This window comes from Engystomops pustulosus, chromosome 3 (genome assembly GCF_040894005.1).
Source record: "Engystomops pustulosus chromosome 3, aEngPut4.maternal, whole genome shotgun sequence".
Lineage (NCBI taxonomy): Eukaryota > Metazoa > Chordata > Amphibia > Anura > Leptodactylidae > Engystomops > Engystomops pustulosus.
In genome coordinates this window covers 188,002,025-188,072,282 of record NC_092413.1, presented here as the reverse complement: position 1 = coordinate 188,072,282, position 70,258 = coordinate 188,002,025, and the positions used below count along the sequence as shown (strand labels likewise).

The 70,258-nt window shown below is 41.2% G+C and overlaps 1 protein-coding gene across 7 annotated transcripts; it reads right to left on the bottom strand.

Annotated features, from left to right (window-relative positions):
• Positions 1 to 23,505: 23,505 nt before the first annotated feature.
• ZBTB38 (zinc finger and BTB domain containing 38) lies at positions 23,506 to 48,179 on the bottom strand. Of its 7 annotated transcripts, XM_072143378.1 has the most exons (3): positions 47,965 to 48,178; positions 47,587 to 47,731; positions 23,506 to 28,295 (listed from the first exon to the last, which is right to left on the bottom strand). In XM_072143378.1, exon 3 carries the CDS (start codon positions 28,273 to 28,275, stop codon positions 24,505 to 24,507), a length of 3,771 nt encoding a protein of 1,256 aa, XP_071999479.1. In that variant the 5' UTR covers positions 28,276 to 28,295; positions 47,587 to 47,731; positions 47,965 to 48,178; the 3' UTR covers positions 23,506 to 24,504. The 7 variants fall into 7 exon arrangements, with proteins under 7 accessions (XP_071999479.1, XP_071999486.1, XP_071999482.1 ...); XM_072143385.1 differs by lacking the exon at positions 47,587 to 47,731 and having other exon boundaries at positions 47,965 to 48,179; XM_072143381.1 differs by lacking the exon at positions 47,965 to 48,178 and having other exon boundaries at positions 47,471 to 47,952.
• Between the last annotated feature and the right edge of the window lie 22,079 nt (positions 48,180 to 70,258).

Below are 70,258 nucleotides of genomic sequence, written 5' to 3'. Positions count from 1 at the left end.
CATGCCGCTGCTGCTCTCTTCTACCTGCTCTACCACCTGATCACAGAGTTACATTTTAAAACAATTCAAATGTAGTGTGTGAACGCGGCTCTAGGCTGCCTCTCCTCAGCCTGAAATGGCTTCTCCCAGGCACCAATAGTTAAAAGAGATAAGGTTGTCCACACTGTTAATGTGTAAGTGTCTATATGTTTTGTAACTAGAACAGAATTACAGGTCATTTACAGTAATGCAAGATCTAGATAATGCACTGCCTGAAAGTCATCTTGTGGCAGTATACATTGTGGCAGGAGCCTAATGGAATAATCATATAAAAAGACATAAGTGACCAAAACATTACATTTCTAAATGACAAAAACTATTGAATTTCCCTTCAATGCCCATGTGATGTTCTGGAATTGTTGTCATAAGTGAAGGGGATTTCTTTAAATGTGGGTTCAGTTCAGTTATGTTTTGATGTGCATGGCTATTGTTTTTAGGCTCAGATAGTTCCTTTTATTTCTGATGACTGAATCCCTTTGATTTAACCACAGAACTTCTCATGTGCAGGGTCACTCCAGCTTTGTAGCACGATGGCTATTAGATTACAGATCAAAATTACATGTGATTGAGGGGGGTGTGGCCAAGAGCTGACATGGCTGCACCCACTTAACGGAGTTCAGTGCAGACCTGTCACACACAGGGGTGTGGGAGAGTCTCTTGGGGCTTAATTCTGTGGACTCCCTGGACCACCGTGGGGGACGGTGGCTTCCTGGTCTTCGCCAGAGCCCGCCGCAAAGTGGGATGGTCTTGCTGCAGGAAGCCACCAGGTCGTTCCACAGGTGCGACTAGGCCCGCGGTGGCAACCAAGGTAGGAAAGCAGGGTAGGCAGGACCTCGGGAAGGCAGGACCTCTGGAAGGCAGGACCACGGGAAGGCAGGACCTCGAGATGGCAGGACCTTGGGATGGCAAGACCTCGGGATGGCAGGACCTCGGGAAGGCAGGACCTCTTGAAGGCAGGACCTCAGGATGGCAGGACCTCAGGGTGGCCACCGGGATACAGGACCGCCACAGGAGTACACGACCACCAGAGGAACAGAGGACCGCCACAGGAACACGGGACCCATACAGGAACGTCACAGGAAAGCCACAGGAACACAGGACCGCCACAGGAACATGGGAAACAGCCTGGCCGAAGACCACGCCTGGAACCCCGGAGAAGCAAGTACAGGCTTGGGGCAGCGGGGGCACAGATGAGGGCACGAGTGCACCCGCGATCCGTACCAAGCATTGCGGATGTAACCGTGACAAGACCCGACAGAATACTATGGATAATCCTCCATTTGAGCAACACCAGCCGACCCAGACCCTGCTGTGGAAGTCCCCATCCTGGTGACTGGTTTTATCAAAAAATTTTACCTGGAAGCAGACGGTGCCGGCATACAAGACAGAGACTCGGGCGCGGCAGTTTGCTTCTGGCACAGAGCTCCGCATCTGGAGCATGCGCGTCTGAGGCGAGAAGGCCGTGGCACCTATGTCTCTCTCACAACCTGATTCCCCAGCAATCCGGACCCTGAAAAAGCATTCCCGGCCTTGCTTCAGAGCAGGAAGCGGAGACAGAATAGGGGTGACTCTCTACTCAATTAGAGGCACATTCCTTATCAAATCCGGCAAAGCAAGCTGAACGATTATTACTGCAGACGCCTATATATTGCTGAGGTTTATTATACAATATGAGCCCGCAGAGTGCGACAGCGAACTCTGTGAGTTTGCCTGTACAGGCCAATGAGCATGCACACCACAACCGTAGTGCACAGTGCAGTGCACACCGCACTAGATGCAAGCAAGGTACAAACAACTCAGCTGACATGGAGGGGGAGATGGAATAGCTTACATTGAAACAAGTGACGGCACAAGTATTGGTAGCCATCGATGTATGCAAAAATTCCCTTACAGGAAATCTTGATGAAGTGAGAGTGGACGTCAGCCTACTTAGACATGACCTACAGAATGTCAGAGAAAGAGTGGAGGCAGCTGAAAAGAGAATCTCGCAAGTGGAAGACCGCACTGCTCATGTTCCAAGAACTCTCTACCCTTAAGTCAGAGACTGAGTCACTTAAACAAAAAGCCGATGACTTGAGGCTGAGGCTGAATAACATCAGAGTTGTGGGACTGCCTGAGAGGGTGGAGAGCCGCTCGCCTGAGGAATTTGTGGAAAGGTGGATCAGAAAACTGTTACCTAATGCCCCATTTTTGGCAGCGTTTGCAGTGCAAAGAGCCCACAGAGTGCTGGTGAGGGCTCCCCGCTGGGGTCCAAAGATCGTGGCCTCATACTACAGCAAGCCAGAAAACACCCGGACATGCAAGTCGAAATATCCATATTTCCGGATTTCTTGCTCGAGAAGAAGAAGAGAGCGACAGAGTCCTGTTTTTTACTTCACCGGCAGAAGCAAATGAATGGCTGGAGCTGCATAGAAGATTACCTCCACGCTGACCCAGGGACAGTACTTCTACAGGCCATATACACTCACCGGCCACTTTATTAGGTACACCATGCTAGTAACGGGTTGGACCCCTTTTGCCTTCAGAACTGCCTCAATTCTTCGTGGCATAGATTTAACAAGGTGCTGGAAGCATTTCTCAGAGATTTTGGTCCATATTGACATGATGGCATCACACAGTTGCCGCAGATTTGTCGGCTACACATCCATGATGTGAATCTCCCGTTCCACCACATCCCAAAGATGCTCTATTGGATTGAGATCTGGTGACTGTGGAGGCCATTTGAGTACTGTGAACTCATTGTCATGTTCAAGAAACCAGTCTGAGATGATTCCAGCTTTATGACATGGCGCATTATCCTGCTGAAAGTAGTCATCAGATGTTGGGTACATTGTGGTCATAAAGGGATGGACATGGTCAGCAACAATACTCAGGTAGGCTGTGGTGTTGCAACGATGCTCAATTGGTACCAAGGGGCCCAAAGAGTGCCAAGAAAATATTCCCCACACCATGACACCACCACCACCAGCCTGAACCGTTGATACAAGGCAGGATGGATCCATGCTTTCATGTTGTTGACGGGTGGCGATTTGAGTCACGGTTGCCTTTCTATCAGCTCGAACCAGTCTGCCCATTCTCCTCTGACCTCTGGCATCAACAAGGCATTTTCGCCCACAGAACTGCCGCTCACTGGATGTTTTTTCTTTTTCGGACCATTCTCTGTAAACCCTAGAGATGGTTGTGCGTGAAAATCCCAGTAGATCAGCAGTTTCTGAAATACTCAGACCAGCCCTTCTGGCACCAACAACCATGCCACGTTCAAAGGCACTCAAATCACCTTTCTTCCCCATACTGATGCTCGGTTTGCTGCAGGAGATTGTCTTGACCATGTCTACATGCCTAAATGCACTGAGTTGCATGTGATTGGCTGATTAGAAATTAAGTGTTAACGAGCAGTTGGACAGGTGTACCTAATAAAGTGGCCGGTGAGTGTATCTCTGGCAGGACTCGTAAGATTAAGATACTTTAAATCCGACTTGTTGGTCAAGTCACACAACAGGGAGAGTCCAACGCAGTTGACACACTTTACAAAAAGGTCAATTAACCAATACGTGAGGCCATACTGAAAACATCTTAAATCTTTACTATATCCAGTAAACAGTTCAATGGATAAAAAATCAGTTATCAAATAGAGGAAGCAACAAACAGACAAAGCACTTATTGCACATACCCGGGTGTAACCAGCATATTGCTGTCAAATATCCCCATCAAAAATAGTACATATCAATTGTTTATAAAACAAGAGCATAAGCCCCAAAGATGGAAAACAATAATCAATCAAAGTGTAAAGTGCATGGTATACAGGGAAATACTCAAGCAGGGAAATCACCAGATAAAATATATTATATACCGACCACGGGTAGAGATGCAAAGACCAGACCCCGACACGTGTTTCGCCACAAACAGTGGCTTCTTCTGGGGGTACCTGCCCTTATTCTTTCCCCTGCTATATCCTCTCTTTTTTGTGTAACACATTACTTAGAGTCAATTGTTTGATTAGAAGTCATAATTACAGGATGCATAAGTATTGTTTCTTTATCTTTACTTTTTGTGTTTATTGTTAGGTGGTCTTGCAGCGAGAGCTAATACTACATGCTGATGTTCCATCTAACAGAGCACGAATATTCCATTTTACTAGCCCAACTTTTTTGGGTCTGTCTTCTACAGATCTGGTGGCAAGTTTTTAGGCCACCAAGGGTTGGAGAAGCTAGCTCAACATACAACTTCGAATTTTAGTTTATGTTCTTATGTATTCTTGTTAAACGCATCTCAACACCGTTTATTACTTAACGGCTGGGGGAGGGCAGGGGGACAACCCAGGACAATAAGGGTAAGACTAACTGTCCTATGGTTGTTAGCCTGCCAGCAAGAACTTATGCCCACACTATACAATGTCAGAAGTTAAAGTCCTTACCTGGAATGCCATATGTCTGCAGGAAACTCATTTAGACACCACTAAGACCCACTTACTCCAGAAATTGTGGGTTCAATGGAGCCTTCACTCATGTTTCAATTCAGCCCCAAGGGGGGTTTCCAGGAGGGGAGGTACAGATTTGTAAATGCCCTCATAGATGGAGTCCTATATAACATTTTAGGAATGTACATACCTCTGCCAGCGACAATGAGTATATTAAGACAAGCGGTTTTGTTTGCAACCTCCTACCCGCACCCAAGGAATATTTGATTAACCCCTTAAGGACGCAGGATTTTTCGGCTCATTTCTCGCTCTCCAACTTCAAAAATCCATAACTTTTTCATTTTTACGTGTACAGACCTGTGTGAGGGTTTATTTTGTGCGTAACAAATTTTACTTTCCCGTAATGTTATTTATTTTGCCATGCCATCTACTGCGAAGCTGAAAAAAAATTCCAAATGTGGAAAAATTGTGGGCTCAGTTTTTACGACTTTCACTCTTCGCTCCAAATAACACACCTACTTTATTCTATCAATCTTTATATATTCGAACAATCTTAAAACCCGCATTCGTCGACATCTCTCTGATGTCAGTTCAGACAGTGCGGTTAACATTTCCGCAGTATCTAGACATGTTAGGGAACATCATGCCGGAGACTGCAGTGTCCTCAGATGCAGGGGTATTGAAAAAGTAATGAAACCTAAGCGAGGGGGAGATCTTAGGAGGATCCTTTTAAATCGAGAAACGTACTGGATTTTCTCTCTAAAAACTAGGGTCCCTTTTGGATTAAATAAGAAACAAGATTTGATTCATTTTTGCTAAAAATTGCTAACTTATAAAATATATAATAAATATAAAATATTGTTTCTAATATCCTATAATGCTCCCCACGTAATACAACCTCTCTTTTTTGCTTTTTTGCTTCTTTGATAGAAAAACAATGAAAAGTTACACTTTTTCTTGCAGGTACTAAGGTGATAATTACCACCTGTTTTTCCTTGTTTTTAAACATGTAAAGTTTCTTCTATGTATGTTTACACTTTATGTTTACATTTTATGTTTACACTTTACGCTTTACGCTTTATACAAAAAATCATGGAAAGGGTTAAAAAAACCTTACCCAGAGATCCATGGGATTGAAAGGGCAGGGTTAAATAGCCAGACTGCAGAAAGTTGTGCAGAAGCTATGAATAAGGTTTAATCACCGAAACGCGTAAGCTTTGATGCTATTTTTTATTCCTTATGCTGTGTCATGTATCATTGTACCCTTTTTAATGGATTTCAAATAAAATTTTGCTACTTTTTATCCTAAAACTGACGTCTGATGTCCAGCTGGAAATAGTTCTTTTTCCTGTCTAATGCTGCCCGCACCTGTGACCGAGGTTTGTCCGTGCTGGAGTGTCCAGAGTCAAGACTAAGAGGATTGTTCGAACGGAGAGGGTGAGCTGATTTCACAAAAGTATCTTTGTGATAGTTTTTTCTGTGTGTACTTTATTCTTTGGTTCGGTGCGATCGCGGTGATAACAAATTTATACAGGTTTTATCGTGTTTTAATACATTTTCAAAAATTAAACGAATGTGTACAAAAAAGAAAAAAAATGTTTTGCCATCTTCTGACGCTAATAACTTTTTCATACTTTGGCGCACGGAGATGTGTGAGGGGTCATTTTTTGCGAAATGAGGCGACATTTTCATTGTTACCATTTTGAGGTCTGCGACATTTTAATCATTTTTTTATTTCATTTTTTATGTGATGTAAAAAGTGTAAAAGTCGCATTTCGGACATTTGGGCGCCATTTCCCGTCTCGGAGGTCACCGCCGCCCGTAACCGTTTTTATATTTTGATAGATCGGGCATTTTGGGACGCGGCGATACCTAATATGTTTGTGATTTTTACTGTTTATTATGTTTTATATCCGTTCTAGGGAAAGGGGGGTGATTTGAACTTTTAATATTTTATTAATTTTTTTTATTTTTTAAACTTTTTTTTTTTTCACTATTTCTTAGACCATCTAGGGTACATTAACCCTAGATAGTCAGATCGCTCCTACCATATACTGCAATACTTCTGCATTGCAATATATGGCATTTTTGCAGCACATTCATTACAATGAGCCACTGGCTCATTGTAACGAATCTGCAGATGCCAGATAGTCTCGGGTCAAACGAAGACCCGAGGCTACCATGGCAACCGATCGCCGACCCCCCCCCCCCCGATGACGTTCGGGGGCACGGCGATCGTATAAAAGATGGCGGCGACCGCGCGCCGCCGTCTTTTGAACGCCGCCAGCGACTTTGCCGGCAGCATTGAAAGGGTTAATAGCCGCGATCGGTGCTAGCACCGACCGCGGTTATTAGCGGTGGGGGTTTTATGCAAAATGCAAAAACCCCCACCTTTGTATGAAGAGGGCCCGTGAGCCCTCTTCATACATCCCTTATACCTCTGCGCCGTAGAGCTACGGCGCAGAGCGTTAAGGGGTTAAGGGACCTCAACATGATGTTGGACCCGACTTTGGATAAATTTTATGGTACTAATATCCCCCCACCCAAAATACATGTCACAGGGGTAGTGACATTATGGAATTGGGATGAATAGACTTGTGGAGACAAAGTCACCCCACAGACCGTGTAAACTCATGTTACAGCTCCTCTCACAGGTCAAGTTGACTACATAATAGGATCTTCCAACATAGCATCACATGTACAAGACATACAATACTTGCCCAGAGGCATCTCTGAACATTCCCCGGTAATGTGCACAATAGGGAATCATACTAACTCATGCACAAAATGTTGATTCACTCCTTCTGGTCTGGACAGATTGGCTCCAATGATCGAATGCCAGACCAGTTAAGTACGTTTTTTCAGGCACACCACCCAGACACTTACCGCAGATTGTTATAGACTCAATATAAGCTTACTTGCGGACCTGTTTGCAATCCACAATGTCCTTTATTAACCTCTAGTGCTCTGCGTCCGATATATCAGACTCTGAGCGCAGTGACTTGACGCTCAGTTTTTGATATATCTGATGCCGGTTCAGGATATACGGGGTGCCGGCTGTATGTAACACCCGTGGATCAGATGATTGCTTGTTCATGTCCCATGGTGGAAATAGAAAAAAAGTTTTAAAAAAATTTTATTCAATAAAAAATAAAGTAATAAATCAATCAAAATGCCCATAATCCCCATAACATATAAAGAGACAAAAAAAAGGTCAAAATCATAAAGTAAATAATTATTGAACCCGCACGATGAATACTGTTAAAAAAAAATGTTAAAAACCTGCCAAAAATTATGATTTTTACCAATGGAATCCCACAAAAAATGCAATAAAAAGTGATCAAAAAAACATATGTACTTCAGAATGATACTGTTGCAAAGTACATGTTATGTTATGCCACTTGGAAGACGCCGATGCAAAAATGATAGATTTAAGAAAAAATATTCATGTCTGCTATCCCCATAATCGTATTCACCCATAGAATAAAGATAACAGGATTATTAGTCTATACGGTGAACACCAAAAAAAAAAAAAATAGTAAAAAATCCAGTACAAAATTAATGCTTTTCTACTCCTGTCCTCAAAAAGAAGTTCCTAAATTTTCAACATTAGGGGATACCAACCCCAAAATGGTAACACTGGAAAAATAAATGCCATCACATGGCCCCAATAACAGAACAACTAACATTTTATAGACTACAAAAGGGGCCAATGAGGAAACTAAAATCCTGGTAGCTGCAGGTCCCTCCTTCCCTTCTGCGCCTCACTGTGCACCCATAAAAAAGTAACAGCCACATGTGGGGGGGGGGGGGGGGGTCTCTGTACTTGGGAGAAATTACATAACAAATTTTAAGGTGGGCTTTCTCTTTTTATGTTTTGGAAATGTGTAAATTTTAGGGCTAAATGAACGTATAACTGCCACAATTTGACCATTCTAAATTTAACCTCCATTTTGATTCAATTACTATGAAGATCTCAAGGGTTTAACAATCTCTCTAAAAGCTGTTTCTGATAGTTTGAGCGGTGCAGATTTGAAAATGGGTTGATTATATAAGGGGTTGATTATAAATGGGGCTGAGCCTTAAGCTATAAACTGGTTGCGTCCAGTTGCGTGAAGAAAGAATCTCTGCGGCAGCAGTCAGAGTTAGCCCAGAATTGTCAGTCCCTAGAAAAGACACATATAGAAAACCCCACCGACGCAAACAGATCAAATTGGTTGCATATGGGGCGACTGTACTTGAACACCCTAAGAGAAAAGGTGGATAATAAAATGTTCTTCTACAGACAGACAGCCTTTGAGTTGGGAAATCAATCAGCCAAGCTACTTGTGCATATAGCCCTACAGTATTCCATGTTTCCATCCTGGCACTGCGTTCTGCACAAAATACCCACCTAGAAATGTTCTCTAGACTTACTGGGGCTCATTTACTAAGGGTCTGAAATATTTCCACTTTGCGCCAAATTGCCCTGGGATTTTGGCACACGCGATCGGATTGTTGCGCATCAGCGCCAGCTTGCATCAGCGCCGGATTCGGAAAAACGAAAAGTGTTGCAAGATCACGCACTTACATGCACCAGGAAGAAGAAGGTGAACTACAGCGGACCTCAGCGCAGCAGCAACACCTGCAGGAAATTGTTCGCACGACCTTAGTGAATCGTGCCGGACCAGAATCCTCATCGGACAACGCACCGCGGGATCGCAACAGGACCGGGTAAGTAAATGTGCCCCACTGACTTCTACACAGAGCTGGACAAACACGACTGGACAAATCAGATGAGGACATAGATAAATACCTAGAACAAATATCCTTCCCAAGCCTGACCCCATCGCAAGCATCACTACTTTAGAAACCTCTGACACTGGAGGAGATAGAGGAGACAATAGAACAATTAAACAATAACAAATCCCCTGGCCCAGACGGGCTGCCACAAGAAATCTACTCTAAATACAAGGAAATGCCACTCCCCCTCTACTTAAGATGTACTCCACCTCATTCAGAGCCCAAAAACTCCCACTATCACTATATGAAGCCACACTTTACAGCACCCAAAAGACGAGGCAGGCATGGCCCTTCCTGATTTTTACTGCTGCTACATAGCTGGACAACTTAAATATATAAGTAGCTGGGTATCGGGACAGAGTCTCCCTAACATGGAACATTACCTTGGAGTGAACACTCTGTGGCCGATCTTAGAATCCCCGCCAGACCTTGCCCCATCCCTATTACCGTTACAGAAACTAGCGAGACAAGTATGGCAGGCTGCCCAAGCCACTACTAACTATATGGACATTATTGCAGAGACCCCCATATGGAACAACCTGATTCTACCACATCTACAGTCGTTAGAGGGCTGGGATATATAGCTGAGATATATAGCACAGACTTCCTCTACTCCTTTACTTACTTGCAGCAGAAATATGACCTGGGTAGGTCTTTCTTCTAAAGGTACCTACAACTAAGGCATGCCTGTGAGGCCCAACCACTCCCCCCCCCCCCCATCACATCAATCACCGATCTCCTCATACATGCTAATTGGCATCTGCAGAACACAAGGCCCTAGAGGCCTAATCTCAGTACTATACACCCATCTCACCCTGGGGAGGCTACTGAAAGCACCATTACCAGCGAATGACAAGTGGAGTAGAGGAAGTCTGTGCTATATATATCAGCTTGTGTGCGCACCCGTTTCCCCCCCCCCCCATAAATTCAAGCCCTCTAACGACTGTAGATGTGGTAGAATCGGGTTGTTCCATATGGGGGTACCACTTAGACTCTGGTCCCAGGTGTCGGCTTACGTCATCGTCCGCTGCGGTCCAGTAGGTCCACTACCCCTGGTTCCTGACAACAATTTAAGTTGGTTATAGATATGTTATGTTTTTTATGTGTTTCCTTTTTGAGATCTACGTAATACGAATCTAATGGTAGCAGTGCCATGCTTGTCGGTCATTTACCAATTAGATATATAAGATGCGGTCACGCAACTAATGCAAGAGACAATGTACTATGCAAGCATGATAAACCAGGTACCATTACTGTGGGAGTCTTCTTAGATTTGTTATGCATGGCTTCCTTTCTTCTAAAATCAACTTTTATAATTATGCTAATGAGTTTTAAAGACTACTCAGGTGGTTCCTACAGGCACTCCTTGTTGCAGCTTTACAGTCTGTTACACTGTGTAAGAGCACTTCCTTTTCCCACCGTGTGCTGAAACTTTTTCAGTGAATTTACATTAGGCAATTGGAGGGGGGAAGTGGTGAGGGAGCATCGGGGGAGGCAGTTTAGCAGCTTGTGAATTTGCAGCATGGAGGGGCTCTGGCTTGGGCTCATTAGCATAATTGTAACGGTTGATTTTAGAAGGAAGGAGGGCATGGATAACAAATACAGGCAGTCCCCGGGTTACGTACAAGATAGGTTCTGTAGGTTTGTTCTTAAGTTGAATTTGTATGTAAGTCGGAATTGTATATTTTATCATTGTAGTTCCAGACAAATTTTTTTTTTTGCCCAAGTGACAATTGGAGTTAAAATTTTTTTGATGTAATTGGACCAAGGATTATCAATAAAACTTCATTACAGACACCTTACAGCTGGACATTGCAGTCTGGGACTATAGTAAAGCCTCCAGAGAGCTTCACCAGAGGTCACAGAGGGCAGAGGGGTCCGTCTGTAACTTTGAGTCGTCTGTAAGTCGGGTGTCCTTAAGTAGGGGACCGCCTGTATAAGAAGATTACCACAGTTACGGTACCTGGATCTATGAGTAAGTGTCCCTGGTTTATCATGATGGACTTTGATGGTAGATTTCCTTTAAGTTGAGTGCTGGATTCAGAAGTAATTCTTAAAAAAAAGTTTTACTTTTTTTTTGTTTACTTTTATTAACAATTGTCCACTCTCAAATAGATTTGTATTGCATGGATCTCAAATAGGTGTCATGTTTGGTTTGGGAATGGAGTGGTCCATACGGGAGGATGTGACTTAAATAATTAAGCAACAAGTTAGAAAGTATAGTAAATGATCTGTTTCATGACAAGCCAAGCATTCTTATCACATGTTACAGGAAGATATTTATCCTCTTGGACTAAACAATGTGACTTCCTAATGAATAGCTGCAAGCATAAGGAATTTATACAGAACAGATCTATATTTTGAAAAACATGTGGGGGTCTTCATAAAGGATTTGTGTAAAAATTCAGATTTGAACTTTTTTATGGTTTTGTTGTGTATGCACCCAATTTGGGACTTAGTTCTGTCTTGTAGTGTAATAGGCCTCAGGAGATTGCAGGTTTGATCCAATAGTTTTATTGAAATGTGAACACTTTTCGGGCAGGGAGGCCTTAATTAAGTACTGGTAGATCATGTTATACCATCATGATCAACCCATGCAGAGAGACGATACAAACGTGAAAGTCAAAAGTTGCAACTGTTAAATATAATTTATTGTTGTTATGTTCTTTTGGAATAGACCGCTGAAAGTTGAAAGCTTCGAGTATAGCATCATTGCTATAGAATAGCATCATTGTTATTCATAGTATTATTGGGTATGAGCTACAATTCCAGACGCTCCATTTAAAAAAGACTTATTTTGTCTTAGAGGGGGGTTTTTTTTGCATCATATTTTTAGATTGTATAAAGACACACAAGTCGATCAAGTCCAACCCATCATCCTCCAGTGTTGATCCAGTCTAAGGGAATCAAAAACCTGATAAGACTGATGCTAATTGGCCAATAAAAAAAATTCCTTCTTGACACTAAGTATGGCAAAATCACTGGATCATGACTCAGTACTCACAATGTTAGAAAATATCTCCGAAAATGTCTTTGTGCGGTCCGTCCCCTAAGCACATGCTCTTGTATCCACTATACATTTTTAGAATGGGCTTCAAAGTGAATATCATGGCAGTGGTCTTTTCAGCCTACCACATGATTACCCTTAGGCAATGGATGTATGGATTCTTTCTTTTAATGGCATGTTATGTTTAGAGTTATTTTGTTTCTGTTGCCTGAGAACCTCTTTAAAAAGAAAGTCCACCTTTGTGATGGGTGTTGGTCCCATTAAGAGTTTAGTTATTAGAGTTTACTGTGTTTTTACCAGACTTCTACACAGGCTTCAGAGTGTATACACCAGACTTCTACAGAAGCTTTAGGAGAGATAGAATCAGAAAGTGGAGGGGCTGGAACATCTGAATGTGTATTCACTAGTTCCTGTAAACCACAGGTTCATGAACGTTAAGTAGTGTCTGAACTGGTAGTACGAAATTCTCTCTACCCAATAAACAAAATATGTGCCTATAGTGTCCCCTGGTGGATAGCATCAAATGAAGTAACCGTCTGACCCCAACTTTTTGTCCACATAAGTAATCACCCAAAATAAATATAAGTATAAACAAAATAAGTAATATTAACCCCTTATCACTGACACTAGTTTTCAGCTTAATGACCAGAATCGATTTTTCAAATCTGCCCTGTGTCACGATAATTGGTTATAACTTCGGAACACTTTAACATATCCAGGTGATTTAGAGAATATTTTCTCGTGACACATTGTACTTCATGATAGTGGTAAAATTTAAATGATAAGTTTTGCATTTTGGTCTGAAAAAAAGTGAAAATTTGGCAAAAGTTCGTAAAAATTCTTCATTTTCCAAGTTTGAAATGTTCTGCTTTCCAGACAGGAAGTAAAACTACCCAAAAAGCTTGATAATTAACATTTATGGAATGTCAGCTTTATGTTGAGATGATATTTTATGCATCCTGTCAATTTTTTTTGATCACTTTTTAGAACATTTTTTGTGATGGTGTTTGATTAAATATTGTATATTACGGGAAGTTTTTCGTGTTTTTTTTTTTGCTGTTCACCGAGCGGGTTCAATATTGATTTTTTTCATTTGCCACCTTTTTGCTTGAACAAGCGTTCATCCATTTTACACTGCAATATACTTGTATTGCGCATGCTCAGTTAGATACAGCTGGGTCCTGCCAGGAGGCGGAAACCGGTGGGTAGAGAAGTCGGCAGCCTTGGGGCACTTGCTGGACCCCAGGGCTGTGCCAGGAGGGATCGGTAAGCACATCGGGGGAGGGGGTTTGTGTGCAATCCACGGTGGGGACACTTACATGCTGCGGTCATGCTTGACCGCGGCGTGTAAGGGGTTTAACACCCAGGATTAGAGTTTTTCCGATCCCATGTTAGTGCCGGGTCTGGGCTGTGATATCACAGCCCGACACTGGCACCAGACTGACCTGATGTCCCTAAATTTTCTTCTGACACGCCGCTGAAGAAAGGCATTGAGTCAGAAGAATTACCTTTAATGACCGCTGTAAAAAGCAGATAGGGCGGTCATTAAGGGGTTAAATGACCCCCAAGACTGCATTGATACACTGTGGCAAATTCACTTACCCGGTCAACAAAGTTCACTGTCTGACAGTAATGCACTGTGCCGCGATTTACTAACAATGGGGGTCATTTACTAAGGGCCCGATTCGCGTTTTCCCAACTTGTTACCCGAATATTTCCGATTTGCGCCGATTGTACCTGAATTGCCCCGGGATTTTGGCGCACGCGATCGGATTGGCATGCATCGGCGCTGGCATGCACGCGACGGAAATCGGGGGGCGTGGCCGAACGAAAACCCGACGGATTCGGAAAAACCGCCGCATTTAAGACAAAAAATGTGTCGCGAAAATTACACTTACCTTCACCAGGTATAGGCCGGTGAATTTCAGGGCATTCCAGCGCGCCTCCGGGGAACTTCAGCGCAGCGGAGGAACTGCCTTAGTAAATCCCGGCCGGACCCGAATCCACCGCAGAGAACGCGCCGCTGGATCGCGAACGGACCGGGTAAGTAAATCTCCCCCATTGTGCGCCCGATATCCTGCATGTGTCGCTTCCCCGCTCAGGTCCGACTGAGTTCACCTTCTTCTTCCTGGTGCTTGTAAGTGCATTGTCTTGCTACACAATTTGCAAGTTGAATGATGGCACGCCCAACAATTTGCATTGCATGGAAGCCAGCGCAAGCCGCACCAAAAAAACTATTGTGTGCGACACAATCCCAGCTCAGATTTCTGTTAAATATCTGTCAAAACCGTGCAATCCCTGAAACAGGTGCAAAGTCCTATGAAATTGCGATCCGTAGTAAATAAGCCGTAGTGTTTATGAACAAGGCCTGACAGGGTGTTTTTTACAAAAATTTGAGAACAACGCACAATTTCCTAAATGTCAAGGTCATTGTGTAGTCCTATGTGATTATATACTAACATGAATACAATATCAGTATTTTAAGCTTATTTCATAAATTGTATGTATTTTAAAACACAGAATAAAAATGTAAAAGATAGAGATTAGAGAACTCTTCCAGATACCTGCAATTGGTGATACCTTATTTGTGTTAGGCCTCCCTTTCACGGCCCACATCGGTCTCCATTGACACCTTTGATGCTCAGCATACCTTATCTCACCGCACCGTGACTGTGCACAAAAAAATATAGGACATGTCACAGCGCCGACCACTCGCTTCTCTATAGAGTGGGGAGGGGTGAGCAGCGAACATACGCTCGTCTGCATGAGGCCTTTATCTGGTACCTGGTGACAAACCCTATTTAAATGGCATCCTAACTTTCCAGTTTGCACTGACTTTGTAAAAATGGTGTGCTATTCCAAAGTAACTGAAACCCCTCCGGCAGCAGGTTGTCCAGATGAAGGCCAAAGGAGTGACCCACTCAGCCATAGCAACAGAAGTTGTTTGTTCAAAGTCTGTGGTTTCTAGAATATTGCATCTTTACAACATCACAAACTCATTCAAGTCCACCAAGAGGGCTGATGGCCCCCAAAAGACAAATGCAAAAGAGGACAGGATAATGCAGAGAATCTCCATGGGTAATCGCTTCAAAACTGCAGTTGGAATAGCGCACCAGTTCAGCAGTAAACAAGGAACTGTCTCGTCATACAGTGTACGGTGTCTTCATCTTTAAGAGCATTTCGACTGAAAGCCCTGCCTGCAGTGACCCAACCTCTGATTAGCAAAAAGATTCAAAAGCCTAGACTCACCTTTGCTGAAGAGAATGTTGTGTGGTCCACAGGTGTACCCGTGCCCTAGTGTCCCCCCAGGCTGTCTTACCTGTCCATGCGTGCACCAGCTCTGAGATTTAAAGGGCCAGCGCACAGCTATTTGGTGCTGGCCACCTGGTACTTGATAAATAGCGAGCCTCTTCCCTTATGCCCCGCCAGATCTGTGTGCTTCTGTGCCATTGAGAAAGCTTTGTTCGTTGCCTTGTGTGTTTAGACTGATTTCCCGTTGTGACCCCGGTTCTGTTCCTGACGCTTCTCTGCTGCCAGCCCTGACCTTCTGCTCCACTACTGACTACCATCCCATGCTGCCTGTCCTGACCTCCTGCTTGTCCTCGACTACGGTTCTGCTCTATGACTCTGTACTTCGCCTTGGCCGCCACCACAGACAAAGTCGCACCTGTGGAGCGATTATTTTATTAAAATCCCAGCACAGCATGTGAGAGACTAGTGATGATCTGTGGATATACTGGAGGCTGGAGCTATAAGGGGGGCCTGGAGCTTTATACTGGTGGCTGGAGCTATACGGGAGGCTTGGAGCTATATACTGGGGCCATGATGTCATCGGGGAGTGAAGATCTGTCTCCATGACAACCTTGGGTCTTTGTAAGACCTGAGGCTATGTGATTTATGGGCATTTGTTACAATGTGCCAGTGGTACAATGTAATAAATGAGTAGTGCAATCCCCATATGCTGCCATATTGTAGTATGACAGTATATGGTAGGATCAATCAGACAACCTTGGGTTAAAGTACCCTAGGGGGTCTGAAAAACAGTAAGAAAAAAATTTAATAATAAATTAAAAACCCCTAAAATGCAAACCAACCCCCATTTCTGTAGAACTAATATAAATATAAATAAACAGTAAAAATCATAAAGATGTTAGGCATTACCAAAATGTCCGATCTATCAATATATAATAACGGTTATTCCTGACATTTAACCCCTGTAAGTCGAAAATTTCACTTTTTTCCATTTTGCAATGTAATAAATATTTACCAAAAGGCCGTGCAGTCCTCAAAATGGTAGCATTGAAATGTCATCTCAATTAAAAAAAAGAGACACCACTCACATTTTCGTACACTGACATATGAAAAAAGTTATTAGCGGCAGAGGATGGTGAAATGAAGACTATTTTTGTGCACAAGGTTTTAATTTTTGTAAATGTATGACAACATTATAAAACCTATATCAATTTGGTATCCCCGTGATAGCACTGACCCAAATAATAAAGTAGACATGTCATTTGGGGCGCACAGTATTTTTTGCTAAAATCGCTGCATTTGGAATTTTTTTCCTGCTTCCCAGTACATGACATGGAATATTAAATACTGTCACTATGAAGTGCAATTTGTTACCCAGAAAACAAGCCCTCATAAAGCTCTGTACATGGAAAAATCAAAACTCAAAAACAAAAAAGGACCTGTTTGTAAAGGGGTTAATAATATGGTAGTAATATGGTCACAGTGTAATCAGTTCGCCATAACTGACTGAGGATCACTGTAATCCGGATATTATTGTAAGTGACTGGTATTTTTAGTTTTGCCGTTAACTCAGTACTCTAGTCACTGACTGACATTTTAGTATAACCCTCATCATGTGCTGTATCAGTGAAAGTCTTTCTTTAAAATACGACTTGTGGGCAATGTGTGAGGGTGTTGTTAGTTGACAGTGTTTTTTGGTTAGGAGTTGTAGGTCCTTTTTAGGGTTTGCCAGATAAAATTGGTGGACATAATGTAGGGTTAGAGGTAGCAGGCTGCATCTGTGTATTTAAAATATGAGACAGGTAGGGGCCCACAATCTCTCTACAGCCTGGGGCTCATGGTAGTCTTAATCCCCAACTGCTGTGAGCAAGGCATAAGAGGGAGGAGCTGTTACTGAAAACTGAAGAATTATGGGACTTGTAGTTTCCAGTGGGGAACATCTTGGTGATAGCTCCACCTACTTTAGAGAGACCATAAAATTTTGTGAATCATACAAGCAAACTATTTAAGCTCCATCTTGTGATCAATGATATTGAGTTTTTTTGTATTAATTTATCATGGCATTATAAATTTTTGCATAAGAAGTTCATATTCCCGGAATACCCCTTTAATAAATTAGAATTAGAAATATCTACATTTCTGTTTTTTTCTGTCAAGATGGAGTGGAGAGTGTACATTATTGAGCAAAAAAAACCTTTTTTGATCTTACCAATTGGAAACAATGAAAAAAAGAGTGAAAATTTTATATGGGTCTGAATACTTCCCGTACCCACTGTAGTGATCACACGACCATGGGTCTATAGAGGCAGCGTCATGGCCTCTATACAGAACATAATGTTCCTTCATTGTAAGGAAATGAGAAGGCAGAGTCTCTGAAAACTGGAGGGCAGCCTGCTCGTGTGATCGTTGCAGGAGAAACTGCAGCTTTGCCAAGAAACTCAGTACCTGCGCTACCGTCCATCACAAGACAATGGGCGGTAGTAAACAAGTTAAAAGCATGTACTGCTAGAGGACAGTACAAGTACAATACACCTAGAGCAGTGGTGGCGGACCTATGGCACGGGTGCCAGAGGTGGCACTCGGAGCCATTTCTGTGGGCACTCAGGTTATCACCCCAGGACACCAGAAAGGAACAAATTCACCAAATCTTTCTGCAGTCCCAGGCAACTTTAGAGATGCTGCTCTCAGTGCTATTTTTAAAAGACACTTCATTGGCTGTTTGGAACTGCGGGAAAAGTGAGAAGGTGTGGACAGGGCTGCATTATCTTTTTGAGGTTCGCCTGCTGGACCCTTCATTCTTCCTCTACAGAGAGACCCTGGAGAGAAGCTACAGTGAGAGTCTGAATTAGCACTCTTTCTTACAACTGTATTGGTGTCTTCAGGGGGCTGATACGATTGAAAGATGTAGAAGAACAGGTATCACTTGGTCTCTAAAAGGTTCGCCATCACTGACCTAGAGGGATAATATGTGCACCTATTAGTGTATATGTACCCTATATTGACAACCTGGACCAAAATCTAAAGTAATCTCTGGGGCCCATGTATCATAAGTCTGGCATTGTCCTTCTGTTTTTTGGGGACTTTCTTGGCATTACTGCTGGTCAGATATATCTTTCCTTATTTTTCCTTATTGATACATGTGGTGTATGGTCTTGAATGAATTAGCGATTTTTTTAAACGAAAGTCTCCAAAAGTAGTAATCAACTCCAAGTGGATTTCTAGGTCTGGTCACGGGTGGCCACAGATTTGCGCCATAATTTGTAACTTTAAAAAAAAAAGTCGCAACTGGATTCAGGTTGATAACCCAGGGAACACTGCAGAAAACTAGACAAGGGCAAACTTTGAGGGGGAGACAGTTTTAGGCGCAAGCAAAGTCGCAAATAAGCACAAGCACATGAAAAGTCTCAAAAATTAAAGAAAAAGGCAAGCCAAAAGTTTGATACATGTATCCCAATTTATGTATTAAAGCTTTCTAGCTTATCTATGCTTATAATTTATATTTCGGTTAAAAGACAAAATTTATAAAACTCTGTACTACTTTTAACAAAGTTTGTTGACAGAGGACTGCGGTTCACTCCTGTCCACAGTCGTGTGTCTGCTACTGCCTGAAACTAATACTGAAGCAGTTGTGCGGCTGGGGTTGGGACAGGCAACCTCAATAAACTAACAGAAACCCAGCACTAATGGATGAGCTATCCACGTGGAAACCGCAGCCCACTATAGGATGTCTGATATGGAAATTCAAAAGCTGAATGGGAGTGTGGAGAGAGGTGAGTATATGCTAATACTTTATTTTTAAAGCCACCCCAGCCATATATAAAATATTTATATACCTGCATAACCCCTTTAAGGTGCCAAAGTCTCATGGTGGTATGTCTATTTTCTATACAAAATGTAAAAAAAGACATTTATTTTTTGTATCTAATAATTTACTAGGAAAAAAGAAAGCTCTAAGAAATTTCAAAGTTTAGTCTTTTTTATGAGAAATGAAGACATAATAAAGCAAGACATAATACAAGAAACAAATGAAAAATACAAACCAATTAAAACATTTTATATCATAACTTGAATGGTCAAGCCACTTTACTATTGCCACTAAAGTCCATTGCAGTGTGTAACTTGTGTGGTTGAAATTTTTGGAATTTTTCCAATCCTAATGTCTCTTCTGTCTTGTTGGGTATGCAAATGGAGAAAATAACATGTAAGGGTGCTTTTATAGGTTGGAGTTAGAGCTGAATTCAGTTTTGATGTTGCTTTAGTGCAGGTTTTGATTTTACAGATGAAAGCTGTTTAATAAATGGCTTTTAGTAACTGCACCTAGAATCCAACAAAACTGAATGTAGACTGTCAAGGCCCCCTCAGGATAGGACTCCGAGATTGGGTAAGTCATTGAGAAATCACATAGTGAGACGACTCTAGGGCCGTGTTGTGTTTTGAAATGCAATAAAAAGTCATCTACCACCAGGATGAAGGACTGTATGCATATGAACCTGAGGGGCTCCAGGCTCCATAGGTATTAATGGAGCCTGGAGACCCTCAGGCTCATTTCCATACAGTCTTTCATCCTGGTGGTAGATGTCCTTCAAGGAAGATGCATTTAGAGTTAACATGTTTTGCAACACAATGCCCTTTCTCGATTGGAAGTGTTTAGTCTCTCGATTTAGGGAAGGTCTTAACAAATTTGTTGTAAGGACAGTCTCCTCCCTGCTGAGCTTGAGTTGGGTTTAAAAATGCAGTTCAAACGCAGAGTGTGAAAACGGCCTAAGAAAAAAATATGTTATTTGCTGTACTCAAAAGAAGGTAATGTTGGAAACTCTGACGTTGAGCTGTAATGCCATAAATTTGCGGGTTATCAAATTTAAGATGACCGTTCACATAAAACATATGGAGATGAACATCCAATGCTGTAGGGGCGGCTACACAGGCTAAGGGGCACTTTGAATTTTCTTTCTAGACCCCCATGAGTGTTGAGAAATCCTTGTAATCCTCGTCACTAACGTAGCGTAGATGTAGCCGATGTAGGGATATGTGTAATGATAATCTTCTACTTTTCAGAGAAGATTAGCATAATATATGCCCCTCCCAGCACCTCCTCTCTGACAGTAGAGAGGATTATAATGGTCAGATACCTGGAAAGGGGAGGGGGGGGGGTGGTATGTTCATCTCCACGTGTGACGTTGTGAAAGGTCGTCTTTGAAGAAGAAATAGTAATACTTTACTTTTGTACTGATCATAAAAAAATAATTAAAATCATAGTCAATAAACTTGGTGCTTGGTTTAATATACTTTCTCATAATGTCATACAAAAATAGGTCCCCAAAATGGTTCATGACAAATAAACTTAAGATGTTGTCTCATCATGATTTGTGGATATGCAAAATGTTTTCTAGTTTATAAAATGGGAAATCGTACCTGTGATAAAAAGTTTTAAACTAAGAAGGAGAGCTATAAATCCCTTTACTTATGAAGAAACACATCACTCTAGAGCTAGAACCACATGACCATGGTCGCACCGTGAATCACAGAGTGTGTACTCGCCAGAATTCACAGGATGACCACAGTGCAGGGGACGGGACAGTAACATATGATGCAAGGACTCCCTTCTACCCTGCCAAACAGCAGTACCAAACTGTAATCATGATAAAAGAGGGGAAGCAGGGACTCATATATCACTATAATGCTAGGAGCCCTGTCCACTGCACTGTGGTCAGTCCTTGAAATCCGCACAGTTCATGATTCACGGTTGTGTTCTTCTAGTCTGAACAAGTTTTTTAATCTTCAGGCATTATGTTTTAGTACTGGAGGAGGCAAGCAAATTAAAGGTTTTTTTTTTGGGCAAAATGAAGAATGACGCCAAGCACCTACACAGATCAGCTGTGTAAGTCGTATTGTACTAGGAGACTACAAAGTGTATAGAAAAAATAGAGAAACTAATCCATGTTCTACTGATCAAACACGGTGAGGATTAATCTGTTCATGTGCAATAGGAATGAATAACAGCAGATCTGCAGTACCTGTCCCAAACACTAAAATTTGAATGGTGCTATTTGCCAGCTGCTGAGAAAAGCTGATCTTTGTAGGGTATCAACCACCACCGATCTGATATCCTTAGGAGAATTAAGCAATATTTGTAGCCCAAAAAGTTCATTTTAATATATAGCTTCTGGGAAAGGGTTTCATCCATATAGGATTTGATCCATATAGGAATGCCCTGGTCACGAGTCTGTACTCTCCCTGCATATGAATTGTGGTGGTCCTAAGCATAAAATCTTAACTTGAAAATTATTATTTTCAGTCCTTTTCATGTTTTGTATTTATTGTAGAGTCACTAAATTATACAATGTCTGTACATTGTACATTGTCCTCCTGCTCTATAACATGCTCCCTGCAGATAGAAGACTGTAAAATCTGCTCAGTCCCTTCTGTTCTATAATGTGCTGCCTACAATTAGGACATAAAATCTGCTCAGCTCCTCCTGCTCTATAGCATGCAACCTGTAGATAGGACACTATGCACAGTCGGCTCAACACATCCTTCTCTATGACATACTACTTTTAGATCAGATGAAATATTTAACATGACAGATTACTCTTTAGGCCAATGGAAAGTCGAACATGGAAAACTTGATTTTACCTGATGAATTAACCTTTCAACAGCCTCCAAGTCACTATATCTGGAATAGGGATAGGTGAATGTACAAGCCCTTTTATACAGGTCACCAATTTACTCAATGGTCAAGAACACACATTCCTTGGAAACAGTCATACAAGTTTTCATTGTTGGTTTAAGGGGGGTGAAAAAATCTTTCATCTCCCCCCCCCCCCCTAAATATTTGAATTTCCAATCAGCATTTATGCTACCAATAAGTGATTTCAGGCGCTTTCACCTGAAACATAAACGTTTGCTTGTTTGTAGGGTGATTCTTCACACATCTACATCCCGTTATTGAACGTTCCTAGAAACTCTCGTTCTAGATCATTTTCCAGTGCAATAAGGCCTGAAAGTAAATCAGTCTGTTGTTTTGACCATGTAAAACGTTAGGTAACATCTTGAGAGAACATACCTTTGTGCATGTAACTTTTCCAACTTGGGTGCCTTCACACTGCTGTGCTCTTAGCTGTCTGCTTTAAATTGTTCCTCAGCCCATCCCCTCGGCTCTAAGTGACTGCTGAAGTTATTCAACCAGAAACCAACATTAGCTTTCACTAAAAATATAACAGGGAGCGGCTCTATGCAGAGAGCTAAGAGCACAGAGGTCTGAAGATATTCCCTTAATGCATTTGGAGAAGCTACAATCCAGGAATGGAATACATTTTTCACAGCCGACAACATACAAAAGGTTAAAGTTATACAGATGGAGAGTTCTGCTATCCCGTACTGTCTACAATTTCAAAGTGACCTGCCAGCAGGATTTCACATTTTCACCTAATTTCAGGTTCTTTTTAATACTAATTCACAATCCACTCATATTTAATAGTAAAAGTATACACAGAGTCATCATCATTATCTCCTCTCTGCTTTAACAACTCTACTTCCTGATCCCTCCTCTTCCTCCCTTCATGCAGACATGAGCTGACAGAGATTTGTGAGAGGCAGCTCATAATTGCATGAAGAGAGAGGGAGGAGGTAGAGTTGTTAGACCTGTGTGCAGATAATGATGATGACTAGTAGTGAGAAGTCTGGCTCTTTATAATCAGCTGGATCATTAGGGTCCACTCATCAAAGTACGGGTCTTCTGGCTCCTAAATGGCTCCCTCTGTAATTACATAGGGAATCGTTTTTAGGCAGCCATCCATCCCCCACACCACTTTTAACCCTAATTTTTGGGGGTTAAAAGGGGGCATGACTACAGAATAGGGTCAGGGCTAAAATCTTTATAACAGGTGCCTTTCAAGACTATATATTCATGTATCCATTTCTTCATCTCACTGCGTTAAGCAACATGGATAAAAAGATGGAAGTTGAGAAAGGGAAAAAGTGATTAGGAAGGGAAATTACCAACCCAAAATGACAAGAGATTGACTTTATGCAGATAGCAATGTAACAGCTGGAATGCCAAAACTGATACACTGGGATTTTAGGATTCGCTAAAAAGTCTAAAAAAGTAGGTACATGTGAAATTGAACACAAACAATGCAATGAAAAAGAAATATCCTTTGGTTGCATAGATAAAATTATCTTCCATTCTTTCTAGTTCTTTCAGGCACAATCTCGAAAAACAATGTTGAAACATTATCAACGACTGATACAACACTGCAGAATGTTATAGTCTAAACAAAGCATCGACTAAGAAATGATGACAGATAGCTATTCCGTGTTAACAGTATCATTCACTAGAACATATTATGTGCGATTCTGATTTTGTAGATACACAAAGCTCTTTCTTTTGTCCCGGCTGCAGTGAGCTGTTTCCTAAATAATACACTAAATACAATATAAAATATACTGTACAGTTTATACTAAAGGTAGCATAATATATGGTATTCAAAGAAGCAGTCCACACTGTGGTACCCTATAGATCACAGCACTACCACATCAGAGGGGCTAGACGGTCAGCTGGGGGGGGGGCGACTGTGAGACCATCGTAGGAAAGTGCTATCATTTCGATGTGGTGCTACGGTTATCTCTATCCCACTATTATCCCACATCATTTTTACATATACAAAATTTAGGAAACCCCCGGATTTGGTTCACAATATAAGAGTGTAAATGGAGATTTCTATGTTTTTATGGACCCACAACATGGATACAGGAGAACACATTGACTGCTGCTTTAATAAACGTATATTATACTTTCATCCACACAGAAGGTGTTACCTGCTCTCAAAAATACATTATAAGCCATTGGTGCATGGATGTACAGCTCAGGAAAAATAACACCTATTAACACTAAACTTTTTTATTAACTTGAACTATTTTAACCATTTCTGCAGAGTTGTCCTCTGGCAGCAAGGGAGTTAACAAAATAGTTTGCACTGCTTCTATTGAAGTGTCCCATCTCAATCTTTTACGGGACAAACGGGGTCTCGAAACTAGTCATTGTCTTTAATTCAGTGAACGTCTTGGTATTCTCTTTTAAAGATGAATGATCCGAGTTCATGCTTTCCTCTAAGTTGTACTGTCTTGTTTTCCAGTGCTTCCAGCCCCTGGAGGCCTCCATAAGCACGTTGCTGTTTAATCCGGTCGGAGGAGGTGGCGCTGGACTCATGAAATGACTATCACTTTCTCCAATTTCATTTACATTCTCCACAAGACTTGCAGCATTGACATTCTGGGGGATTACTTCTGTTACACTGTTGTTAAAAGACAATAATGGAGCCTCGCAGTCATCATAGGAAGAGGAAAAACTTTCCGGCACATTCAGGGAACTTCTTTCTCCGACAAGATTGGATTTGTTGTTAGTGCTACTGGCAACATTACTCCAGCTTCCTATTTCGCCTGTAGACGGTGGAAAGTCTTTACGCTCCCTATGCTTTAGACCCTTGAGGTAGTGCTTTTTTTGGTGCATCCCAAGGGCTGCGGCAGTTTTGCAGACTTTAGAACAATGGAAACAAACATATCCCTTAACATTCTGTTCCGCTAAATGTTTTTGCTCGTGGTTCTTTTTAGTACAAAGGTATAGGAATTGCTGGGAGCAAAACTGACAGTCATAAGTTTTTTCTCTAGTGTGAATCCTCTCGTGTTTTTTCAGAATTTCTTGTAACATAAATGACTTGCTACAGTACTGACACGTAAAGTTCTTTACAGTCTGGTGGATGCGTTCGTGTTTGTTTAAATTCCCTGGGAAGGAGAAGCACTTTCCACAAGTCTTGCAGGGATAGGGCTTCTCCCCGGTGTGACAGCGCATATGCACTTTTAAAGTTGAAGGATTCCGAAAAGATTTTTGACACAATTCACAAAAGAAAGGTTTACTGTCCAGTTGCCACTGCGCTGTAGCCATTTCCACCCCATCAGTTTTCTCATGATCTTTAAAATCTTCAATTTCCAGAGGTTTCTCCTGTTGATCGTCCTGATCTTCTGCTTCCCCAGAAGAGTATTTTGTGTCTACTTCCTCAACATCTACGTTTACTTCACCTATTTCCTCCTCAGCAGGTCTACTTCTGCTATGTTTTTTCTTTTTCTTAAGTTTTCTAAATTTCTTAAAGTGCTTAGATTTCTTTTTAGGTTTATAGTTATAATAAGGTCGCCACGGTTTGTCAGACACATCCTGGTCACTGCCATCATCACACATCTCTTCCATTTGGACAGATTCAGATTTCCTAAGTCGATTGGAGCTCCTCTCTTTTTTGTCTTCATCAGAGTCTCTCCTTGATTTCTCTGGTTTGGATTCGGAATGCCTTGGTCTTCCATTTTTTCTGAAAAACAATGATGAACCCGAAATCTGTCTTTTTACCAAAGCTTCACTTCCAATTTTGACTGTGATCTGGCAGAGAGGAGCAATGCCACTGTTTACTAGGGTTCCAGGCAATGCCGGTTTTGCTATGTACGTTTCTGTTTTATTCCCTTCCCGAATAACACTTTTGTTCTTTTTATATGAAGTGGCGGGTTGTAAGTAGTCTCGCCTGTCCTGGTGTGATTCTTCTGCTCTGCTCTTTTCTGAATGTTCCTCTTCACTTGTGGTCGTTGACAGCATAGTTTCAACATTATTTCCCTGATACATATCTTCTCTTTCTGGTGATACAATAGTTCTACTGTGATTCCATCCGACTCCATTTGTTGTCGTACCTCCAGTCACAGCATTTCCATGCATTATCACAGAGGATACCCTACTGCTGTGCATAATCACCGAAGGTGCCGACTTGGTAGTGTTGATAACAGAAGGAATATTTTGATTATCAGTATAAGAAGAGCAGGCATCATCCTCGCCTTCTTTTGATGCAGAGTCTAAAACCTTGTTGGGAGTGCTTGAGTTTACAGCAGATAAAACATTTGCATTTTTATCACACTGTATTATATTAAAGGGCCAAGCGTCCTGGTTTGTGGTTGGAGCATTTTGTGATGTTGTGTCTATTGTGCAAGAAAAGCTTTCCTGGTTTTCCAAAGCAAATGGTTGAGAGATCATTGGATTTTGGACAACAGTGGTCATGTTAAATGAGTTCTGTCCCTGGAAGTGGATTCCAGATTGTTCTGTGGAGTCATTTGCAGAGCTATTCAAGGCTGCTCTTTTAGATTTCATTGGCAAGAGTCGATATAGTTTGTATGGGTAGATACTAGATTTGAGGCCTCTATTGTTTGCTTTACTTCCCACGCCTAATCTTGGATCAATTCCATGAGAAGATTTTTGATGGTTTTTTAGGATGTAATAAGTCATAAATGTTTCCAGGCAAAATATGCACTGATATCGCCGATCCCCTGTATGCCAAATTTCATGTTTAGTTCGATATTCTGCTAAGGCAAAAATTTTGCTGCAATAATGGCAAGGATAGGATTTCCTCCAAGAGTGGACATTTGAATGGCGTCGAAGACTTGAAAGTGTAACGTAATTTCTTTTGCACACAATACAAACATAGAATATTTTACCATCTACAATCTTCACAAAATGGTCTGTTGCAGCTGAAGAGCTATTGCCAAGCCCATTTTGGTCAGATACTCCATCAGTTGAGGTAACCTGTGAAAGGCTGTTGGGTAACCTCATATCTTTCTCTGTGTGGACCACTTTAAAACAGATTTGTTCATGCCTCTGTAGGCGTTTAAAATGTGCAAATTCTTTGCTACAGTTCTTGCAGCTTAATGTCTCATGAGGCCTTTTGGGAAGAGGATAAAGTGCATTTTCACAAAAAGACGGAGGGGCGGGTGGGTTACTTGGGGGAAGTGGCAGTAGGAGACTTTCATTTTCCTTTTGGCTATAGAAATCAGAAGGGTTGGCTGTTTGGTCTGTTGAGCGGGTAACATTGTTTGTTGCCGAACTACTCTGGGCTATAGTTTGGGGCATAAAACATTGAGGTTCTAGCACAGGCATGTTACCAGATGATGAAACTGGATCTTGGATCTTGGAAACTGTACATGGTGTTGTGCTTTCCCCATCCCGTAAAGGGCTGATCTTAGTGCTGTGATCAAACACAGAGTCTCTCTTGTATGGAGCATCACCCGGAGACACGGCATAAGAATGCTCGGCCAAGGTATTGACAGGCTCACCGTCACTGCAGACACCATTATCGCAATTATTCTTATTACTATCTTCTTCACAAGAGCCATTAGTCTTTTTAAAATTCGCTCTCAAGTCAAGAGGAGAAAATCCATTGACTTCCGTTTCTAGAATAGAGAATGCATTGGTTATTCTTGGTCCACTAGCAACAGCAGGGTCATCTCCCTTTTTATCTACAGTTTCTGATTTTAGGTTTTCTCCTCGATAAAATGCAGGCGGTAGGGTTCCCTCATTTTCGGTTGAGCATGTGATAGCTGAGCATTTTTTGGAAGTTTTTATATTTTCTAAAAATGTTATTCCCAGTTTTTTCCCTGCATCTGCGAGATCAGTAAGTGTCTCCCTTTTTTTAACAGCAATCTTAGAGCTGTAAATAAAATTCAGTATCTCTGTAAATGTGTCAGCTTTGAAGTCTGTAAGTTCCAAGACATGGCCTTGTATTAATATACTCTGGCTTCGGAACTGATTCCGAAAATAAAGACTTGAGGCAGCCAGTATATTCCTATGAGCCTTAAATTTGGTGTCTTCAACCACAATGGTGACATCACACAAGAAACCTTGCATACGCTGCTCATTTAGGTTACAGAGAAGAGTCTCTCCATGTAGACTATCTGCTAGGTCTTCCGAAGTACACATTCTCAATCAGGCATAGAAATCTGTGAAGACACAAAAGAAAATATATTTAGTTTCTATTACATTTATTACAGACATGTCATCTTTTAGTGGATTCCTAAATGAAATGTGGAATTTTAATTTCCAAAAAATCAATAACGAGCTTCTGCCTCTATAAATGTAACACAAGTTTGTAATGCATTGCCTGAAAATAATTAATCTGTTTACACATAAAAGCCTACACAGCTGCTTTTACGGATGGGTTGCATACATTCAATGCGTGGGACCAAATTTCTAAAAGCCAAATCCTACCGAGCTCAAGCACTCTAATTTCTATGTTCCATCAAATAGAGAGTAAAGGACCCGGTATTAATCCTTTTATTCACCTATTAAACTAGTACTTTTCGGGAATACTGTCAATAAAAGTTTTCTTATTTATTTATGGACAAATGATATTGTTCTTAGATTTTGGATAGAGTTTATGTTAATAAGATGGAATACAGAATGCAGTTGTCTTTACCTACCGTATATATTCGTGTATAAGCTGAGTTTTTCAGCACAAAAAATGTGCTGAAAAACCTCACCTAGGCTTATACACGAGTCGATAAAAAAACGTAATACTTAAAGTTAAATGACGTCATCAGCGGCAACAGCGCCGCATCATAGTGTGCCCCCGCCGGCAGATCGCATGGACGTGACTATGACGGCTAAAGAAGAAAGAAGAGAGAAGAGGAGCCGCCAGGAACTGCGCTGAGGATCGGGAGCCGCGCTGAGCATTGGGGGTGAGTAAGTATCGCAGGAGGGTGAGTATTAATTTTTTTTTTTTATGTGCTTGGCATACAGGGGGCTGGCTGTATACTACAGGGAGCTGGTTGTATATTACAGGGGGCTGGCTGTATACTACATGGGGGCTGGAATGCTGTATACTACACCCTCGGCTATTAGGGGTCTCGGCTTATACTCGGGTCGGCTTATACTCGAGTATAGTTCGCTGTGATATTAGTGTAATAATACATGAGCAATACATGTGTAAAATCTAGAAGGATCTCTAAAACAGATAAAGCTGGATTAAGAAACAATACAACTTTTTATTACATTTGTGTAAAAACATTTTTAAACAATTGATTTATGCTATTTTATACTACAGAGACTCATAGGGGAATCCTCATCTGGGCATTGACATTAACCACTTCCCGCAAATAGACATACCATTACGTCAGGCTTCTGGCACCAGCTCACAAGCAGAGACAGTACCAGAAGCAGTGTGTGTCAGCTGATAATCTATCCACATTCTCAGCTCACAGAACTAGATGGATCATAATGTGTCTGCTTAGAGAGTCCCTGCCCACACCCTGGAATCTTACACTGACCATCACTGTGTGTTAGGAGCTAAAACATCAATAGAACTGAGTAAAATTGTAATTTATTGTGTAGACATCACTGGGGGATTGAGATTTGAGAATTTTCTTTTGTGGGAAAGTCTTTTTACAGTTCCTAAAATGACATATTCCCATAGAAAAACCTAAGAAAGTTTAAAAAACACAAATACACCAAAAAACCCACATATTTGGTATTGTCGCGTCTGTAACAACCTGCACAATCATAATTGAACCCGCAAAGTGAACCCCATTTAAAAAGAAATTAAAACTTACAAAAACCCCTAAAAAATGCCCAAAAAAGACAAAACAAGATAAAAAGAACAACTCTTCACACAAAAAATAAGCCTTTAAGCAAATTAAAAATGTAAATAAATTTTTGCCTAGGAGAAGTTGGTGTGGCTAAAATAAACAAAATTTTCCCCCAATTAGTTATCAGTAAAATTAGGTGGAAAAAAGAAAAACTAAATAAATGAGGTACTGTATTCCTGGAATCCTGGTGACTCATAGAATAAAAGTAAAATATTATTTTATGGTAGGGTGAAAGGCCATAAAAAAAAAAAGAACTAAAATATCGTAACAAGAATTGATGATTTTCATTTCCTCCACCAAGAGTTAATAAAATCTCATCAATTAGCGATAGATGCCCCAAAATGATGTACCTCAAAAGGGCATTTAATATGGCAAAGAGTAAGCCACTATATACCGTATTCACATTTACAAAAAATTGTATAGCCTGTACAATGTGACACTGCAAATCTGTTCTGAATGGTGCTCTTTCCATTCTATGCCCGGCTGTGTGCCCATAAAGCAGTTTACCACCACATATGGTATATCAGTACAATCGGGGGAAAATAAGTGGAGCTTTTTGTCATTTAATTAATCCAATGTTAAATTGTTGGTCCAAAATGAATGTAATGTCCAAAAAAATAAAAAATTTTAGATTGCACCTCCATTTAGATTTAACCCCTGTAAAACACCTTAACTTTTCATATCAATAAAGCGATGAGAGACTTTGAATAGATTTAAATTGGTAAATTACCTAATACCCTGCCCCCCACACTTACACACATAATACAAAAACATGAGGTAAAGTGGCCAACCCCTTTAACTGCAAAATTCAAAGGTGTTTTATCCATGAAATTCCAATCAAATTTCCTGGTTCAACTGGAATTGGTATTTAAACAGTCCTCCTCATCATGCTGGTCACATTTTTACATCATGAGACCAAGATGTTGCCCAATTATTGATCAACATTGGGAGGCTTCAAGAAGGATGTTCTCAGGCGGAAGTAGCCATTGGGCTTAGAATATAATCAGCAGTTTGTAATAGAAATAGAGAGACTGGTAGAGTCATAGAAAGTCAAAGAAGTGGAAACCTTTGGCCACATCCAGCAATGATGACCACTTCATTGTGAACAAATTCCTGCCGAACCAGATGATGAATGCAACACAACTGTAGACATATTAAAGGGATATGAGAGGGACCCAAGTGTCACATAAGACCATTTTAAGCTGTCAGCGTGGTCCGAGTGCTAGACCACAAGGGTACCTGATGCACCACCGGGCACAAGCATCTTGCATGGGTGCATTTACACTGGGTGAAGGACCAATTGACCTGATTCACTGATGAAAGTCAATTCACACTGTACACAAAATAATTACCTTCAATATTAAGAACTCTATGCTACAGTCACTGTTGTCACCAAACAAGCCTTTGGTGGTGGTTTTACAGTGTGGGCAAGTGTGACTAGTTAACCAAAATGCTCTAAATTTGTGAATGGGACAGTGAAAAAGCCCATACTACTTGAAGAACATCATTAATCCAGTCATTGCACAGGACACAGGACTAACTTCACCTTAATGGAAGTCAATGCACCAGCTCATTGTGGTCACATCACCAGGGAAAGACTTCTGATGACTGGGCTAAATCAAATAGAGTGGCCTACACTTTCTCCAGACCTCAATCCCATTGTAAACCTATGCGATCAGCTGGGTCACCATATAGAGCTGTAACTCTGTACCTGAGAACCTCTAGGACCAGAGGGCCACCCATCAAGAAGAGTGGGATGCTGTCTCGGTGGCGAATTACTCTAATTGTGAACAGCTTTAGACTTTTTTGTGTGGGTAAAGCAAAAAGGAAAAACGAAAAAGATCCAGCTCACCAATCACGTAGTCTGCTTCCAGCGCACGGATACAAGAAGATCCCCATAGATTTAAGGCAAAGATGAAAGAATAGAAAAACCAGCGCTTCCGGAGACATTTGTGGTATAAAGATGAAAAAATTCTGTTCCTTTATTTGTTCCTCTTTAAAATCATGACACGGCAGTGTGCACATACAAGGATACACGGGGTAAATCCAAATTTTTTGTGTGGGTATACCCTTCACTATTGTTAGATATTAAATAATCCCCATCGCTTGCTTCTGCTTAAATGCCCTACTATCAAAATATAATATGGGAAACTATTTAAGTTTTCTATAAATTTCTCCCAAAAGCCTAATATCTCTCTCAAATAAAACCGTAAAGCAGACTAAATGCATACCAATGTTTATTGCTAATGGTACATAGTATAAAAATATTAGGTGGCCCATATGAGATGTAATAAACTTAAAACAAAATAGAACTCTAGAGCAGTGTGATCAAAGCTTTAGCAGTGACAGCTCTCAGGCACTTGTGTATCCCTTGGTGATTACTTCTGAGGACTTTGTTTATGACCTTTAGACATGGGTTGGAAATACTTCTGAGAATGACAAATACTTTGTGAATTAAAAAATCCTGTATTTCAAAATATGACCGAAATATTTTCTTCTGTAAAATGGGCACATGCAACATGCCCCATGGCCAGATTACGGACCATTAGGGGTGATCCACAGGGCAACTTAACCTAGCTAAACTTAGTTAAACTAAGGGATAAACTTTTGAAGGGAAAATTTCCTTACAGAGCTTGACAGACATTCCTGTCAGGATGGTTATGGATTTGATTGGACGGTTTAGTTGACTGTCATGACCTTTTAGATTAGGTATCCTGCATAGCCTCCAACCATTCCGGATTCGGCAGGATAGTCCCATTCTTTGGGTGCTGTCCTACCTTCCCAGGCGGTAGGGAGAATGTCCTGTGCTGTCCCTCAATGTCCCGGGAGACGAGACTAACCAATAGGAGAAGCTAATGCCCGCTGGCACCACCTCATCATATTGGAGCCCTGAGGAGAGGAGGAAACAGGATTGTAAGGGAATAATGGAAAGGTGAGTAAAGTTTTTTTGTTTAATAACCAGGAAGGGAAAGAAGTCATAATATAAATGAGCATGGAGGACAGGGGGTCACAATATTCAGAGGATTGAATAATAAGAAATACATCAGAGAGGGGGCATAATAAGGAAGAGGGCACAATAAGAGGGGGAGCAGATAAGGGGCATAATAAGGAAGGGAAGTAGATAAATGGGGAACAATAAAATGGGAGGGGGAGCAAAGACTGGTATAATAAGAGGTGGGGGCAGAGAAAGGGACCACAATAGGAGGGCAGGGGGAATAAGGCATTGTATAGGGTGAGAATATACTATGTAGTAATTATTATTATACTATTATTCTAGGTATTATACTGTGGGGTGAGATAAGGGCAACCCAGAGGTTGGGAGGTATGATCCAGGGGTGCCCCTAACATCTGCTAAGTGACTATAATTGTTTTTTTTTTTTTTTAGATTTTTGTTACTGCCTTTAATTGTAGGGATCAAATCCGTATTTATGATTGGATCTGTTATTTTGAGTTCCATTTCAGGTCCTACTTTGCTTACAAAGTTTGGTATTAGTTATACTCTTTGATTAAAGAGCCAATCATTTATTAAAGGCAGTGGCCATGTATTTCCACCTAAATGAAGTGTTTGTATTTATCTATAAAGTTATACTGGGTAATTCTATGTGTATGGTAAGGTCTATTGTCCTATGCAACTACGTTGAATTTTAGCTATAAAGATTTTGGTGTTTCTTTGTAACAGTCAAGACAGAGATTACTTTGATTCCTGCAGATTATCCCCCTTAAGAGTTGCAGTTAAAGAGAACCGTCATGTAAAATAATCCCCTAATCTAAATATATTTTCATAAACTACCATTAGAGAGCATTGCCTCTACCCCTTCATTGTCGTCTACATGCCTGTAAACCTAAGCAATGAGGTCCTAAAGCTGTATGCAAATGACCTGTGAAATGTCCAATGAGTCATTAGCATATTCAAGCTGTCCAGCTTATTCATGAGTGGGAGGTACAGCCACACCCCCAGTGCTTGACTGACAGCCTGTATAATGGTGTGAGGCTGTATAATGATGTGCTTCCTGGTGCTGGCGCCCCCTGCAGCCTGTGTGTGTATAGGAGAGATACAACAGCTCCAGGATGCAGCCATGTTATAGCAGAACATGTCAGGTACTTGTGTAGCTGATGTCTGTGTATGGGAGGATGCAGCATGTCAGCAGATGCAGCACACACACTAGCAATGCTTTACTATACATTACACACAGACATGAGCAGGGGGAGGAGAGGGGAGGGATAGCACGGGTGACATCACTGCCTCTGACCATGTGACCAGCCTCATTTACATAATAAAGAATAGATGATTTTATAATGATTAATGTATGAAATAACTAGATAAAGGCTGGGATGGGATCCTTGTGAGCTGCTCTAACAGGTAGAGGTGACAGAAATAGTGACACAGACCTGATGACAGGTGTCCTTTAATGCTAACTGCAGCATCTTGAGAAGTGGTTTCCTCCATCATGACAATCCTCCTGCACACTACCAAGACCAAGCAAACATCCACCTTGATCGTTCGCTTGGTTTTGGTGCAAAACTACTGCAGCTACCAGCTCGCATAGTTTTGGCATCTGGTCGGGAGGAGGCATAAGGATGCTGATTTATCCAGCGGCAACAGAGGCGTAGGACTACGATCATACACCAGAACGTGAGCGCTAGTGTATAATAAATCTCCCCCACTGAGTCAACCATAAACTTTCCTATATACCATAGTCAGGGTCCGGCGTAAGGGGGTGACAAACTGGACATTTGCCCAGGACCCCATGACCTAAAGGGGCCCCCTGCATGTGGAATTTTGTTGGCAAAGGATGTATTGCTCTTTTAACCCCTTAAGGACGCAGGGTATTTTCGCTGATTTCTCGCTCTCCATCTTCAAAAATCCATAACTTTTTCATTTTTCCGTGTACAGAGCTGTGTGAGGGCTTATTTTGTGCGTAACAAATTTTACTTTCCCATGATGTTATTTATTATTCCATGCCATGTAGTGGGAAGCCGCAAAAAAATTCCAAATGTGGAAAAATTGAAAAAAACTGCATGTGCGTCATGTTCTTGTGGCCTCAGTTTTTACGACTTTCACTCTGCGCTCCAAATAACACGCCTACTTTATTCTTTGGTTCGGTACGATCGCGGTGATACCAAATTTATATAGGTTTTATTGCGTTTTAATAAATTTTCAAAAATTAAACGAATGTGTACAAAAAAGAAAAAAAATTTTTTGCCATCTTCTGACGCTAATAACTTTTTCATACTTTGGCGCATGGAGATGTGTGAGGGGTCATTTTTTGCGAAATGAGCCGACGTTCTCATTGCTACCATTTTGAGGACTGTGCGACATTTGGATCATTTTTTATTACATTTTTTATGTCATCTAAAAAGGTGTAAAAGTCGCATTTTGGACATTTGGGCGCCATTTGCCGTTCCGGAGGTCACCGCCGCCCGTAACCGTTTTTATATTTTGATAGATCGGGCATTTTGGGACGCGGCGATACCTAATGTGTCTGTGATTTTTACTATTTATTATATTTTATATCAGTTCTAGGGAAAGGGGGGTGATTTGAACTTTTAATATTTTATTATTTTTTTACATTTTTTAAACTTTTTTTTTTCTCTTTTTTTCCACTGTTTCTTAGACCCTCTAGGGTACATTAACCCTAGATGGTCTGATCGCTCCTGCCATATACTGCAATACTACTGTATCGCAGTATATGGCATTTCTGCACACTATACATTACAATGAGCCACAGGCTCATTGTAATGCATGTGCAGAAGCCATGTATCCTCGGGTCAAACGAAGACCCGAGGCTACCATGGCAACCGATCGCCACGCGCCGCCAAATTTAAAGTGCCGCCGGCGACTTTGCCGGCGGCAAAGAAGAGGTTAACACCCGAGATCGGTGCAAGCACCGACCGCGGGTGATAGCGATGGGTCTTTGCTGCGATATGCAGCAAAGCCCATCACTGTATGAAGAAGGCTCAGCCCGTGAGCCTTCTTCATACAACCTTCACAGCTCCGTGGCGGATATATCCGTCACGGAGCGTGAAGGGGTTAATACCCCTTGGTTGAATGCTCGGGTGAAGATGCTTATAATCTATCTCCTGTCTGTACATCTATCTGTCTAGTTATCTATCTCCTATAATTTGTCTATTTCCTATCTATATATCTGTGTAGCTAACCATTTATCTATCTAGCCTTTTGTTTATTTATCTATCTATACATCTTCGATCTACCAATGTATCTGTATCCTATGTATTATATCTGTCTTCTTTCTATTATACCTAGCTATCTCCTATCTATTATCTATACATCTATCAACTGATCTTCTATCCCTATCTATTATTCATATCTATATATGATCTACTTTATATTTATGCATCTAAAAATCCTTCAATAATCTATATCATCTTTCATATTTATCTTCCATCACTAATCCACCTATTATCTGTCTATCTCCTATATAATTATCTTACAGTCCCATATTTCACATTGCCTTACCTACTGCTGTGTGTAATACAAAGTGTTATTATGGTGCAGGGATAAAGGAGCCTCTTACTGACTGTCACTGTTCATAAAATAGTTTTATTTTGGGTCCCCACTTTGAGTTTTGCCCAAAGCCCCACTTTGTCTAAAACCGTCCCTGCTGGCCATAATACAGTAGTCTTGAGTGAACTTGAGACCATTTATCCAACAGCTGAAGCTTGGCTCAAACATTATAGGATTCCTACATGCGGACCTTGTGAAGTTCTTGGACCAGAAACATGGGCAGAAAAGAGACCTAGTGTATCTTTTGTGGCCATGGTAGTCATCTCATGTACAAGGCCATGGAATCCACAGTTATGTACATGAGCCCATAGAAGAGAATGGAGGCATGTGCTAGCCACTGAAACACTGGGTAGCATATGTCCCAAATACACGGACAGTGACCCTAAACACAGCAGCAAATCTATAACATAATGCCTATAAAAGGTAAAGGAACACATGTTTTGTTTTGGCTTTGTTTTTTTTTTTCTGCTGGTCAGATGGCTCTTAGGAGTTTTACCTTTTTTAGTGATTTTGCAACTTTTTGAACAAAAGTTGTAAAACAAGTTGCAAACAGCTTTCCACTGCTTGGCCACAGCAGGTATTGATTTGTGACTTTCACATCTGGAATCAGGTTATGTATCGGGCACAAAAAAAATTTGCAAAAGTGCACAGGTGCCACAAAAAGTTCCCCAAAGTGTTGGAATGGCTCGATAACAACCCAGAGCCCAAACTAGTAGAAAAACTGAAATTGTGGAAAATAAATCAGTCTGCAAACTGGTTGTTGCAAACATCATTTTCCCCTGTAAAAGAGCTTTTGTCTATATTCACACATAGGGGCACATTTACTTACAAGGTCACTAGAGTTCACCAAGAGTGCGCTGTCCGTCTATAATGCTGCGTGCGGCGATTCACTAAGATCATGCACCAGAAATGATGAATGTGTCGCTTCCCCGCTCAGGTCCGACAGAATTCACCATCTTTTCTGTGGTGCACCTTTAACACAGGGCGCGCGACACAATTTGAAAGTTAAATATGGCGCTCAGTCCAAATCATTCGGATCGTCTGACGGAATACCTCCTAATTTGTGTCGCATGGAGGCCAGTGCAGCTGCGCCACAAAAGGGTCGCATGTGACGCAATCCCAGCGCAAGCACTTATTAAATACCTGTGCAGGCCGCTTTAGCCATGAAGAACATGAACAGTCCGATAAAAGTGCGTCGCAAAGCCCTTAGTAAATGAGCCCCATAACGTATGAATTGCATTTAGAAACACAATTCAAGTGCATCCCTAACACATTTAGACCTAAAAGGAACTAGAATAGCACATTTTGCATTGTTAACTGTCAAAACATGGGTTGTTAGTTCCCAAATGCAAGCGTATAGGCCTGAACCCATCTGTATTTGGTAGTAGCTCCTGTACGGTGCGCATGAAATGCATTTCAAAACACAATTCAAGTACAACGTGTGAACAAGGCCTTAGACGTAGTATTTCTCCTGCCATTCAGCCTGGCACAGTGCACCCTAGGGCTGGATTCACACACACGAATAGGAGGAAAGTGTCTAATAACAGAGTGAAAGAGGTTAGTGCCAGAGAAAACACATAAAAGAGAGGCCCATAGATGGGCAGTGCCTGCTGAGATGATGAAGAAGGCTGCCATGTCATGCCACACTTCCTGACTGCATACAATAAGGAAGGCTGAAATCTGAGAAGTGGAGCGCTCACTATAAGATGTGCAACCTCCCTGATAACATATGGACTGCACATATATATGATACAGACACAAGCAGCAGGTCCATATAGAGCACAGCCCTCCATCTATAGACAGGGCTCTCCATCTGCCAAGCAGTACTGCACCATGGTATATGCTCAGCTATACAATAATACAACTCTACAAGCTGCTCATGTGCAAAACTTATCTGAGGCATCTAGAATACAAGTCCAGCACAGAAGTGGATAGAGCCATAGCCTCCTCAGTGCCTGGACTTAGCTGTGACCCATAGGATGCCATATGTATGGTGGGACAAGGCCATGCTGCGCACTTACCTCTGTGCACTGCAGCCGGGGATGTTTACAAGCAGTGAGGTGCACGCACTGTAAGGAGCTTGTCGCTGCTGTTCTCTGCCAGCAGATGGCGCTGCAGCACTGACTGTACTGAGAAGCAATGGCTCCTCCCTGCTGCACGGTGACCTAATGGCAGTGACATCCCTGCTGCGGGGAGACATGGTGTGGGCCTGGTGACGGCCTTATAATGCCTCACACAGCAGGGAGGAAGACAAGTAGTAACCCAGAACTAGCAGTCACATGTATTTCTACATTAACTATTATGGAGGATTCAAATTCCTCCCAATTTTGGGGTGGATTTATGAAAATGAGTGCAAAATTAATGAGGCTATTAATGAGGGCATGAGAGCTCTAGTTTACCATAATCATCCTCTACACCGCTGGCAGGCCCTAATACAGGGACCCCCACCCCACCAGGGGCACATCGAGACTGCCATGGACCCTGGGCTGTATGAATATTATATCCCCTACAAGTCTGATATCACTTCCTACATATAATTCACTTCCTACATGTGGTACTAAAATCAAGCTTTTTGGGGAATGGAGGATGTGTCCCTTCTGCCTGTCTTTAATCTGCAGTTTCAGGACCTTTGGAGGACCTTCAAAGGTCCTGAAATGGCTGTTGTGTACATGTGTATTGAGAGAAGGAACAGCTGTACGAGGATTTCATGGATGAAGGTCCTTCTGGCTACCAGGCTCCTTTAAAGAGGACCTGTCACCTAAATTTTCGGCACTAGGAGCTGCTTACTGAAGTAAGCAGCTCCTAGTGCTTGATCAAACGCCGTTAGAGTGAAACCTCCGGTAACGCTATCAAACACTGCAGCGGGATACAGTGTAATCATCGGACATCTTGCAAAGCTGTCCGATGTATGCATGAGGGGGCGGTCCGAGGCGCTGCCTCTTCCCCGGACCGCCCCGTTAGCTCCATAGGCAGGCACCCAAACCCCGCCCCCTCATGAGTACGTCCTACAGCTTTGCGAGATGTCCGACAATTACATTGTACGGTAACGCTATCACTCTAACACTGCGGCGTTTGATCAAGCACTAGGAGCTGCTTACTTTAGTAACATCTCCTAGTGCCGATAAATGGGGTGACAGGTCCTCTTTAACATCTATCAAGTCTTGAGCCCCTCAGGCTCATTTGCATAGAATCTTTCATCCTGGTCATAGATGCCCTTTAAATTGGTTCTCCATGAATCTGGAAAACCCCTAGGGCAGTGATGGCGAACCTTTTGGAGACAGAGTGCCCAAGCTACAACCAAAACCCACATATATGTCTCAAAGTGCCAACATGACAATGTAAGCAGTAACTTATTGACCCCTGCTATATCACCGGTTTTAATCGTATTGGCGTCCTGAGTTCACCAATACAATAGAAAGATGATGGAGAAAATTGGATTAGTAGCTTTTCTACAGGATCACCTGAATAGGAAGAATCAGGGAATCCAGAGCCGGAGCTCCAATGACAATCTATCTCTATCCACACCTTCCCGTTCCTCCTGTAGTTCTGGCAGCCAAGGATGTTGCTTTAAAATAGTTCTGAGCATGGCACGTCCTGGTCTGCATTGGACCACAGGAGAAAGCCTTGAGTCCTATCTGGCAAACTCTGTGTTGGCCTGGGTGCCCACAGAAAGGGGTCTGAGTGCCACCTCTGGCACCCTTGCCATAGGTTTGCCACCGCTGCCCTAGGGGGTTCCCAAGTCACTCAAGTATTTTTTTCAGGCCTGCACCCAGACGGAAGTCCCAGGAGATCTAAGGATCTGTTTCAGGCAAATGAATGGCCTCCTCAGACTAGGTGACAACAAAGTAAGCAACGTCCCCTGGTAAATGGTCTGACAATATAGATTTCACTGTAGGAAAATTCCTTGTGTAGGTGCTCTGATAAAGGACCCAATACCTTAGACCAGTGATTGGCGAACCTTTTGGAGACCAAGTGCCCAAACTAGATCCAAACCTTCTTATTTAAATGAAAAGTGCCAACATTGTAATTTAAGTGGTAAATTGTAAATTAAGTGGTTAATCTGTTTTGTCAAGGCTTTTAATTGTATCAGCGTCCCTGAGGACACCAAAACAGTTGCAAGAAAGAGGAGAAATTCATATTATCATTGTAGATTCCTTCCAGGGCCCCCTTAAACAGGAAGAATTGCGGGGTCCAGAACAGGAGCTGCAATAATAACACAGCCTTGTCTGCCCCTCCTTGCTCCTCCTGTTGTCCCAGGCAGCTAAGGATGTGTAGCTTTAAAATAGCACTGATCACAGCATGTCCTAGGTGGCCAGGGACTGCAGGAGGTTTGAGTCCTGTCTGGAAACTCTGTGCTGAGGTGATGGCCTGGGTGCCCACAAGGAGTGCTCCGAGTGCCACCTCTGGCACCCGTGCCATAGGTTCGCCACCACTGCCTTAGACCATGTAATGTTTTAATTCCAGTCACACAGTTGCAAAACTTATTGGAAATTTGCAGCAAACACAATGTAACATTTCGGTCAGACACAGTTTTCCAGCAGAATACTGCATAAACGTAGTGGTATAGCAACAAAGCAACACAGGAGTGGGGTGAATACTTTAATTTATTCCACCACCAATCTGGTATTAATGAATGTATCCTAAATAATATCTGCTGCAGATAAATAATGTGAACAAGGAAAACTAAAATACAGGCGGTACCCTACTTAAAGGAAACCTACCATTTCAGATCGTCGGTGTAAGCTGTAAACACCGAGCACCAGCTCAGGGTGAGCTGGTGCCGGTGCTTAGTTTCGTTAGTGTTATAAACCGCGGTATCGCGGTTTTAACACTTTTTAAACTTTATAGCAGAAACTGCTTCGGCGCTGCGTGCGCACGATCGATTTCCTACATAGGAAATGCCGCAGGCGTTGCACGCGCACGGTAGCGCGCAGCGCCGAAGCAGTTTCTGCTATAAAGTTTAAAAAGTGTTAAAACCGCGATACCGCGGTTTATAACACTAACAAAACTAAGCACCGGCACCAGCTCACCCTGAGTTGGTGCTCGGTGTTTACAGCTTACACCGACGATCTGAAATGGTAGGTTTCCTTTAAGAACACCGGACTTACAGGCGACCCCTAGTTACAAACGGACTTCTGGTAATTGGTAATTTACTGTACTTTACACCTAGACTACAATAAACAGCTATAACAGTTATTAAAGGTGTCTGTAATGAAGCTTTATTGTTAATCCTGGTTCTTATAACAATCCAACATTTTAAAAATCCAATTGTCACAGAGATAAAAAAAAATTGTCTGGGGTTACAATTATAAAATATACAGTTCTGACTTACATACAAATTCAACTTAAGAACAAACCTAAGGAACCTATCTTGTATGTAACCCGGGGACTACCTGTAGTCTACAGACATCCTATAAGCAATGATGCAAATATCACTTACATTTATCTGCAATCGTCAGAAGAAATTGAGATTTAGAAGCAGCTCGTAGCGACTCTCTCCATATATGGCAAGTATATATCAGCTATATACAGGAGCAATGGCTTCCAGTTTAGACTATAGAATTACCGGCCTGCTATCAGCCGAGTCAGGCCGCAGTAAGTGAATCTGTGAATTTGGCATCTACCCAGATTGCTGAGATCAGCCTTGCAAAATATGACTGACCCACTTCCTGTCTTCTCAGAACAAGCTGTCTTGTTAATATAAAATATATTTCATTTTGGAATGGCTGCTATCTTCTGTGACAGTCATCTAGGAGTCAGATACAATCCCTTGTATGACACCCAGTTTCGTGACATGTATATTTTATGACACGTATCACTAAATTAGCCATCTGCTCACTATCTACGTTCTTACAAAGTAGCTGTACGGCAGGGCTGAAAGTAAAATGCTGTCTTCTTAAAGAGGTTATCCATGTTTCTACTACTAAAGATAGTAGAGTCAGGTATTATTTGAAAGATGTTAAAGGAAATCTATCACCAGGATCTAAGATTGTAAACCAAGCACACCTACATTCTGGTGGCAATTCTTTTAGCTTCTTGTGCTCTTGTGCGCCGCAAATGGGGAAAAGATAGAGCATAATGTGTGCTGCTGTACAGTGCTGTTTTCTATGGAGAGTGGAGGGGTCACCCCTCCTTCTCTACAGCCTGGTGGGTATATATGTGTGTGAATTTAAAGCACTTATTTTCCAACAGTTGGTGGGATTTCCCTGATTTTCTTCAGTCTTTTCCAGACTAAAATGTAACATGAGTTTATATAAACCACACTTAAATGCTTAGATTTTTTGGTAGGATTGAGATGGTTCTGTGACCTAGTCTTAACTGGCAACCAAAAGTGAATAGTAGGAAATAGTTTTTTTCACAACAAGTGTAAAGGGGTTGGCCTAGGACACATTATACATGCACCCACTAGCCTTTTAAATGTCTATAGAGCCACTGGTCTATTAAATTTTTAGACTCAGAAGGCAATGGGGACTGGAAGACACGTAGCCCACAGGGGAGGGGGAAAAAGAAGCCTAAAGTCATGCTGAACGGAAAAGGTAAAGCATCGGGACAACCAGCACTACAACAGATGCTTGGTTTACACCTAAGATCTATGCCTTTTTATACTTTGTTTCAGTCTTTTATTTTCTAATAAATTCAATCAGCAAAAAAAAAAAAGTCATGTCTTTTATCATTTCATCATCTGCAAATTGCTTAGGAACGTGTCTCTTTTGATCCTCTTATGGGTGAAGTTTGCATGGATTGTGGTATTTTGGAACATAAATTTCATAATATACTGTATTTCCATTAACAAATAAAATGTTTTTTTCACCAATGGAAATTTTTTTGGCCGTATACACAGAATAACCGGTAGAGGAAAAGGTAAAGTGGACTAAAAGACACAACTAATGTTGAACAATGAATCAGACATTGGATAGAGGGTATCTAGAAATGGCATATTAGGTGGTGGAATTTGGTGTTGGAATAATTCACCATTCACCTGGCTTGTATTTGCACAACTTTGACAGATGAACATTAACTGAAAATTTGCATGGCCATTGGACAGCTGCATATGATGTGTTTCCCCTAATGATAGTCAATAGAAGAAGAATTGTTGAGGGTCGAGATGAGCCACCACCATTGGTATCTGGCGGCTTCTTTCCCCAACAAGAGCACATGCATAGCTCACATGTGTCTGTGGTTGCTGTGAATAATGGCTGATCAGCTTCACAAAGAGAAAATTACGGGCAGCTGTGTGAACTGTGTCTTGGATTTCACAGAGATTGATAACTGAAGGACAGTAAGTAACTAATAGGCTGCTGTAATCATGCAATTCGTGGGAAAGCTGAAAAGACGGGCAAAGGCCTAAAGTTGGCTATTTACAACCATAAACTCCTGGTAGAAATTTGCTTGGCCGGCAGTTATCTCTACTGAGCTGGAACAAGATAAACTGTTGCCAAACTTGTCCCATCACTCCTCGGAACAATAGAAGCAAACCTTGTTTTCACCACGTGAAAATGTCAGGAACCATTGTGTTTTTTCCCCTTCTCATAGTAAACCGATTTTCATTTTTCTTTTGTTTATAAAAAATGCGGTCAGATCCTTGAAAAAAAAAATAATATTTTTTTCCATCATCTATTCGTATGATATGAACTACTGATAGTGTAGTGGAGATTCATATCTCCCAAACACAGCTCAGTCATTGTCCTGGTATTTGCATTTGGGCAAAACCTTGCATTGTGTTTGATCATTTTAGTATAATAAAAGATCAATGTTTAACTATTTGGATCAGTATATACAGATGATAAGAACTTGAAAGGAAAATGATCAATAATTGATGGATATCTGCTAGAAATACCAAGTCTGATATAATCTATACATAAATACATACTAGGCAAATTCACATTGTACTATTACCGTGTAAATAAATCCCATACAGAACATGTCATCTTATACAGATACACATATTTAGTTGTGCAGCCCCCTTCCATCCAAGCATCTCATGCAGCCTAATGTATTACGCAGAAAGTAAAACCAAATCTTATCTGGCTCCTTCCGATGCATACATTATTTATTACTTGACTAGGTATTGTTTTAATCCATATTATGAAAAGAAAAATTTTCAGATCACTAGAGGATTTCTAAGCAGCTGACGTCCCCCGGGGAATTAAAGGGTTAATTCGATTGTACTTAGCGACCTTGACTATTTACTGGTAACATGTTCTAAACACTTCCATAGCAGCGACTCGCTGCACAACGTTCAATGTGTCAGCAGGTTTATTTTTTTGTCCTCGTTCAGCCATTTTGCAGCAGGTTATATAAAGTGGCTTTAAAATGGTTGCTGCAGTTTTTTTGGGAAATCGAATCGAAGCTACTGAGTCATAGAGACTGACGTATCTGTGTCTGTGTATCCTCGGTTAATATCATAATCAGAAAATGATTATTAACACAGCTTGAAGGTCAAATGACTATTTTTAACTCTGACAGAACTTAGGCGTACGTTTACCTGGATTATAATAATCATTGGTGCAAGATCAAGATTAGCAATGAAAATGTTCTCTTTAGTAAATAAAACAGAGGCTACGAGGCTTTAGAAACGTCGGTGTTAACTACCACAGGCCGCCTATTTCTTCTTTTACTTCCTGGCAGCCATTTTGTGGTTTGCAAACTAACTCAAAATGGCTGTAGCTTCGAGTCTTTGTTCTTTTGTCTACCGCAGACCGCAGCGCATAGACTTTAGAGAATACAGTCGAGAAATTAGATTCAGATGTTGTTTAGTATATTAGAATAGGGACATTTATGTCAAATAAAAGCCTTATCAGGGTCTGTCAGTGTCTATCCGCTTCAGTTGTTCTTTGCAGCCTCTATGCAGCGTTAGTTCCTAGCAACACTCAACCGTCTGGCAGAAAAAGTGTTAAATTGTGTTTACTAGCCAGCGGACACTATGCCGCTTTTTTAATGTATTGTTGATTCGCATATACTAGTGTAGGAACATATTATGCATCTATTAGGAAGCTACGGCTACACTTGAGAATGCACAGCACGCAGCTTTGTCTGCACACGGATGAAAACAATAAATCATTTCCCAGAAGAGAAAACAACAAGCAGAAAAAGAGAAGAATATGCCTTCTGTTGAAAGCATTTGCTACTTGCCTGGTGGAAATTTTTTCTAGAAATAACATTATCTTCCCCCAGTGTTAAAATCATTTAGCGAAAATTTTTCCGTTGCCACAGTAACAAGGCAAGGGCCCAGTCTAGAGAGATCATCACGAATGCAGAATCTCGGTCTTAAAGGAGCTTCGCAGCAAATACGCACACACAGCAAGACAAGGAATGTGGGGGAAAAAAAAAAGAAACAGAAAAACACCCTGTTCTGTCCGGATTTGGATTCACAACATCGAATCATCCTGTGTCAGTCTAGCTATTAACCCTTCCACCACCACAGCGGCCTTTGCAGGCCTCAAAAAGTGATTCAGCAAATGGGGGCAGTGTTATGCATTGCACAACAAGGCAAAACAAGAAACAGCCTTGAACAAAAAGCGTCTATGAAAATCAAAAAAAAATTTTTTATACAAGAATGAGGCGCAAACGTCCTTGAAAGGGAAAAAAAATGTCATGATAATACGCTTTCATACGGATTTTCTACGTAGCAAATAATAAGCAAGGGGTTACTGTCACATTAAGGCCTCACTTGATCTTTTTTACTTGACTCTTTTAATAATAAAAGGGAACGGCTCAGATCTGTTTCGATTTATACAGCTCAGCTCATTAAAATATCTTGCTCTAGTTTTTTTTTTTTATTAAATTTGACGTTGTATTCTGAACAATAGGCAATCCAATATGTAACCGGAGAGCAGTGAACAGTTAACATGTGTAACAAGCCATCCGCCATACTGTGCCATCCGACATACACCTTTCACACAGAAATTAATTTTCTGCAACCGAGCGAGAGATGAGGTGCCTAGAGGTCATTTACATAAAATCTATTTCTTAAAGGCAGATGGCATCTTGTTAAATCAGCATCGGTAACTGATACAGCCAAAAAGATCGCCTATGCTGTGACACAATACTGCTTCACGTATGTCTAAGAACGTATAGCAATCTACCTATATCCTGTCTTAGATTTGAGTTTTCATTAAAATTAGACATATTCAGACTTGGCGCTGTTTGTGCGTACGAGAACGACAACAACATGCACTTTCAACCTACCTCTACGAACCATTTAAGGGACTGTTAACACATAAAATACTTTCAGTCTTCCTGTGTGTTGCGCAGTTAGGGAAGAATCAAAAAATAAACCTTTTTTTATTCGGTCCACGCTTCATGGGTATGAAGAGCTGTCGTTGGGAAAATCAGCTGTACAGCAGCTCGGACGGCTGACATTCACGAGAAGTGGATTTTCCATTAGGGAACGGATCTCCGTAGCAATGATAATCCACCTCCGGGTTTTCTTCATGCTGTGTCCCATTGATCGGCAGCTTTGTATAAATAACGGCAGGACTGACCACTGCAAAGGGCCACTTCTCTGTTCCCCTGGAGAACCAAGCATTTACCCATAACTTCCGCATGTACGAGGCAAGCTACAGTGCTATGCAGGAGTTAAAAATAGATTTTTTTTCCATTCCTCCTACCTGCATTGCAAGCATATTAGTTTTCAAGCGGTTTAATTTGATATTCACATTAATTAACAATACAGCATACATTATTTAGCTGGGTAAATACAGGACAGGATTAATACCATCACGCAGCCGTTCACAGATCTTTTTTTTTTTTTATAAGCTTATATTGTTGCATGAGATGACGGTTATAATGCCGGCTGTAAAAGGGGGTGATGCAATGTGGAAGTGAGAAGACAGGAGGTGCAGTATGTTATGTCAGGCTGAGTATTTACATACTGACAGCAGCGTATAATGGATTCGGAAGCATAGCATGCAGAATAGGAGGCATTAATCCTTGCTGCCATTTCAGCCTTGCAAGAGATGCATTCTGCAGCAACGCTTAGGAAGAAGGATAGAAGCCAGCTCACCTTAAACGCAGTAAGCAACTAATGATGTGGATGACCGGCAAGCCATCGGAAGATCCGGATTGAGGAACAGAAAGCAAGAAATGCAAAAATAATAATAATAAAAAATGAACAACAACCTTTTGACTCAGCTGCTTGTTCCCCAGATGTTAGGTGACAGGCTTCTGAAAGATACCAGCTTCGTCGCCTTGTACAGCTGTGCGTATGACCATTCCGGGGCTGATGCTGGGTGCACACATATTATGTATGACATCCTTCTTCAATCTGCAAAATAAACCCTACTGCTTGAGCATGTTCTTTGGGAAAGGGTACTGTCCTCTTCAGGCAGGCTTCACAACAACGCCCTGCATTCGGAATCATTTGCTGCCTTTTTGTTTTAGTTGTTTTGAAAGCAGCAGTTTAAGTTTTATTAAAAGCAATATCCTTTCCACAGTTTGCAAGCCACAGAGATCCAGTCATCTGACCGGCTAATTGTATTTAGGCAACACCCTACTTACCACAGGCTCGGCAAGTGCTAAATATATCAGCATTACAGCTGCTCAGTCGCACAGGAAAATACGTACTAAAGAATTGTTATTTCCTCTTGTGATAAAAAAAAAACAACAACGATTTCTTCAGAACTGGATTCTGCTCAAACATTAAGTAATCCATTGCAGTTTTTTTTTTTCGCTTGCATAATCCGAGTACTCTGACCCACATAATGCAAACAAGTCATAGCCGAACACATACTAAACTGTACGCACCTACTGCCTGTGTATTAACTGTCTGGCTGCCTGCTCTGCATATTTTACTGCACTGTGACCATGAGTTAGTGACGGCAGGAGGAAGAGAATAGATCCTTTCACGGGATTATACAGGAGATAATACTATAATACGTTAGTTTTATGCGGTTGGCAGTAAGAATGTTTCCATTGTACGCCACATTCAATGCTTTTAAAGAGATAGGCATAGTAATAATATTTTGACAGTTTTCACTTCAACATTTGAAATGGTCAAATATCAATACAAACAGATTTTTTTTTTGGTAATTAAAGTGGTTCTGTCACCCATACATACCTAAGAATATCCACTGGAATCCCCCTGATATCCCAGTAGGTGGCAATGGGGCTACAAAGTAAGACAATTATATATACAATGAAAGCTTTTCTTTTGACAGTATAGCTGACCAGATTCAGAGACCTTTATAAGTAAATGACTTGTTGGGTCACAGCAGTGTGAAACGTAATGGGGCTTATTTACTAAAGGTCCGTGGACGCACTCCGTCGGACTTTCCGACGTTTTCAGGTTTTGCACGGCTGTGACAGGTATTTAATAGGGGATTGTGTCGCACACAATTAGATTTTGGCGCGGCTGCGCTGACTTTCTTGTGACAGAAATCGGGGGGTGGGCCATCTGGCGATCTAACTTACATGCACCAGGAAGCAGAAAGTGAACTCCAGCGGACCTGAGCGGGAAAGCGAGGATTTTGGGCGCACAATCTTAGTGAATCGCAGCACAGTGCATGATCGTCGGACAATGAACTTTCTGTGAAGTAAATGTGCCCCAATGTATTCATTATCACCTCACCAGCACAGTCCTGCTCATCGGTATGAAGTTTAAGTACATAATGTAGAATATCTTCTGAAAATAATAAATCAAGTAAAACAGTTTTTTTGTGTTAAATATAAAAGAGCAAATGCTAAACAATAATTTAAAACTATAAAAAAAATTGGATGGAAAAATGGAAAAACCTAAAGCTTGCTGTGAGACTGGTATTGGCACCCTTTACATTAAATCAGTATGGAAACACATTTTGACCTGACTGTGGTAATCTACATATCAGCATCACCAGTGATTAATTGTCGATGGCCATGTGACGTGAATTAGCCAATGAATGATGTGTTTTTAAAAACCTCTTTCTTTGTAATCATGGTGGAATTATTCATAAAACCTTCTGTAGTGTATATGACCATCTCCAAAGACTTTGGTATCCCAGTTATAACAGTTCGCAATGCTATTAAGAAGATTGCCAAGCATGGAACCGTCCAGAACCTCCCTGAATGTGGGAGAAAGAGTAAAATTTACAAGAATTGTGGTAAAAACTCCACATCAGTCATGAAGGCCAACCTGGAACTATCTAACTAAACACTAGTCAAGCAGAGCTTTATGGGCTTAGGCCAAGTAAGAAACTATTGCTGAAGAAAAGAAATAAAAAGGAACGACTGATCTTTGCCAAAGAGTACCTTGACAAACCACAATCTTTATGATGTCTATGGACAGCTGAAACAGATGTATTTGTAGTCACTTAAACATGTCCTCATGAGAAAAGTCAAAGTACCTACAAATCCTTTCCACCACAAGAACCTCCCCAAGATATAGACTAACCCCTTATCCCACCAATAGGAACCATATTGTGACTATAGAAAATGGGACAGAGAGGTGTGACCAGAGCGGGATATAAACTTGGCTCTTCATTGCTCCCGAAAATTTCAAAAGACCATACCTAGCTAGCTAACTTCCAACCACAAGGAGCGCACTCGGTTCAAAATACTATAAAAACCAACACAAGACTTTATTGATAAAAAAACAACACATAAAGTACTGCATATCCATTTTTGTACTTGATTCTTCTCTTTATAGTATCGACGTAAAGGTATAGCAGATGGCAACCACTCGGACAACCCCAGTGTCATCCTTAATTCTAGGAATTCATATATAAACATACATGTTAATACATAGAACTAAAATAATTTTTTAAAAAAAGGAAAAAAAGATGAGATAAAAAACAAACGGAGAGAGACTATGAGGCTGGTTCTGTCAATCATTACCACTCAAGGTGGATCCCAACTATCAAAATCTGCCCATTTCAATACAAAATGACACAAATCAGGATTCATCTATGTCTAACACAAAAAAGTAACTCCAACCAGATATATCAGAGGCCAATCCCAATCACCAAATTTCCATTGACTGCCATAGATGTAAAAACGTGATTTTATAGAAATGGAGAAAAGCTCAATGCCTCATTGAGGCCTCCTAGGGTACTCGTTCCCAATTGTATGATCCACTTACACTCTCTTTGTGCAGCAATTTCTTCATGTCACTACCTCTGATACCAACCTGTATTTTTTCAATCCCACTGACTTCAAATGTTTTTGGGTCACAGTTATGGTACTATTTGAAATGGCGAGCTATAGTCTTCAACTGACCGATGTGTTTCGCTTCCACTACTTTTTTTTGCCTTTTTAATGTCTGTAATATGTTCTCTCGTACGGACTCGTAATTGGCGTGACGTCAATCCAAAAATACCAACGGACAACCGCAAATGGCATAATAAATAACTCCTGTACTGCTTAAAAAGATATAATCTCTAATTTTGAAAGTTCTTAATCCATCCGCTGAGGTAAACTCTTGGGATCGTAATATATTTGGACAAGAAACACAGTCCCAGGGAGGAAACAGCCACATCTCAGCATCCCATCACTGAAGTAATTGATTTTCTGTGGTATATAGAGGCTGCTGACCATGATCTTTCAAATTCCTAATTCTTCTCGATGTTATGGCTGCCCGATTTTGCAATGCTTCTTTCAAATTCATAGCTGTTTGTAAGACAAGACAATGGGGCAGATTTACTTACCCGGTCCATTCGCGATCCAGCGGCGGGTTCTCAGATGCTGATTCGTGTCTTCCGGCGGTTCACTAAGGTAGTGCGCCCGATGTCCACCAGGTGTCGCTGCTGCGCTGAAGTCCGCCGAGGTCCGCCTGAGTTCACAAAGCTAGGCTGGGTGCAGGTAAGTGCGTGTCAAGAGACACATTTTTAATAAAAAATACGGTGGTTTTTAAGAATCCGACGGGTTTTCTGACAGCCCCTCCCCCCCATTGCATGCATGCCAGCGCCGATGTACCACAAAACCCGGGGCGATTCAGCGCAAAATGGTAATTTTCGGCCAACCTGATGTAAAAACGTGATTGGGCCCTTAGTAAATGACTCCCAATGTTTAGTAAAGATAACTCTCATCTCTTGGAAGGGAGAAACGAACTTGGGATCCAGCACTCCAAAGAAAAATTCCTATATTAGTTAAAAAGTCATTTTTATTCCATCCATTAAAAGAGGTAAGACATCGTCAGATGCGTCCTTCTTAAGCGACCTACGAGTCTCGTACGAACATATCTAGTTCTTAGTCATGGTCATCTCTTCCCATTTGTTGTATGTAGACATAAATCTAACACAATTATCTTGATTATTCTTTTTCTCTTTTACCACAAGTAATTAATTTTTATTTCCCTTCCTTGCATTACTTTAGCCACAATCCAAAAATCGTTGTTTTAAATCTTGGAACTGTCTCTCAAAACTCCCATCCAAAGAGCATAAATGTCTAGCCCTCAAAAATTGTCTGTTAGGGATAGCTTGTATTGTGGACGGGGATGGACCGAGTATGCATGCAGCAAAGAATAGACTGATGTAGTCTTTCTATACATATCGGTCTGTATCAAACCTACTGAATCTACATCAATCTTAATATATTTATATGTTAATTTGAGGTTATAATCATTTTTATTCAATTGCTGCATGAATTATATCAGCTCATCCTCCATCCATTGCCATATAAACAGTACATCATCTATATAATGTAGCCATCACTGCTCATGGTCTGTAGCGGGCACACCGCCACCAAACATTCCCAAAAACCTAGAGAAATCCTTAAAAACAAAAAATAAATAAGAATCAAAATATAGGAGCATGACAATCGGCCCCTTGAAATCACTGTCTAATGAGCTTGATATCTTGACATAAGGACTTGACATCTGCTGTTACCAGCAGGTTGAGGTTTAATTGAGATCTCATTGATCCTTGAAAGGATGTCCATGCTGTCCCTTACAGCTTACAACACGGATCACATAAGCCGCCCACTCCTGATACTATTGGACGTCCAGGAGGATCAACGGGATCTTTGTAGATGGAAGCGTCCTTTCCCCCAGTCTTCTCTGTATAAGTTGTGTCAGGTAGGACACTTGATGAAAAAACACAGTGAGTGCAATTTCTCACCCTGCTGTCTTCTGGAAAACACAATATACACTCAGCAGAGGCCATTAGATACTATGGGAACACCTCCTGCTCTGTGCTTGACATCATGCATCAGACGTCAGGAGATCTGGATAGTGATGTCTGTGGTTGCAGGACAATCAATTACAGTGAAAAGGGAGAGAGAGCTTGACTTCAGTGTTATATATCTGAATATCTTATATATATCCTTCTTAACTTTATACAACCAGTTTAAATCTCACTTCAAAGTTGATTTTCTGAATGATGTTATCACACTGGGTTAGGAAAGAAACATGATCTAGAAGGTGTTAAGCAGCTTGGCAACATACGGATTGTGGTTTATTAGGTCAATTTCTGCTGACAGGTTCCCTTTATTTACAATAGAAAGGAGTAGAACTTTGCTGGAAATAGGGAATGTGCCACAAATTATGTAAATATGGCATATTTTTGCATAAACTAAGCCTCACTCATATTGTTTTGTATGACTATGTTTTTACTCTTTCACTATGCAATGTCTTATTTTATTTCTATATACAGGCAGTCCCCGGGTTACGTACAAGATAGGGTCTGGAGGTTTGTTCTTAAGTTGAATTTGTATGTAAGTCGAAACTGTATGTTTTATAATATATACATATGTTATATATATTTATATAGATCCAGACAAAAAAAAATTTGGCCCCAGTGACAATTGGAGTTTAAACATTTTTTGCTGTAATGGAACCAAGGATTATCAATAAAGCTTCATTACAGACACCTTACAGCTGATCATTGCAGTCTGGGACTATAGTAAAAGAAGAAAAAAACTTGGCACTCCTCTTTTTTTGGTGTGAAATCAGAAGATTTTTATTTTATTCTTAGTGAGATTTGATTAAGCAAGGCAATCCAAATAATAATTTTTTGCAACGTTTCGGTCTTAATTCAGACCTTCATCAGGCACGGATTGCTAGGTATAAAGGGTGTATAAGGAGAGTGCAGTGCTGTGACTGCTTCAGCGCTTAGAGTAAGGTGTAGAGCGGGGTCTCCCGCTATAGAGAGAGGCGCCTCTCTCTATAGCGGGAGACCCCGCTCTACACCTTACTCTAAGCGCTGAAGCAGTCACAGCACTGCACTCTCCTTATACACCCTTTATACCTAGCAATCCGTGCCTGATGAAGGTCTGAATTAAGACCGAAACGTTGCAAAAAATTATTATTTGGATTGCCTTGCTTAATCAAATCTCACTAAGAATAAAATAAAAATCTTCTGATTTCACACCAAAAAAAGAGGAGTGCCAAGTTTTTTTTTTTTTTTTTTTTTTCTTCTTTTACGGATACGGGTTGGTAACCTACTTGTGCACCCGCCAAACTCTAAGATTTCGAGTGACGTGTATTCTTTCTACTGGGACTATAGTAAAGCATCCAGAGAGCTTCACCAGAGGTCAGAGGGGTCTGTCTGTAACTATGGGTTGTCTGTAAGTCGGGTGTCCTTAAGTAGGGGACCGCCTGTATTTCCCATGATCTCTAAAGCTCTGCGGAATATGACGGCTGATCTTTTCTTCTGAAGGGCTATGCAAAGGGGGTCGCTTGGCATGGGCTGTATATAACTATCATTATTTAAAAGACCTGGAGTGTGGTCTATAATTTTTGGGATGGGTTCATATTTATTTCTTGTAACTTAAATAACTTTAATTTTGGATGTGGTTTCTACAAATGGCCAGTGTGAGGAAAAAGTGTTAAATGACTATGCACATTGCATTTTGGTCCCAGTTTTAACCCCTTCCCAATGCACGCTGCAATAGTACAGCACGCGTCGGGTGCTGGTGCATGGAGAGGACTGACGGGCTGAGCCCTCTCCATAGCCGGTAAGTCTTTGCTGCATATTGCAGCAAACACTTATCAGTAACACCCGCAAACTATCACTTTGCCGGCAGCTTCAAAAAGATGACGGCACATGGGCTGTGTCAGCCTCGGGTCTTCGGAAGAAAAATACCCATATGGTGCCATACTGTAGAACCCTAGGTGGTCTGAAAAATAAAAAAAATAAAAATAAAAAAGTGCAAAAAAGATTATAATAAAAAACCCTAAAAATTCTAATCATCCCCTTTTACCTAGAACTGATATAAATATAAATAAATAGTAAAAATCATAAACACATTAGGTATCGCCGCGTCCGAAAATGCCAGATATATCAAAATAAGTTTTTTCACTGCATTTAACCCAGTTACGGAAAATAGCACCCAAACTAAACGAGCTTTTGATCACTTTTTATTGAATTTTGATTTGTGCCATATGATTTTCATATTCTGCAGTGCTACAAAGAGCTTTCAAAATCAGTCCATGTACCCATTTGGCTCACAATCTAAATAACCTATCAATATGTTTTTGGAGTGTGCGATGAAACCGGAGGACCCGGAGAAACCTGACGCAAACACGGAGAGAACATACAAACTCTTTGCAGATGTTGGCTTGGAGTCTCCTAAAGTCACAATAGGGTAGTTTTGAGTTGTCAATGTTGTATATTTTACTGGTTGCCTAGCTAAACACATTGAAAGGCAATGGGGCTCATTTACTAAAGGCTCCGCGGCCGCACTTTTGTTCGACTTTTTCCTTTTTTGTGCCGAATTCCCCTGGGATTTTGGCGCACGCGATCTGATTTCACGCGACAGAAATCGGGGGGGGGGGGGGGGCGTGGCTGTCGGAAAACCCGATGGATTCGGAAAAAAAAGTGGAATTTTAAAAACAAATTGTGTCGCAAAATCAACCACTCACATGCACCAGGAATAGGTTGGTGAACTCCGGCGGACCTCGACGCAGCAGCGACACCTGGTGGACATCGGACGCACGACCTTAGTGAATCGCCGGAAGACCTGAATCCTCGTCGGAAAACGCGCTGCTGGATCGCGACAGGACCGGGTAAGTAAATGAGCCCCAATGAGTTGTATGTGTCTCTTAAATGCCTAGTTATGATTTTTGTCAAATACAAGATACAATCATCTGACAAGTAAGTATTAGGTATCCTGATAAAACAGGAAGAACTTACAGAGAGAAAAAGAAAGTAGACTGACAGATCAATGCAAACAGTGTTTTTCCCTAGACATCGATCTGTGTCTCTCAGGGTATTAATATGCCAGTCTGCATGAAGCCCTCCCTCTATCCTCTTCTGTGCCTCCTTCCTTGGCAGCACTCTGAGAATCATCAGTCCATCCATGGAATGGAATAAAATGGCAATCTTGGTACCCAAACCTCAACAGTTCTCTTTCCACCATGCAGCGCCCATAGTACGTAAGACCACCATATAGTTAATTACTTACAGACAGCACCAAGTACCTCTATGCTAATTCAACAACGCGGCACAAAACCCCTCACTGAAGCAGCACCAAATACTACAGTGCAGCACAAAGTTCCTCCCCAGCAGCATCAAGTAACATACTACAGCAAGAAATACCTAACACCAGTGTTGGATATTAGAATGCAACACAAATCACCTCCTAGTACCACAGTGGCTTGACATATGATTCTGCACAAAAAAATTCTCAGAAGCATCACACAGAACATACTAGCTCACCCATGTACTAAATATCACTGAGCAGCACAAAATACCACCCTAGAAGCAACAACTACCATCTGCAGGTATGCAGCACATACCATAGCACATTGCTGCTCAAAATACTCCCTCAGTAACACCAAATGCCTCCGTAGAAGCCCCTCATCAGGTCTGTTGAGTCTAGAGCAAATTCTGACAAATTGTGAGCATACCCTAAATCAGTGATGGCGAACCTTTTAGAGACTGAGTGCCCAAACTACAACCAAAATCCGCTTATTTACCATGAAGTGCCAACATGGCATTTCAAGCAGTAACTTATTGCTACGTGTTCTTCAACATCATTCAATTGTATTGGCTCTCCTAAGGCCACCAATACAGTTGAAAGAAGGTGGGCAAATTCAGAACATCATTGTAGCTTCTCTCAAGGAAGACTGGTGGGTCCAGCAGGATGACCTCCAAAGACAATCCAGTTCAGTCAACACCTTCTCACTTTTCCTGCAGTTTCAAACAGCCAGTAAATGTCGCTTTAAAATAGCGCTGAGAGAAGCATTCCTTAAGTTGCTTGGGACTTCAGGAAGATTTGTTGGATGTGGTCCTGTTTGGTGAAATTGAGACGAAGGCCTGAGTGCCCACAGAAAGTGCTCTGAGTGCCATCTCTGGCACACGTGCCATAGGTTCGCCGCCACTGCCCTAAATCAAAGTGCAAGTCTTTAGTGATCATACATGACTATTTCACTGTTGCATCACTTATGCTGGGGAAAGAACAAAAGAAAACAGTCTCTCTTGCCACCTACAGGTTGCTACTGATTAAATAACTTTCCTTCATCCATTTTGGTATGTAATCATACCGGTCTGCCTGATTCTTCTTAGGTTATTAGTTTGTACTTTTTCTGTATCTGCATATTATAATAATTTTTTATTTATATAGCGCCTACAGATTACGCAGCGCTGCACAAAGCATGTCAAATTGGTCCCTGTCCCCAATGGGGCTCACAATCTAAACAACCTAACAGTATGTTTTGGAGTATGGAGGAAACCCACGCAAACACGGAGAGAACATACAAACTCTTTGCAGATGTTGACCTGGGTCGGATTCAAACTATGGACCCCAGCGGTGCAAGGCATTAGCCCAAGACCACTAAATACAGCCCTCTCCGTATGCAGGACTGGCTTTGGAGAGAATGACTAAGTATGTGCTCACCCATCATATGTGTAGACCACTCCTCCTATAGCTGTCATATGTGTAGACCACTCCTCCTATAGCTGTCATATGTGTAGACCACTCCTCCTATAGCTGTCATATGTGTACACCACTCCTGTCGCTGTCATAAGTGTAGACCACTCCTCCTATAGCTGTCATATGTGTAGACCACTCCTCCTATAGTTGTCATATGTGCAGACCACTCCTCCTATAGCTGTCATATTTGTAGATCACTCTTCCTATAGCTGTCATATGTGTAGGCCACTCCTCCTACAGTAAACATATGTGTAAACCACTCCTACTACATCATATATGCAGACAACTCCTCCTACAGCATCATACACTCACCGGCCACTTTATTAGGTACACCTGTCCAACTGCTCGTTAACACTTCATTTCTAATCAGCCAATCACATGGCGGCAACTCAGTGCATTTAGGCATGTAGACATGCTCAAGACAATCTCCTGCAGTTCAAACTGAGCATCAGTATGGGGAAGAAAGGTGATTTGAGTGCCTTTGAACGTGGCATGGTTGTTGGTGCCAGAAGGGCTGGTCTGAGTATTTCAGAAACTGCTGATCTACTGGGATTTTCACGCACAACCATCTCTAGGGTTTACAGAGAATGGTCCGAAAAAGAAAAAACATCCAGTGAGCGGCAGTTCTGTGGGCGGAAATGCCTTGTTGATGCCAGAGGTCAGAGGAGAATGGGCAGATTGGTTCGAGCTGATAGAAAGGCAACAGTGACTCAAATCGCCACCCGTTACAACCAAGGTAGGCAGAAGAGCATCTCTGAACGCACAGTACGTCGAACTTTGAGGCAGATGGGCTACAGCAGCAGAAGACCACACCGGGTGCCACTCCTTTCAGCTAAGAACAGGAAACTGAGGCTACAATTTGCACAAGCTCATGTACCAATTGAGCATCGTTGCAACGCCACAGCCTACCTGAGTATTGTTGCTGACCATGTCCATCCCTTTATAACCACAATGTACCCAACATCTGATGGCTACTTTCAGCAGGATAATGCGCCATGTCATAAATCTGGAATCATCTCAGACTGGTTTCTTGAACATGACAATGAGTTCACTGTACTCAAATGGCCTCCACAGTCACCAGATCTCAATCCAATAGAGCATCTTTGGGATGTGGTGGAACGGGAGATTCGCATCATGGATGTGCAGACAACAAATCTGCGGCAACTGTGTGATGCCATCATGTCAATATGGACCAAAATCTCTGAGGAATGCTTCCAGCACCTTGTTGAATCTATGCCACGAAGAATTGAGGCAGTTCTGAAGGCAAAAGGGGGTCCAACCCGTTACTAGCATGGTGTACCTAATAAAGTGGCCGGTGAGTGTATGTGCATATAATCTACAAAAATGAATAAACATAAAAAATATAGGGGGAGATTTATCAGAATTATCCCACCTGACACTCTAAAGAATGGAGGATGTGCACCATTATATGCATATTATCCTGTACATTGTACAGCTTAATTGGTATAGAAAATTTCACTGTGATTCACAGTACACAGAATGAATCGGCAGTCAGGGGTGCGGAAGGGGACAGCAGAACGACAGGACTAGGGATCTCTCATCTCTAATTCCTGCTATGTACTTCCACCATGTGGTCAGCAGCTACTGGGACGGATGTGTGTAAGTGTATAAATGTACATATCAGTGCATAAATGTGTGCGCACAAGTGTGCAAGTATACAAATTTGTATATTTTCTGAAGGGTTATGGGGGCCCCATTCAGATGTATGCTATGGGGCCCTGACTCTCCTAGTTACGCCCCTGTTTCTATTTACTTATGGCAACCAGAGCACAGTAAGCAGCTCGTAGTGTGTTTTTTTAGGCAGACAGGTCCTCTTTAAGTTTGTTTTTACTTAAAAGCTCAGTAGTGTAACAGCGCCCCCACTCTTACTACCAATGTGCAATAGCAGAGGACAAGCATTGAATTACATTGTATACAGTTATAGGTGTACCAAAATTTTACTTAATACCGTCTCTCATTTATGTATAGTTTTCTTAGATATAAAAAAAACCCAGTTGTCCGTGCTCAGATTTTCAATTCAGTGTGCCGCCATGTATACACAGCTAAATTGAATGTGTCCCTGGCGCACATCCAGAAATGACAAAGGACAGAACTGTTCTTTGGGATAAACCCAAAGGAGATCAGGACCCTAGTTACTGACATTCCTTCAGCTGTTGGCAGAAGCAGTCGTGGGCTCCTCTGGTGCAGTCAAGTAAAATGAGCAGTGTTTCTGAAATCATTTTGAGTTCTTCTAGTTTACCACAAGGAGCATTGTTTACCAACCAGTTATTGTATACAGGCTGCTCCCGGGTTACGTACAAGATAGGTTCTGCAGGTTTGTTCTTAAAGGAAACCTACCACTTTAAAATGCCAGTTATAACCCACAAATACCTTGCACCAGCTCAGGGTGAGTTGATGTCGGAGCATATCTTCACTATTTGCAGAAACCACCGTATTCCGTTTAAAACAGTTTTATTCTTTTTATTCCAACCCCCCTTCGGCGCACCACGATATGTGCTCGTTGCACCATGCGCACAACTATGTGTGCGCCTTATTAGGAGGTGCCGGAGAGCCGGTGACGTCACCGAGCTCTCGGGCACACTCGCGCCTGAGCAACTTCGCGTGCAAAGCCGGCCAGGATAAAAATTTGAGGTCTCGGTGATGTCACCGGCTCTCCAGCACCTCCTAATAAGGCGCACGCACAGTTGCGCACATGGTGCGACGAGCACATATATTGTGGTGCGCAGAAGGGGGGGTTGAAATATAAAGAATAAAACACTTTTAAATGGAATATGGCGGTTTCTGCAAATAGTGAAGATATACTCCGGCATCAGCTCACCCTGGTGCAAGGTATTTGTGGGTTATAACTGGCATTTTAAAGTGGTAGGTTTCCTTTAAGTTGAATTTGTATTTAAGTCGAAATTGTATACTTTATAATTGTAACCCTAGGCAATTTTTTTTTTGGTCTTTATGACTATTGGGTTTTAAAAATGTGATTAACAATAAATCTTAATTACAGACCCCTTTGATAACTGTTATAGCTGTTTATTTTAGCCTGGGACTTAAGTACAATAAATTACCAACATTTACATGTTTTACACAATTCCTTTTGTTTCAAATATGTTTATTATAAAATAACAAACAGATGGTAAACTTATGCAAGTACTGTAGGTAAAGTCATTACTAGACAGCTTATACCTAACGGCATGAGTAATAATATGATCGAACAGACACTCATGATAAGTTTTTTTAGCCAAGTGACGATAAGAAAAGACACATTGGGGGCACATTTACTTACCCTGTGCGCGGTTCACTAAGATTGTGCGCCCGATTCCCTGCATCTGTCGCTTCCCCGCTCAGGTCCGTCAGAGTTCACCATCTTCTTCCTGGCGCATGTAAGTGCATTGGTTACGACACAATTTTAATCTTAAATCCCACACTCAGTCCAAATCGGTTGGATCGTCCGACGGCCTGTCCCCCGATTTCTGTTGCATGAAAGCACAATTCCTGTCCCAGCGCCGTAATCCCCGAAAACCATGAACAGTCCGACGGAAATGCAATCTGCAGACCCTTAGTAAATAAGCCCCAATGTCTTTATAGCTTGGACATGTATTGTGCATTCCAAGGCCGATATAATGACCTCCCGCACTTTCAATGTGGAACGAGCATTTGATGTTAGTAGTCCAGAAGTCTAACAAAACTCTCATAAAAGGTGACATGTTGTTATCAATGGAAGTAGTCCACAAAGTGACAGTAAGCACGGTGGCTAACTTAATCCTGCCCGCCATTGCACCTCCACAAGAAGATGAGAGGTGAAGAGTACATGTCAGTTATAGCTGAATGGTCCAACAATTTAATTGGCTCAATCGTTGTAATCTCAAACCTCTGAAGGATCTGCCTGTCAACTAGAAACATATCTATACTAGAATAGAAGTTGTGGACTAGCAAATGAAGAATACTCCAAATCCCATATAAGTCATGTTGGTTTAGCATGTTAAAAAGCCCATGTGTCTGTCTAGATATGACTGTAGAGCAATCAATTTGAGGGTTGGGTGTGATGTTAAAGTTACCTCCTATGATAAGATCACCTTGCTTGTGTTTCATAGTTATCCTGAATACCTTGTTTAAAAAGCTTAATTTGGGGCAAAAACTGACACCAAAGTATGAGGAATATTGTTTATACAACAAACCAAGGTATCTTGATGCCTGCTACATCCGAAACAAGTTTTACTCCTTGGAACGCTACTATATTTCTAATAGCAGACAGTTTTTTCATAATGTGAAAAGTAAATATTAGGAAAAGCAAGGTGTTTGAACATGTGTGCATCTTGCTAGAGGTTTGTTTCTTGTGCAAATAGTATATCACCTGCAAGACAATGCATTTCCTTCCACAAACAAGGAAGGAAATTAGCCCTCTAGCGTTAATGGAGATCGTGTGGAGGTTGCCTGCTCCTGTCCTCTACCTGTGCAAAATTGCACAAGAATCAATAGCATCTGCATCTTTAGGATGTGCATGCTATTGATAATAAGAGAGCTGCCCCGAGTAACATCTTTGACCTCCTGTGTAGTGCCCTCTTCAGGACCCTGCAATGTGATGATGACATCATCACACGTTATGAGTAATTAGCAGAAACCGGAAGCCATGCGGCAGGAGGAAATGGAAACCGTATTAGAGGTAAGTGATTTTATTATTTTAATAAGGACAACTGTATATAATATTGTAAGGGGGCATAGTTCATATCTATATCTCTGTAATGCAACACAGTATATGTCTATTTCTTCCTGGAAAAGGCATGTTGTAGATAGATCTATCTCTGTAAGGGGCACAGTATATATCTTTATCGGGGCACATTATATACCTATGTCTCTATAATAAAGTACAGTGCATATCTATTTATATAGATCTATCTCTATAGTATAGAGTATATACAGTATATACTGTTTCTATCTCTCTGTACAGGCATTACCCAGGTTACGTACAGGATAGGTTGTGTAGGTTTGTTCTTAAGTTGAATTTGTATGTAAGTCGGGACTGTGAATTTTTTAATTGTAGCCCCAGTCAAAAATGTTTTGGTTTCTGTGAAAATTGAATTTAAAAAATGTTGGGTTAAACAGGATAAACAATAAAGCTTAGACACATTTGCTAACTGTTACAGATGATCATTGTAGCCTCATATTAAAGTACTGTACAGTAAATTACCAACATCCAGAGGTCCGTTTGTAACTGGGGGTAATCTGCAAGTCAGATGTTTTTAAGACGGGGACTGCCTGTATATATCTATATCTCTCTACAAGAGTCATGGTGTATATAGATCTATCTGTAATGAGGCACTGTATATATCTATATCTATTTGGAAGGCACATGGTATATGTAGATCTCTTAGTAATGGGGCACAGTATATGTCTATCTTTCTGTAAGGTGACACATTATATATCTATCTCTGTGTAAGGTTCAAAGTATATATCTATATCTCTCTGTAAGGGGCATTGTGTATATAGTACTTTGTAAGGGGCACAGTATGTATCTATATCTCTTTAATGGGCACGATATACATCTATATATCTGTAATATGGCTCAGTACATATAGTCTCTCTGTAATGGGGCACAGTACGGCTCAAACAAGTTTTTGTTGAAGCAGTTGTTTAAAACTCTCCTGGGCTGGATTTATATGGAATGGATTTGCAGGCTGGTAGGTTGACAGTCCATTTCACCTCCCTATTGAGCTAGGTCAGGTTTTGTGTTGTTCAGCACCTTGGACACAGGTGGTGGTAGCAACCCAATCAGGCAGGTCAGCAGAAGGGGAGTCTGAAAGGAGGCTGACAGGGTGCACTTGGTTCTGGTGCTGTATTTATGTATTGAGCTTGGTTCTGGAGATGTACTTATGTACTGCACTATTCTAAATATAATTCATGGCAGGAACTATATTGTTATTTTAAAGATCCTGTACATTTTTTAATTAAAGAGTGGGTCACTGAAAATAATTCTGGGGAGGCATTGTTTAGACAACTTTGTGTGATGTGGCGCTGTTTACACTATGATCCATTCATCCAGTAGCACTGTATGTAATATTTTTAATTTTGAGATGACTATAATGCTACAATTGCTATAATTAATTTGGCGGATATTGTACATTGCACCTCCTACCTTATTAGATGAGAGGAAGATAAGGATGGAACATGGCTGCTTGTGCTGTATATTTCTGTGCTTAGTATATTCAGGACTGGTATTTCTACAATATAATCAATGCTATTACATATATATTATATATTTACGCAGTTTATCCACAGCTGGTATATTTGTATATGTGTAGTATTCACTGTTGGTAATTGTGTGAACATTTTAATCTACATAGTATTTTCACTGCTAGTATACATGTGTGTATTATATTCACTGTTGGTATATCTTCATATAGCAAGGCATACTGTTGGTATATATTTGTTTGAGGCATATTACTTACATACACTACTGGAATATATTAATGTATGTACTGGCATATATTTTTGTGTATACTACATTCATGGCTGGTATTTGTTGATATTTTGTTATATTCACTGCTGGTATATAATTATGTATGCACTATATGTACTACTGGTATGTTTGTTTGTGTGCAGTATTTATTGCTTTTAGATTGTAGATACCGTATATACTCAAGTATAAGCCAACCCATGTATAAGCTGAGGTACCTATTTTTGACACAAAAAACTGGGAAACCTATTGATTCGAGTATAAGCCTGGGGTGTGAAATGTATTGGTCACAGCCTCCACACAGTATATAGCTAGCCACCCCTGCATCTCAGTATATAGCCAGCAGGTCCTGCCCCTCAGTATATTGCCGACAAGCCATGCCCCCTAGTATATAGCCAATAGACCATGTCCCCTATTATATAGCCAGCAGCCCATGTCTCCCAATATATAGCCAGCAGCTCCTGCTCCCACTATATAGCCAGCACCCCTGCCCCCTAGTATATTTCCAGCAGCCCATGCCCCCGAGTATACAGTCAGCAGCCCATGGCCCCTAGTATATAGCCAGCAGCCTATGCCCCCTAGTATGTAGCCAGCAGCCCATGTCCCCCAGTATATAGCCAGCAGCCCCCTTGTATATAGCCAGTGCCTTCCCCCCACTATATAGCCAGCAGTCCCCTAGTATAATAGCCAGCTCCTGCCCCTTAGTATAATAGCCATCAGCCCCCTTCCCCAAGTATGCCCAGCCAATAAAAAAAAACATCTATACCATTGATGGCGAACCTTTTAGTGGCCGAGTGCCCAAACTACAACCCAAAACCCCCCTTATTTATTGCGGGGTGCCAACCAAAAATTAAAGCAGTAACTTATTGCTCCCTGTTCTTCAACAATGTACGATCATATTGGCCTCCTGAGGACAAGACGGAAAATTTGAATCATTTTAGCTTCTTTCCAGTGTCCCATCTGTACACAGAGAATTGTGGGGCCAGCAGAAGGTCTTCCAAAGATAATTCGGTCCTGTCTTCTCATTCTCCCTCTTCCTACAAACCCAAGTAGCGAAGTATCACTTAAATATATGACTTAAAGCCGCATCTTTTAAGTTGTTTGGAACTGCAGGAAGATTCTTTGAGTCCTGTCTGGTGTGCTGGGGTGATGGCCCGGGTGCCCACAGAAAGGGCTCTGAGTGCCGCCTCTGGCACCCGTGCCATAGGTTCGCCACCACTGCTCTATACTCACCTTTCCGTCACCCCCCGCATGTCCTCTTGTGTCTTCTGAAGCTCTGGCTCAGGGTTCCCGTGCACTACGTTGCATAGACCATGACCACTTGCTGATATCATAGTATGTGTCAACTTTTTTATGGAAAGAGTTTTAATGTAACGTGTTGTTGATTTTAATAAATTAAAATCTTCATTAAAATCCCAGCTTAGGGGTTCAAAGTTCAGTGTGCAGTTGTATCAATGACTAACAGTATTCTGGACAGAACTACCATTCTGTCCACAGACTGTTTTGTGAGGAGTTCACTTTAAATTGAAGGTGTTCATGTATAGTATTGTGGCACAATATCTTAAAAAACTTTTTATTAATAGTCTCTTTTACCTTGGTAAATTAATTTTGTATGCCCTTTATAGTACACGAAAAACATATTATTTTTTGGCTAACAGCCACCTGGATGTCTTTTACACTATTTACCAAACAGTTAATTTCCGTTTCAGAAAGTACTGACTGAACCCATTAATTAGATAACAAAATAGAGAGTAAAGAGAAGCACACCAGGCAATTTATCACAAGATAGAGCATATTTATTAATGCATAATCTTTATTCACTGGGATTCATTTTATCCAATTACTGAATGGCTAATAAATGTACACTTGGTAGGCAGAAAACCCATACTATGCTGAAAACTTTTAACTTACGGGTCTTTCTCTGTAATAGTCTGGTCTTGTACATTGCACTGATGTATTTTTTGGTTTGCAGTAAAATGATAAAAATGACAAACAAATTTTCCCTACACTGTACTGAAGAGATGCACCAACGTCTAAACAGTGCCAGCTAGAGTTGTGCCTTTTGGAAGAGAATAGTTTGGCTTTATGTTATGCTTGATATTAAGGGGATTACCTTACATGTTTTCCTCATCCCATTCTGGAAAACATAATTTGCATATTTCCCAGAATCCCTTGCAAGGAGGCCTTAATTGCCAAAGACTCTTTAAGGAGAACTCTTACTTCCTAAACCTAAACAAATGTTTTGAAATATCTAGATCTTTTTATGCATACATTGGATTTTCATATAAAAGACTTCACCAGTAAATGCTGTATCTCCAGCTATCACAAAAATGGTGGTCTTGGATTCCTCTTGTGTAAAAGTACACATGCATGAGCACAGCTCCATTTACTTCTGGGAGATGATGTGCCCTAGTCCCATAGAAGTGAAAACATTGGTAATCATACATGTGAACTACTCATTCATCAATTACAGGGGATTTTTTGTGGCTACCGAAAGTGCCAAACCTGTGAGGCTTCATGTCCACAACCGTACAAATTGTTGCTAGCTCACAGCCCTCGTTGACTTCTGTTAAACACGGTCATTATGCGGTGAGGCTGACTTGTCACACGATTGTGTTCATGTAGCCTAACCCTGTAACATGGGTTATAGAAAGACCAAGGCAAACAGAGTGAGCACTGGATATCCTCCCTCCAATATTTTGGGTTTCTACTTATCTGCCCTTCAGCTATATGTGAAAGCAACTATAAAGTATTAAAGATCTGTCAAGCAAGACCAACATCTACCCTGCATTTGGTTTTTCATCTGCAATAGACCTCAAATGTTATGACATATGTTGTAGAAACACAGACTTGGTAACACAATCTTCATACAAATATATGGCAAATCCATATGTTACATGTGGATTTTGTAGAAAATGTAAATGCAGATTTCGCAGTGGATTTTTCCAGTACAATTATTCATCACCATCTACATAAGATTTAAAACACTAATTTGTTATATCAAAAACAGGAATTTGTAACTTTATGGGCCTCATTTATCACAAATGCACTATTGTGCACTTTGCCTGTAGAGGTTGCAGTGTGCGACTCATGAAATGTGTCACACAGTCTTCATGAATCTGGCGCCCCCTGCACTGCTCTGACAGAGGCCACCAACAGTTTTTTGGAGACACTGTATGGTAAATGTGACACACGGTCTGACTGTGCACCAGAACGCCCCTTTCAGTGTAGAATTTTGTGTCACTTTCGGGAATGGTGCTGCCGTGACACATTATAAATACATGTACAAGCAGTTTGCACTGAAAAGAACGTGCAAAGTCAGACAGAAAACAGGTATAGGAACTTTAACCCCTTCCCGACGCGCGCCGTACTAGTACGGCGCGTCCCGGGTCCCGGTGCATGGAGAGGGCTCGCGGGCCGAGCCCTCTCCATAGCCGGTAAGTCTTTGCTGCATATTGCAGCAAAGGCTTACCGGTAACACCCGCGATCGGTGCTAGCACCGATCGCGGGTGTTTTTTCCGCGATCGCCGCCGGCAATGCTGCCGGCGGCTTCAAAGAGATGGCGCCGCATGGGCGCCGCCATCTTGTCGTGGATCGCTGCTCCCCGATGACGTCACGGGGAGCAGCGATCCGTTGCCATGGTAACCTCGGGTGTTCCGAACACCCGAGGCTACTTCGTTTTAACCCATGCATTACAATGTGCTAATTGCACATTGTAATGCATGGGGAGTAAAATCCACATATACTGCCATACTGTAGTATGGCAGTATATGATAGGATCGATCAGACTACCTAGGGTTAGAGTACCCTAGGGAGTCTGAAAAATAGTAAAAGTAAAAATAAAAAAAAGTTAAAAAAAAAAAATTATAATAAAAAAACCTTAAAATTCAAATCACCCTCCTTTCCCTAGAACTGATATAAAAATAAATAAACAGTAAAAATCATGAACACATTAGGTATCGCCGCGTCCGAAAATGCCCGATCTATCAAAATATGATAATGTTTTTTCACTATCTTTAACCCCGTAACGGAAAATAGCGTCCAAAGTCGAAAATGGCATTTTTTTGCCATTTTGAAAAATATAAAAAAATTAATAAAAAGTGATCAAAAGGTCGTACAGTCCCAAAAATTATAGTAATGAAAACGGCATCAAAATTCGCAAAAAATGACACTATCCACAGCTCCGTACACCAAAGTATGAAAAAGTTATTGGCCCCAGAAGATGGCAAAATTAAAAAAAAAATTTTGTACAGGAGGTTTTAATTTTTTTAAATGTATGAAAACATTATAAAACCTATACAAATTTGGTATCCACGTGATCGTACCAATCCAAAGAATAAAGTAGACATGTCATTTGGGACGCAGAGTGAAAGCTGTAAAATCCAAGCCCACAAGAAAACGTCGCAAATGTGGTTTTTCACCATTTTCACCGCATTTGGAATTTTTTTCCCGCTTCCCAGTACACGGCATAGAATATTAAATACCGCCACTACGAAGTGCAATATGTTACGCAGAAAATAAGCCATAACACAGCTCTTTATGTGGAAAAATAAAAAAGTTATAGATTTTTGAAGTTGGTGAGTGAAAAATGGAAGTGAAAAAACTAAAAAAGGCCAAGTCGTTAAGGGGTTAATAAATGTGGGCCAATCTCTCCAGAATATGCAAAGCTTCTGTTGCTATGACTCAGCGGCCCCATAACAACGGAAGAACCTCAACGGAAGAAGCATCAAAAGAATACAAGAAAATGCAAGTAATCCACCCATCGTATTCTAGTAACATCTTAGCTTGACTACGTTCACCATGCTTTAGAAATCTGCATGGTTCAGCTGAAACATTACTGAACTTGCATTTTTTTGGAATCTTCATAAAAAGGAACTGAATTAAGGGGCGGTTTTTGCACATTCAAATCAGCATATAAAATCTGTGCATAATATGTTTGCCTTGTGCAGCCTTAGAAAACCACAATTTTCGGTTGAAACCACATAGTATAATAAATTGAAGATATGACCAGAACATCAGATAACAGTGTTAATATGTATGTACAGTAGGTGCCTGATTCGCAAGTGGTTCTCCACTATGGCCTTTCCTTTACTCCTCTGTTCTAGGTCCACTTTCAGCAGCATACCTGTCAAATGCCCCACAGCAACATTGCTTTCTAATAAATTTGTGTCTCAATTCAGTACATCGCAGTCCATATACAACAGGGCTAAAACACTGTGCAAAAGAAAAAATGATAAAATTTGTCAAATCGAGAACGATATACTCAGTTTTCCCACCTATCCAAATGTTCATCATTGTTGGAAGGATGTGTAGTGCAAGCTGTAGTCCGTGAATCAAGATGGTCCTTCTTGCTTGGTGGTTGGATGTTGTAAAATGTCCAGCACGTTTTCCTTCTCTAAAAATAATAACATAGCATCCCAAGATAAGGATCACTAATATGATAATGAAAGCCAGACCAGCAACTCTTGACAATATGTTTGTTAACGTAGTTGGACAATTTGGATTGAGTCCTACAATAAACTGGTGACCTCCCTGTATACTTCCATAGATGAGTGATACCATAGGGTCCAGGAAGGCAATAATCCATAGACAAACAATTAGTTTAGACTTAAAAAAATGAGCAATTCCAAAGTATTTAAGAGGCCAGCAAACAGCTATGCAAGTGTTTAAAGCCATTAAGGTGAGAGTCAATAGCACTGCCCTTCCAATTATTATCTGCAATGCAAAAATGATCCAGCAAACAAGGATCGGGGCATTGACCTGCAAAGCTCGGAGATATGTAGTTATAGTTCCAAGGCCAAAGAATAATGTCAAGCATATCAGGTGGTGGCACAGGAAGAAGAAGCGAACTTCGTTCTTGAGGACACTGTCTCTCCATACTGTGTGAGTTATTAGGACGGTGAATACGGAGCAGATAAGGAAATCCAGCAGATAAAAGGAAGCTTTGACCGTATATAGTTTTAGACCGAAGCTGGAGTAATTAGTTGTGTTCATAGTTTAAAGTTCATTTAAATCCTAAAAAACAAAGCAGACATTTGTTCTTTCTTAAGACACGTTATATATACTGTATAAGAAATTTTTACAATCTATTATAAGGACACACAATACATACATAAAGATCTGATAACTATCATATCTCACCGCATGCGATATCTTAGTACAGGTTAGAAATCTTGCTGTATATTGCCGGGATGTCTCTATTAGTGTATTCCCGTCATAGATCCATTTTAATTTTGACAGGTGAGGTGAATGTAGGAATGATGCACATTCATCACTTAGAAACCAAATCTATAGCTCCAGGAAGAGTATCTAGGCAGCCTGATTTATGTGACATTATATACTGACACTTTTCTGATTAACTGCTGTAAAATGTGACTCGGCAGACTTACCTGGTGGAAATAAATCGCTGTTGGGCTAGCTGCTTGAACAAGTAAAAACAGCATGCTACAAAAATACAATAATCCATATTTCTCTCACAATATACGTTATCTCATCAATATCTCCATGGTATGTCGTCAAGATAACATAATATGACGTATAAGA

What these genes read in the sequence shown, in the direction of transcription:
- ZBTB38 (XM_072143385.1), bottom strand. Translation starts at nt 28,275, where the DNA reads ATGTGTACTTCGGAAGACCTAGCAGATAGTCTACATGGAGAGACTCTT.